The sequence below is a fragment of the Cupressus sempervirens genome, chromosome 4, assembly GCF_028749045.1.
Source record: "Cupressus sempervirens isolate cs-2001-9-10 chromosome 4, ASM2874904v1, whole genome shotgun sequence".
Taxonomy (NCBI): Eukaryota; Viridiplantae; Streptophyta; class Pinopsida; order Cupressales; family Cupressaceae; genus Cupressus; species Cupressus sempervirens.
In genome coordinates, this window is record NC_143121.1 from 437,390,008 (window position 1) to 437,462,096 (window position 72,089).

General features: G+C 35.7%; 1 protein-coding gene across 1 annotated transcript; it reads left to right on the plus strand.

The window, feature by feature from the left end:
* The first annotated feature begins 8,147 nt into the window (after positions 1–8,147).
* LOC149561889 (uncharacterized) lies at positions 8,148–51,272 on the plus strand. Its single transcript, XM_089827922.1, is given in 10 exon segments — positions 8,148–8,227; positions 13,229–13,347; positions 13,985–14,156; positions 14,252–14,289; positions 14,292–14,347; positions 44,896–44,969; positions 50,484–50,557; positions 50,642–50,729; positions 50,922–50,934; positions 51,183–51,272. Coding segments are annotated over 10 exon segments (804 nt in total).
* The last annotated feature ends 20,817 nt before the right edge of the window (positions 51,273–72,089 follow it).

A 72,089-nucleotide genomic window follows, 5' to 3' on the forward strand; every position in this document is an offset into this window, starting at 1 on the left:
ATGGGGGACATCAGGGGCCACTAGAAGGGAGGAAGTAATTGGGGAGACAAGTAGGAAGTCAAGACTAACAGTGGGATCATGCTTCTGAATCCTTGAAGAGAAGGTTCAAATCAAAATAGGAGTCCATAGTATCTTTCTTGGCAATCAAGTCCATGGTACCCATGCTAAAGTAGAAAGTACATGAAATTTTTCTTGAGAGGTTTCTTTAGTGTTAGCATGCGACTTAGCTGAGTCACTAGCATCCTACTCATTGTACTGAATCCACTAGGCATTTTGTTTGTGGTAGGAATGTTCCATTTTTTCCTCACTATCATTGGAATCATAATCCAAGTTGACCTCCTAAGTGTTGTTATTTTTTCAGCCATTTCTTGTTTCTAGGGTTAGTAGCCAAGTGATGAGATCTCCATCTACCCCTTATTAAATTAGTAGTAATATTTCCAAGTTCCACCTCTCGCTCTAGACTAGACTTCAAAAAATTTAGCATATGAGGTCCTTTACCTTTCCTATTGCTAGACCAAGGGGAATCTTGAGACACAAAATGAAAAATAGATATGAATATAAAGATGGCTATAGTGGAAGCATTATTTGTAGGGGATGGATAAGATAAATATTCCTCGAAAACATAGAATTGTGGAAGCTATACTATCTAAAAATCAAGCCCTATTGGAGGATTTTATAATTTTTTTCCCTCAACTATACATTGCCTCACATTGATAACTGAAGCTTCTAAATCCATTATCAAGGTAAAAGGGAAACACATTTTTCATGATAAAGAAAATCATTTAGCAATGGGAAGTGGTAATAGTAACTTATTTTGTGTCTCCCTTCTAGAGTGAGGTATTTCATAATCAGGTATAAGATGATACCCGATGGGACCGACAAACTCTCTCTTCTTCAAAACCATCATGAAGAAAAAATCCATGATAGTATCATCTTTTTGCTAGTAACCTATCTCCACTTCTTTCCTTGTCATGGATATCCTAGTAGCCTAAGCAATAACTTCCTAATTTATCTCAAAAGTAATGCCAATAATAGTGTCATGCCTTTCTTGCCATGTGTTAACCAGTTGCATGGACACTGGCACATCATGTCCTTCTATGGGCTCCATAAAGGGGTGTAGGCCTCCATCTTTAATGTGCATCCACACAAACACCTTATCATTCTAATCCTATTTGGTATGTCTTGGATCGATATTTTTCCAAATCGCCACCCATGCCAACCAAGATCTCTAACTCCTTGAGATCTACCATCTTGAATTTTTTTAGAAATACCTATGTTATTGGTGGTTTTAGTTTCATAGAGTAAGCCAACCTTAGCAAGTAATGTGGTGTAATGTTTATGAAAATAACCCCTCTAAAAAGACCAATTCATAGACATAACCCCTCTAGAAAGACCATTTATTGGAATTATAATTCCATCTATTGTGCTTAGGAGAATAATGGTATGCTAGCACATGAAATTTAAAGATTGTGGAGCCTTTATCATAAATATGACATTTTTAGGAGTCATTAAAATTATCGTAAGGGATTCTTACATGACTATCATTAAATAACCAACCCCTATCTAAGTTAATGGTTCTATCAAAATATTTTTATGATATTTTTTTGGAGGTTTCTGTAAAACCCTGTAGGTGATATGAAGGTTTTCCATCATATTTATTAGCCACATCAATCTTCAACACTTAAAGTGGTTAGAAAGGGTGCCATACTACTAGCTATAATAATTCATTAAAATCATGGTCCATTACCTGTTATGTGTCTTTTACTCTCAATGAGAGTGATTTCATTAGTAGAGATCGATGTTGGTTGCTTCCTATACCTAACACCTATAATTTTCAATCCCAACCATTTTAGCTTATCTACCACACAATTTCCTTGATGATAAGTGTGTTGAGATTTCATGAACCCCATTATTTCAAGGTACATATTAACATTTGAAATAATTCCTACCAAGTGCCAACTCACCTTTGAACACTAATTCAAAGCTTCAATAATAGTTTGGAATCTCCTTCCACTGCTAATTTGTTACTTGCAAAATGGGTAGTGAATTTGACCTCCCACATGAGGGCTAGGGCCTCCACTACATTAGAGGAATTATTACTAAAATTTCCTACATGCACCAAAATCATATTTTCTTATTTATCCCTAACAATACCACCCCCCGCTATCACCTCCATCTTTTCTGACTCATCAAATTTGAGTTTGAATGATTTCAACATGAGTGGTTTCCTTTTGGTATTAGCGTAGACCTTTCTTTTAGAGATATTAAAATATTTGACTCCCTTAGTAACATGTCATTCATTAAGCACATGATAGTATGAAAGGGATAAAGTCTATTCGGCTTCCTCCAAGATGTCATCTCCAAGTTTTCTTCTCTTTTTTAATCACTGGAGTAGTAACACCTTCTACATTTAGGTAACTTTCCCTATAAATTCTATTGTTCTTTTCCTTCCAGATGCTCCAACATGCATATGGAGGAATGCACCTCCAAAGTAGGAGGATGAGGGGATGAGTAGAACAAGGTGGTTCCAATCCATAAATTGATGTATTGGAACACCCCCTAAAACCCACAAGAGGTTGGACTTTTGTATAATAGAGGCCCATATATGAGATGCAAATAGATAAGAGACAAAAAAGTGGTAAATATATTCCTTCACCTTCTTGAAAAGGAAAGAACTACTAGGAAATTGGAAGCCTCTTCTCTTAAGCTTATCAATAGTAAGTATTCATTCATGGAGAATTTCCCACCAGAAGAAGTTTATCTTAGGTGTTAATTATTTAATCCAAACCTTATTCCAATGAAATATTGGGACCTCCAAGTCAATCATTTAAAGGTTGGTAGTCCAAACAAAGAAATCATCTCTATGATTTTTTAGCCTAGATGATTCTATCATTAAAGGGAACTACAAGGATCCTAAATGTGTTGATTAACTTCTACAACTTCTTAATTAGTACCAACTCCTGAGGATTGCCTTCCCAATTGCTAGTGAGATTTTTCCATGGTTGAGAAGAATTAATGTAATCCTTAACATAATGTCCAAGTGTATGCGTTATAACATTTTTAATATGGAAAAACTTGTTGAAGATTATAGGTTTACCTTCTAACCAATTTTGCTCCCAAAACCTAGTTTGGTTCACCTTGGTGATTAACCAACAAAGACCCCCTTAGAGAGATGTACCATTATTGATTATGTTCTTGTAGATGCTCAAGCCTTAAGGATATTTGTATTAAACAAGAAGGAGGTGGAGGGAGAATTATCAACATATTTTAGCTTCATTGTTTTCTACCACCCTCCCTCAACATTGGCCACATCCCATCCAATTTTAGTAATGAGGGATTTTTATGGTTTTTAACCTTTCTAACTCCTAGATCTCCTATGTCCTTAGGTTTAAAAATAATATCCCAGTTAATGAAGCTAATTCTTTATTTTCTTTGAAGCTCACCCAAACAAAATTTCTTTAGATATTTTTTCCAGTAAAAAACCCATTAAGCTTGGAATTTTAAATATGGATAGAAATAACATCAACATCCCTTGAAGGGAAGCAATAACAAGATGGATTTTTCTTTCACTACAAATTGTATTTCCTTTCCATCCTAATAGCTTCCTTTGGATTCTTTCATGTATCATGTTCAAGAACTAATTATTAAATTCTTGAACCATGAGAGGGATGCCCAAATATGTGTTCTATGGGGAGGTTGCCTATCACCCCAAAATAGAGGTGACATGGTTTTGAAAAATAACCACTATATTGAAAAAATAAACTTTTCTTTTCTAGAAATTGATATTTTGACCCAAGGCCTTGTAAATTGGTCAAGAATATTCTTCTATTGTTTGGCTTCAAATATAGAAGATATACCAAACAAGAAAGTATCATCTAGGAATTGTAGGTTGACCTCCATAGGGAGGGAAGTGGCCAATTTAATTCCCTAAAAAGTTCATTCTTTCACTTTGGAATTGAAATTTATGACAATCATCTCCAGAACCATGATGATAAGGTAGGGTGATTGAGGGTCTCCTTTCCTTATACCTCTCCCCAAGGGGAAGGATCCCTAGGGAGTACCATTGACAATCATAGAGAACTATACCATGTTTACTAATTCCCTAACAAGCTCAATTGCCTTCATGTTGAATCCACTTCTTTCCATCACTCTAAGGAGGAAGTCCCAATTGACACAATCATAGGCTTTTGAGATGTATATCTTAAGAGTCATCCCAAGTGTCCTACTCTTATCCAAAGAATGTATTATCTCATGAGTGGAGATAGTAGTGTCCAAAGATTTTCATCTAGGAACAAATCCTTTATCAGTTCCTTATAAATATATTTAGAGAAAGGTGTGAAGTGGTTGATTATAATTTTAGAGAAAACTTTGTAGAGCATGTTACACAAGCTTATTGGTCAAAAATCCATAAGATTCTCACTTTCTTCAATTTTAGGGACCAGAGCAACACAAAAAAAAATTAATTTACTTTTTAGGAATCTACCTATTCTAAAAAAGTCCCTGATATCTTTGGTGAGGTCCCTTTTAATGAGTTCTAGAAAAACTGGGTAAAAGCTAGGACAAAGCCATCAGAGCTAGAAGATTTGTAAGCTTTCATGGATAGCACTTCTAGCTTCATCTTTTCTTTAGAGGCAATGTTGAATAGAATCTCATTAGAGAAACATTATTTAACAGAGTAGGCAGGATATACTTTAGTAGTCTTTTTCCTACCTTCTAATGTAATGTCTTTGGTGATTCCATGAACCAAGAGAGAAGGTTGACTGAAAACATAATATCTGGCCTTGTAGTTATCAAGTATATTAGGCTACCTACCAATTGCTTGTATAAAGTGGAATTCACTATAGGACCTTCATAATTTGTGCTAAATTTTGTATCTAGAACAATAGGCACACTAATTGGCTTGCAATTATTCATTTTGAATTTTGTCAATGCATCTTGTGCATATCTTTTTTGACTGATGAAAATGCCCCATCCAAATTGTTCAATATTTAAACCAAGAACATATTTTATGTGACCAATATTGATCATTTCAAATTCTCTTTTCATGTCAAGCCTGAATTCTTCAAGGTGCAAATTACTAGTATATAGAAAATCATCAACATAGATACATACAATTAAAATTTCACCTTGTAAGTTTGTCTTTATGTATAATGTTGGTTCATTGTTGCTATGCTTGAACCCTTTATTAAGTTGATATGAATCTATTCTAATGTACCAAGCTAAATTGGTGCTTGCTTCAATCTATACAAAGCCTTTTTTAGCTTATAAATCTTTTGTTCTTGTCCTTTGATTTCAAACCTAGGTGGTTGATCAAGATATACTTCTTGATTTAGAATTCCATTTGGAAATTCTTATTTCACATCTAACTGATGAATTAAGCATTAGTTTTTTAGTGCTATTGCTAATATAGTTGTAATTGTGTCTAATCTTTCCACCATTATAAATGTCTCTTCATAGTCTATACTAGGCTATTGTACATAACCTTTGGCTACTAACCTTGCCTTGTGCTTCTCAATTTGGCATTTTGTCACTAAGCTTTGTCTTATAAACCCATTTAACTCCTATTCTTGTTTTGTCTTGTGGTAAGTCCACTAACTCCATAGTTGGAGGAGCAGCCAGTGGGTGTGCGGGAAATGGGTTTTATACTAACAATTCCTTCATCAATGTTGCTCATGCTTTCAATGGCTTTGGCACATCTAGTACTTTTGATGTTAATAAGAGGGAAATCACTGCCTTCTTCGCTAATTCTGCCCATGAGATTGGAGGTAACATGTCCAATACTATTGCTAGATCTATTTTATTTTTATCTTGTTTTATACCTATTTGAAGTTTATGTTGCTAGTAGCATTACTATTTCTAATGAAAAGGAGGTTGTATATATGGAATAGGATTTTGCTATATTGAAGAGCAGAACCTAGGCAGCACATTCTGTGATTCTTGGAAAGAGTTATCATGGCTAAGGCCTCTTAAGTTATCTATTGATTTAATGTCTAATTTTTTAATAGTGCTAGTTGTTGTAATTTGAATGCTATGAATGTTAATCAAGTATACTCATAATCAATGGATTTTTATTTTTTTAATCTAACAAGCAATAAATCATGTGATGTTTGATACAAGTACCAAATTTGAATTTATAGAAAAGAATTATAATTTGATGTACAAATAATCATCTATTATTTTTTTTTCCTTTTTAAAAATTTTAGAAAAGAACATGTTGATGTGACATTGTACTTGATGATCTAGACATGAATTTATAGAAATAATCAAGGACCTTGCTAGTCAAAATATTGCACTACTATTCTTATAGATAAAATGTGTTTCTGAAATTTTCATTATCAACATGTTACTATTCAAATAATTGTCATCATAAAGATCTATTCACTTATTATCAATCAAACAATTGTTAAAAGTTTAGGATTATTTGTATTTCTCAAATCCAATTTTAAAACAATTCTCAACTAATCATATTAATACATTCTTTTATTTTACTTCAAACAATGTATAGTTGTTGGAATTTAATGTGGTGGTTGTCTTGCCCCTAGAGCCAAACGCCCACCTACCACCTAAGGGATTGCAAAACGTTCAAAAAAATTTATTGCCAGTAGGTGAGTTTGAAAAATGAGAGGGAAAAACATTTTAGGTTAGGAGACAAAATGGAATGATTAGTTTCATTTGACCAGACTAAGAGAAGTTGAAGAGAGTAGAAGAATAGAGAAAGAAGAAAGGAAGTGATCAGCAAATCAGTCGTTGCAGAGATAGAAGGAATCATTGTCATGCATTCAGTTGCACATGTTTCTACCTATCATTCTGTAAGTTTGTAGTTTATTTCTTGATTCAACCTATGAAGCAGTGATTGCTCTAGGCATTATTTTATGTAGCCATTTGAGTTACAAGTTCAAAGTTTTTAGTCATTTATGAGTTTGAAGTTCTTAGGGTTATTTTAGGGTTTTTTGGTTGAAACCAAATGCTCCCAAATTTTGTAATGTTTTAATTCAAATTTGAATAGAAAGCAAACAAGCATACGTGAATCCATTACTCTTCCCTTATTAGTTTCATTTGAGAAGATTATTATTGAATATTCAAAGTTTTGGCTCTATGGTTTTAATAGTGAAATTATTCACGTTATAAACCTGGTCACTCGACTTGATCCTTTCTCTATAGTTGAATCTAAGCTCACTTTTCATTCATTCATGTTGAGTTTCCCTTTGAGTGTCGAGCTCACTCGAATCCTTCAAGTGTCGAGCTCACTCAGCACCCTCCTACCACTCGGCTCCTTAAAGTGCAGAGCAAAACTACCACTCGACTCCTTAAGGTGCCGAGAAAAATTGTCACTCGACACCTTCATGTGCTGAGAATTTCTTTTAAATTTGTGATTTTTTTTACATGGTATCATAGCTTTTAGGCCCCATATCCACAATGAGTTAGGGAAATTTTTTCTAGGATATTTAACATGGCATGAGATGCAGGAAAGATATGGCAACAACCACCACCATTCAACGGAAAAAATTATGATACATGGGCAAAGAAGATGAAGACCATAATGGTTGCAAATAATTTATGGGAGTTTTTGATTAATGGGTTCAATGATGTGATAGACCTAACTTAGTATGCTTCTTGTACTAATAATCAAAAGACTCAACTAAAAGAGTCAAGGAGAAAAGATGCTAAGGCATTAAATTTGATTGAGGCAGCGATGACAGAGACAATTTTCCCAAAGATAGCAGCAAAAAATTATGCAAAGGAAGCTTGGGATATCCTTGAGACAAACATCAAGGGGACTAATAAATTCCATACTGTAAAGCTACAAAATATAAGGAGGGAGTTTGAGAACCTTCAGATGAAGGAAAATGAATCAGTTGCATATTTCAGTTCAAGGACCTCCAATGTGATTAACCAACTGAAGTCAAATGGAGAAGACTATCAAGAGTAGAGGATAATGGAAAAGATACTGAGGAGTTTACCTCATAAATATGACAATTTGATCATGACCATAGAAGAGGCAAAAGACCTCACTATTTTGACAATGGATGAGTTGATGGGTATTCTTCAAACCAATGAGCATAGGATCAATAGATCTACATCTTCTTCTTCCCAAGAGAAAGAATTAAAGGATGAATAAAATCCAAGAGCAAGGGGGAGAGGAAAAAATGGCTCAAGCAAAAACTCCAGAGGCTGAGGCTAAGGAAATTGAGGACAAAGTAATGCTGCAACAAAAAGCTCAGGAAGAGCATATGGAGCAAGTAGCTCACAAAATACTTCAAGAGGAGGTAAGAAAAATTACAACTCAAATAGAAATAATGTAGAATGCTACTACTTTCATAAGTATGGGCATTATGCAAGTGAATGCTAGAAGAAGCAAAATGATCAGTTAGGAAAAGCAAATGTAGCTGAGGTGAACATGGAAAGTGGAAACAATGCCATTGCCTTCATCATGCATAATGTTGATGAAGAAGGAATCCCTAAGGTTTGGTACCTCCATAGTGGATTTAGCAACCACATGAGTGGTAATGAAACCTTGTTTTCATTCATTGACAAGAGTTTCAAATCTAAGATTAAAATGGGTAATAATGGAACCCTACCAGTACTGGCCAAAAGATCTATGATGGTCCGCACCAAGCAAGGTGAAAAGAAGGAAATACAAAATGTGTATTTTGACCCTATTATGAAGCACAATTTGATGAGCATTGGTCAACTCATTCAAAATAGATACAAAGTTCTAATGGAGAATGACACGCGTGTCATTCATGAAAAAGGTGGAAGCAAGAACTTACTTGCAACAGTTCAAATGAGAAAGAATAGAATGTTTCCCTTGAGGATAGAGACATGTTTCTCATCTCAAGTTAATGCTGCACCTCACACACAATCAGCTTTATAAAGTGTGATTGAAGACCCTTAATGGTTATGGCATCTCAAGTATGGTCATTTTGGCTATGCTGGTTTAAATTTGTTATCAAATAAAAGAATGGTAGAAGGTTTTCCACAAATAGGAAATTCATGTGACAAGTGTGAGGCTTGTATTTTGGGTAAGCAACATAGGCTTCCCTTTAATTCTAGAAATTATAGGAGGGCTAGATATCCATTAGAGTTAGTGCATACTGACCTAGTCAGTCCTATGCAAGTTACTTCCATTTGGGGGGGTACTTATTTCATGACATTTATTGATGATTTCAGTCATAGGACATGGGTTTATTTTTTGAAATATAAATCTAAAGCATTTGATAAGTTTCTTGAGTTCAAAGCCTAGGATGAAAAAGAATGTGGATACTATATCAAAGTCCTAAGATTAGATAGAGGAGGGGAGATTACCTCCAATTCTTTTGTAATTTTTTGCAGAAAAAATGTCTAAAGAAAGAGCTCACAACTAGCTATACATCATAGTAGAATGGAGTGCCTAAAAGAAAGAACAGGACCATTGTTGAAATGGAAAGGAGCATGATGAAAGAGAAAGGTCTCCTAACTAAAATTTGGGGATAGGCTATGGAATCATTAGTTTACCTAATTCATAGGTGTCCTACAAAGGTAGTCCATGATAGAATTCCAATGGAAGCATGGTCATGAGGAAAATGGAGAGTTAAACAACTAAGGGTGTTTGGATGTGTTGCATATGCACATGTGCCAAAAGAGAAAAGGTAGAAATTGGATGAAAAAGGTGTGAAGTACATCTTCATAGGGTACAGCTTAGAACCAAAGGTATATAGATTGTATGACCCATTGAACAACAAAATGATTCTCTAAAGGGATGTAGTATTTCTTGAAAATTAGTCATGGTATAGACCAACTGATGAATCACCGAGCACCTTAATTAAAGTGCCAATTATGAGTGAAGAGGATTTTGATGAATAGAAATAAGGAGGAGAAGATGGAAGAAAAGGAAAGTAGCCTCAGTCATTGCTAAGATGCTCTAGGCATGAACAAGTGTCAGTGTCGAATAATACTGAAGATGGAGCTGGTCAGAAAAGTAGCAATAGTGAAGATTCTAATATTGCACTCTCCTCCTTGTTACCAAGAAAGACCAAGAGTCTCAAGGAGATATACCAAGATGAAAGGTATGAGGATTATGATGAGAGTGTTAATTTTGCATTATTTTCTCATGGTGATCCAATATATTTTGAAGAAGCTATTAAGGAGAAGAAATGGTGTAAGACCATGGATGAGGAGATAGATGCTATAGAAAGGAATGAGACATGGGAGCTAATTGAATTTCCTTCCAACAAGTAAGTGATTGGAGTGAAATTGGTCTACAAGACCAAATGTAATGCTGAAGGCAAGATTTTTAGGCATAAGGCAGGGCTGGTAGTAAAGGGGTATAAATAGTAGTATGGCAGAGATTATGATGAGACATATACCCCAGTTGCAAGAATGGAAACCATGCGTATTGTCATAGAAATTGCAGCTCAGCACAAATAGAAGGTATTTCAAATGGATGTGAAGTCTGCCTTCCTAAATGATATATTGAAAGAAGAAGTTTATGTGGAGTAGCCACCTAGTTATGAAGTCGCAAGTGAAGAACACAAAGTATATAGATTAAAGAGAGCTCTTTATGGGCTCGAGCAAGCTCCATGGTCATGGTACAGTAGGATTGACTCATATTTGATGAGCAATGATTTTAGAAAAAGCAATGGTAAGCCTACTCTCTACATCAAAGCAACAAATGGAAATGTGTTGGTTGTTGTCTTCTATGTATATGATTTGATTTTTATTGGTAATAACAAGGATCTAATTGGTGAGTTCAAAGAGACCATGAAAAATGAGTTTGAAATGATAGACCTAGGTCTCTTGAAGTACTTTTTAGGCATAGAAGTAAAACAAATGCATAATGCTATCTTCATCTCTCAAGAAAAATATGCAGGGCAGATCTTGGAGTGATTCAAAATGCAGAATAGTAAGGCAACCCCCAAACCAACAACAATAGGTCTGAAGTTGGGCAAGGAAGACTCTAGCACGAGAGTGGATCTGACACTATACAAGAGTATGGTTGGAAGTTTAATGTATTTGACTACAACTAGGCCAGACTTGATGCATGTAGTAAGTCTAATTTTTAGATTTATGTAAAAACCAAAGGATTCCCATTGGCAAGTGGGAAAAAGGATCTTAAGGTATGTGAAAGGTACTAAGGGATTTGGAATTTTGTATACTGCACCAAATGAATTCAAGTTGATAGGTTATACTGATAGTGATTGGGCTAGAAGTATAGATGATAGGAAGAGTTTTTTTCGGATATGTATTTAATATGAGATTGAGTGAAATTTCATGGGCATCCAAGAAGCAACCTATTGTTTCTCAATCTAAAATAGAGGCTAAATACATAGTAGAAAATGCAGCATCATGTCAAGCTATTTGGATAAGGAGGATCTTGATAGATTTGAATGAAAGGCAAGGGGATGGAACCACAATTTATTGTGACAACATCTCATCAATTGCATTGTCCAAGAATCTAGTCTTCCATGGCAGAAGAAAACATATAGAGATCAGATATCACTTCATCAAAGAGTTGGTGGAGAATGGGGATATCAAAATGAAATTTTGTAAGTTTGAGCAATAGCTAGCAGACATTTTCACAAAGCCATTAAGCATTGGAACTTTTGTACACCTAGGAGAGTGTCTTGGTGTAGTTGATGTGAATCAGCAGTGATCCTTGTTTTGTTTGGCTCGAGACAAAGGGGGAGTGTTGGAATTTAATGCAATGGTTATCTTGCCCCTAGAGCCAAATGCCCACCTACCACCTAAAGGATTGCATAACGTTCCAAAAAATTTATTGCCAGTAGGTGAGTTTGAAAAATGAGAGGGAAAAACATTTTAGGTCTAAAGACAAAATGGAATGATCAGTTTCATTTGACTAGATTGAGAGAAGTTGAAGAGAGTAGAAGAGAAGAGAAAGAAGAAAGGAAGTGATCAGTAGATCAGTCATTGCAAAGACAGAAGGAATCATTGTCATGCCTACAATTGCATGTTTTTCTACTTGTCATTTTGTAAGTTCATAGTTTATTGCTTGATTTGACCTATGAAGTAGTGATTGCTCCAGGTGCTATTGTGTTCATCCATTAGAGTTGCAAGTAGAAATTTTTAAGTTGTTTATGAGTTTGAAGTTCTTAGGGTTATTTTAGGGTTTTCTGATTGAAGCCAAATGATCCTAGATTTTGTAATGTTTCAATTCAAAGTTGAATAGAAAGCAAGTAGGCATACATGAATCCATTGCTCTTCCCTTTTTTTTTTTTTCATTTGAGATGATTATTTTTGAATATTTTAAGTTTTGGCTCTTTGGTTTTAATAGTGAAATTATTCACGTTATAAACTTGGTCACTTGGTTTAGTCCTTCTCTACAGTTGAAGCCTAGCTCACTTGGCATCCATTGGTGTTGAGTTTCCCTTTGAGTGCCAAGCTCACTTGGCTCCTTCAAGTTTTGAGCTCACTCGGCACCCTCCTGCCACTCAACTCCTTAAGGTGCTAAGCAAAATTGCCACTCTACTCCTTAAGGTGCCGAGAAAAACTATCACTCGGCACCTTCGCGTGCCGAGAATTTTTTTTTAATTTGTGATTTTTTTTTTACAATAGTAATGTGCTATACTCAAAAAAACTTAATTCTAGGAGTGTATATTACAATTAATGCAAGCTAATGTGGCTTTGCATCTTCGATGTTTTAATTGTGCTTCTCCTTAAGAAAAGAAAAAAAATTAATGGAAAACCTACTTCTACAACAATACCAGTGCATGGACGTGTTTTTATCCTATGAATTTACTTTTAGAAGGTACATAGTACCATATCAATGATTTTTAGTTTGCTAGATCTTTGAAAAGACAAAGAATGCTCTTTATATTGTATAAAGTTCCATTCTCATTATTTTCTTAGGTCTACCCTAATGATGTCCATATCAACATTTTTTCAGTTTATGATACTAATACAAGTTAAAATAAAGTAGTTTTAATATTAATTTTACTAACTAGTGCTTGCCCTTATGGATTAAGAAATTCTTTCCTTCATATTTAAGATAGTTTTCCCATAGTTAAAATGTTGGGACAAGGAAGTTTTTGCAAAAAAAATCAAATAGATTGCAGCCAACTATCGATCTAAGAAATATATCATACAACTTTTCATGAATGAACTTATTACAAGCCTATTTCTAGTTTTGAGAACTGTCAAAAATATTAGCCTTTAGAATATTTTTGTGAAGATGTGTCTTAAGGAGAGAATATCAAGCACTTATGCAGTTGATTTTTCCTTTAATTTGAAGGCATAAATGTGCAACATGCTTCAAACAATTTAACAAAGTGGAGCATCTTGTTGAGCATATGAAAATTTCTTATCATTCTCCACATGGACCAATTTGTACTATTTGCATAAAGCATTGCAGTTCAATGACTCGCTAAGAGAAAATTTGATTGGTATTTTTCTCTTTATCTTTTCCATTATCATGTTATCCTTATTTTCTCATTTTTCCATGGCAAGACTCAAGGATAACCAAATAGGTAAAAACTAGAATTTGGTGTAAACTCTTTTGACATTGTTAAATCTAGGGCTTGTAAACTACCACTACATCATGTCAAATGATTTAGGCCTTCTTAATTTACTATCACAAAAATCCTACATTTTTTAATACAGTGGTTTTGAACTATTCTTGATTAGGTCCATTACTGAAAGCTGAGTGTGTGAAGCAATTTAGTGAAAGGGGATGCAGCTTATGTCTCAAAATTTTCCCAACTATAGTACAACTACATTCTCATCAAGAAGCTTGTCAATCCCTCCCACCATTACCCCCTATATGCTCTTAATGAATTTGAAGCTCTTATTTTTTATTCCAAAGTCATATCAATTACTTTAACACAATTTTTTCATTCCTTGTTCAATGAAAAATGCCCTAATATCCTCTAATAAGTATTTTTAACAATTTAGAATCATTGTTTTAAGAAGTTTACATCCATATAGGTGTCTGTACTACAAATTTCCTTAGAAAATAAGAGATTTCAAAAGCAAAACTAGCAAATTCAAGGTGAAAGTTCAAATAAGGGAAATATTTTTGCCATTGCAATGAGTTGTGAGATGGTGGGTGGTGGTCAGGATGGGTCTGTAGATCTTTGTGCACAAGTCTTCTTGGTGGATGAGGAAGAAAATGTGGTCTTCCATTATTATGTCAAGCCTCCTACTCCAATCACAGACTATAGGTTATAAATTGTATCCAACTTAATATTATTTTATGTGTGTAGTCTACCATTACTCTATAAACTTGTCCTCAAAAATTGTGGATGTTGCATAATAGATATGATGTCACTAGAATCAAACTAGAACATCTTACAGACACATGCCACTAGAGCAAGTGTAAGAAAAAATTCAACAGATTTTATGTAATGGAGAAGTAATTTGACAAATTTGCAAAGGTGAAAAATATTGGAATATTAAATGCAAAAGGTCATTTTCCCCTGGAGCCAAATGCCCACCTACCAGAACAGACAAAAAAACATGAATTTGGTAGGTGAGTTTTCATATTTGGAAAAGGGGGGGAAATTTTTTATAGTAGAAGAAAAAAGGAATGTGTCACATTCATTCTAGTAGTAGAAGTTGAAGTTCAACAGACTAGAGAAGATTAGAAGTTTTAGAGAGAAGAGAAGTGATCAGTAGATCCAGTCATTAGAGTGCAAAGATAGAAGGAAGTTCATTTCATACCTACAAATACATGTATTTCTTATCTAGTCATTCTATAAGTTCATAGTTTATTGTGTGTTTCAACCTGTGAAGTAGTGATTTCTCTAGGTGCTATTGTATGCATCCATTAGAGATGCAAGTTTAAAGTTTATAGGTTGAAGTTTCATTAGTTTGAATATTTAGCGTTATTTAAGGTTTTTTGGTTGAAGTCGAATGCTCCTAGATTTTGTAATGGTTTTAATCAAAGTTGAATAGAAAGCAAGGAGGCATACTAGAATCCATTATTCTTCCTCTATACATTGCATTTGAGAAGATTATTGTTGAATATTTTAAGTCGTAACTCTCTGCTTTTAATAGTGAAAATATTCACATTATAAACCAACTCACTCAGCTTGGTCTTCATTTGTGTTTTTATCTCTGCAATTTTTGCCAAGCTTACTTGGCACCTTCTTCTACCGAGCTCCACCCTATAATGGTGACTGAGCTCATTTGACATCCACACTACCGAGTTCACTCGCCATCCATTGGTGTCAAGTTGCCCTTTCAAGTGTTGAGCTCACTTGGCTCCTTCAAGTGCCAAGCTCACTCGGCACCCTCCTACCACTCAGCTCCTTAAGGTGTTGAGCACAACTATCACTTGGCACCTTCACGTGCTAAGAATTTTTTTAAATTTGTAATTTTTTTTTTTTTTTTCACATTGTATTAGAGCTTTGAGGCCCCATATACAAAGTGAGTTAGGGTAATTTTTTTAGGATATTTATCATGGTAGGAGATGCAGGAAAGATTTGGCAGTAGCCACCACATTTCAATAGACAAAATTATGATACATGGGCAAAGAAAATGAAAACCATAATGGTTGCAAATTATTTATGAGAGTTTTTTGTTGATGGGTTCAATGATGTGACACACCTCTGCTCAGTATCCTGCTCTTACCAATAATCAAAAGACTCATTTGAAAGAGTCAAGGAGAAAGGATGCTAAGGCATTAAGTCTTATTGAAGCAGCAATGATAGAGATAGTATTTCCCAAGATTACAGTAGCAAATTATGCAAAGGAAGCATGAGATATCCTTGAGATGAACTTCAAGGGGATTGATAAAGTCTATACAGTAAAGCTACAGAATATAAGGAGGGAGTTTGAGAAAATTCAAATGAAAGAAAATGAATCAGTTGCATATTTTAGTTCAAGGACCTCCAATGTGATTAATCAACTGAAGTCAAATGGAGAAGACTGTCAAGAGTAGAGGATAGTGGAAAAGATATTGAGGAGATTACCTCATAAATATGAAAATTTGGTCATGACCATAGAAGAGGCAAAAGACCTCACTATTTTGACAATGGATGAGTTGATGGGTACTCTTCAAACCCATGAGCATAGGATCAACAAATTTGCATCTTCTTCTTCTCAAGAGAAAGCATTCAAGGCTCAGTCAAATCCAAGAGGAAGGAGGAGAGGAAGAAATGGATTAGATAGAAACTCCAAAGGCAGAGGCCAAGGTAATGGAGGACAAATAAATGTTGTAGCAAAAAGCTCACAAAGAGCGGATCGAGCAAGTAGCTAACAAAATACTTCAAGAGGAGGTAAGGAAAACTACAACTCAAATAGGAGTAATGTAGAATGCTACTACTTGTACACTCGAAAGTGTCCCACTCTAAACCCTTCTATCCAAACGATTCCATGAGTTTGGAATGTTCGGATGCCGGCTTAGAGCTCCCTATCCACGGAGTGCAAGAGAGTATATTTTAAGAATAAGAAGGCTCTCAGATGAGCCTTAGAGATACTCTTCTTGCTAGTAAACCATGCAATAGGAGGTTCCAAAGATAAGATGCAAGAATGCAAATGTCCCAAGGAGTTCCTCAAGGATGCAATGCAAATGAAGATTAAGCTAGAATGAGAATGTCAAATGCAGCTATTCTAAGAATGGATGAGAGTGTTACAATCCAAATATTAAGCTATGTGAGATAGATTATTGCAAAATAGAAGCTAAACTAACATGCAACATGAATCTAAGCTAAAATGCTATGGTATGAGAGAATGTAGACAAGAAATAGAAGTTCTCCACAAAGCTCCAAAGAAACCTGTTAGAAAACGTGCAGCATAACAATTTTCAAAAGATGGATTGATTGAGGGGGAAAGCTCTCTCCCTTTTAAAGATGTATGGACGATAGAGATCAAGATGAAGATGGTGGATGATCAACAGTGGAATTTGAAAAGAGGAGTGATCCATGTGCACACACAAACCAACCAATAGAATATAAGTTGACTTGTCATATAAGACAAAAGTCACAAAGCCTTTTCTTTTAATTGCAAAATAGAAAAAGGACTTTATGTGTGCACTTTAAGTGGGTTAGAAGAATGGGGTATTTTATTTAATTAAAAGTGGACATATTCTTTTAATCAAATAATGAACTTAGGATAGCATAGTCAAACTATAGGTTATAATCAAATAAATTGATTATTAGCAATTTGGTCTAGATAAATGATTAAATTAATTTAGCCAAAATGCTGAGAAGGGGGCTAATAGTCTAGATGACCATTTTTAGGTGATTACATTTGCCCCTCTTTGACTAATGTGTGATCGATCTGGGAACACATTATGTCAAAGAAAATAGAAAGCCTAGTAGGCAGTGATAGATATAGATATATGATTTCAAAGAATGAAATGCAGAAATAGATAGCAAGTCCTAAATGCACAGCCTGATAGCAGTAGTACTGAACACTAGGAAGAGATGATGTCAGAATTCAAGAAGAATACTAACACTTAGAAAAGCAGATAGAGTGAGAGCAAGTGAGAAGATCAAACAAATGCTCCTAAGCAGTGATAGAGTATTTCTGCCCCCTCGAGATCGAAATTGAAATGAGGTAAGGGGATGCAAAAATTGGCTAGAAATGAGAAAATTAGAATATAGCAATGTCCAAGATGACAGATAGATGATTAGAACTCAAGAATGACTATTAGAAACTGACAAAATGCCCCAGTTTGACTAGAGTTGACCTTGAAGGATATAGCATAAAATTAGGTCAAATCTAGTAGAAAGATGATTTAGATGTGAAACAGTGAATTGAAGTAGATATGAAGTATGGAAATGATGAAGTCATGAATAAATGAAGATGCCCCAGTGATGATTCAGAGATTAGACCTCAAAAGGTCAGCTAATTGCTTAGAAGAAAGTAGAATTTTAAAAGACAATTTTGACCATCAAGATGAACTCGAATTTGGATTTCGATCCCGAAAATGAATCTAGGATGTCAAAATTATTTAAGAGGTCAAAACTTTATATAATGTGATGATAAGATAGAAAAGAGATGAAGTGAAAGATTAAGAAGGTGAAAAGACATGAACAAGAAGAAAATAAAGAAATATATGAAAGGAGTTAGTTGATATGTCCACAAAAAGATGAAGAGAGAGCTCTCCCCATATGCAAGAATGCAAGACTAAGCTAGAAAATGAACCTAAAATGCAAGCTAATATGCAAAGTGGTTTACCAACAAGAAGTGTATAACATTTAGACTCTTAATTTCATCATTGAGCATTTATTAGGGACATCATGAGATCATACAACCATCACTAGTATAACTATGAGGATATGAATATGATCGATATTAGATAGGTATGTGGAAATCCAATCTAAGCATCAGAGACATGTAAGTCAAGATAACTACACGATTAGATTCCCTAAGTTTAATTTAGCAAGATTACACCTGTATCAAGGCATAAGCGCCAGGATAAACCCTGAGTGCGGTCTTGCAAAACAATCAAGGATGAAACATTTATAAGTCAAAGTGTTGAATAGGACAAGCATGAATGCTTACAACACTATAGACAAACAAAAGTATACCCACAAGTAGAAATCAAGAAAATATGTCCCATGCCCCCAGTCTTCTAGTCAATGACATCCTTGAAAGACTATTAGGGAGGGAATACATGGCAAAGAAATCATCATAGACAGCACACAAAGTAGATAAATGTCAGCATAGCTCAGTCATTTAAGTGTTAAAGTGCATGTGTGTAAGTCACTTGGCCATTTCTTCCAGACTTGATTCTGATAGTGAGATATCGCGACATCGGAGATCGTAGGTAAACTATCTGTAAAGTGTTAAAAAACACTTGATGTCAAAGTGGGGGAAGTGTTGAGAAACACTATTTTGTGAGTTGTCAAAGAAACCCTAATCCACAAGAATACCTCAATAGGCTAAGTAGCTATGCCCCCAAGATGAGGACAAGAAACAATTCCAAGCTAGGAGATGTGTAGCAAAGTGGATGATTGAGATTGATAGACATAGGTGCAAGGGTTTCAAGTAGCGCCTGTTTCTAGGTTTTCACCACTTTGACAGATTTTTTTTTTTTTTTTTTTTTGGTGATACATCAAAGTGAGGTTTTCACTAAGATGATCATTTTTTCAGGACATTTTCTGATTTTTAAGATTTTTTCAGACTCATAGATATATACAAGATAGCTGAGCAGCAAGCCTCTAAGTATAGAACTTCTTCAAGTGTAGGATGTTGATAGGTTCTGCAAGTTCTTCACCCTCTGAAGTAGACAATTGGTAAGCACCAGACCCAAATGATGTTGTGATAATGTAAGGACCTAACCAGTTAGGTTCAAATTTCCCTTTCTGTTCTCGATTTTGCTGATTTTTGGGATTCTCTCTAAGCACGAGTTCACCAACTTGGAACTCACGGGGGTGAACCTTTTTGTTATATTGTGTAGACATGCGCTTCTGATAAGCTCTCATGTGATCAAAAGAAGCCTTGCGTCGTTCATCCAGAGTCTCTAATTCCTGTACTCTCATAGCTCTATGGTCTTCATCAGTTATTAACCCATGTAAGGAGATGCGCAAAGAAGGTATTTCGACTTCTAATGGGAGAACAGCCTCAGAGCCATAGACTAGAGAAAAGGGTGTAGCCCCTGTAGGAGTACGAATAGAGGTTCTATAGGCCCAAAGTGCCAGATTTATTTGCAAGTGCCAATCTTTCCCAGACTTGTGAACTGTGCGGTGTAGGATTTTTAGCAGCGTTTTATTAGAGGCCTCAGCTTGGCCATTCCCTTGGGGATAGTAAATGGAAGACCAGTGTTGCTTAATTCCAAACTTTTTGCACAGCTGTTTTAAGTCTTTATTTTTGAATTGTCCTCCATTATCTGTAACAATAGAGGATGGGATACCATATCGACAAATGATGTGATTCAATATAAACAGGGCAACATGTTTGCCTATAGCAGCAGATAATGGTACAGCTTCAACCCATTTAGTGAAATACTCCATTGCTGTGATGATAAATTTATGACCGCTAGATGAGCTTGGATGGATCTTTCCTACCAAGTCAAAGGCCCATTGCTGAAATGGCCAATATGTCACAGAAGGGATTAACTCTCACCCAGGAGCATGTATCAAGTTACCATGGAGCTGACATTTCTGATAGGACTTTGCATAGCGCACAGCATCAGCTTGCATGGTGGGCCAGTAATAACCCGTCCAAAGCAGTTTTTGGGCAAGTGCAAGGCCATTAGAATGCGCCCCACAAATGCCATCGTGGACTTCGGCAAGTGCCTTCTCGGACTCTTCTAGTTCTAAACACCTAAGCAACGTTCCATCTAGACCCCTCCTATACAAGTCACCAAAGACCAAAGTGTAGTGTGAGGCATTACGAAGGAGTTGGCATTTTTGGTTGCGCGTGAGGGTTTCGGGAATAACCTGATCATGTAGGTAGGAGAAAATAGCTGCATAGCGGGAGGAATCATGACCTACAACAGTGTAGATCACATGGTTATCTGAAGAATCATAGGTTGGATGACACAATTCTTCCACCAGGAACTCAAATCGTGATTCATGTTCTTGTAATTGGAGGATAGATGCTAAGGTGGCCATAGCATCAGCAGCCTTGTTTTCTGCTCTAGGAATTTGTTGGAATGTTACAAAGGTAAAATAGTTCCTTAGAGCATCTATCAACTTTTTATAAGGGATCAATTTATCATCCTTTGTTTGATATTCATTATTCACTTGGTTCACAACCAGTTGAGAATCCCCATAAATGTGTAGCTCAGTTATTCGCCATTCAAGGGCCATTTTGATCCCATTTGTTAATGCTTCATACTCTGCAATATTGTTTGTACATGGGAACAATAATTTGTAGGATTTTGGGATCGTATAACCATGAGGGGAAACAAACAACACCCCTGCTCCTGCTCCATTCTGTGTATGGGATCCATCAAAAAACATTTTCCATGTTCTGTCAGTAATGTTCATGATTGAGGCATCTGGAAACTCAATTTGTAGAGGTGCTACATCTTCAAGTGGGAAGTCAGCCAACTGGTCAGCTATGGCCTGTCCTTTGATTGCCTTACGTTCAACATACTGAATGTCAAATTCGGAAAGAATCATCATCCATTTAGCAAGGCGACCAGTAAGTGCAGCTTTACTTAATAAATATTTCAAAGGGTCTATCTTGGCAATCAAGTGAACTGTGTGGGCCAACATATAATGCTGAAGTTTTTGGGAGGCAAAAACTATAGCAAGGCATGCCTTCTCTATACTTGTATAATTTAGTTCATAAGCCACCAAAGTTCGACTAATATAGTATATGGCTCTTTCTTTACCCGTCTTATCACTTTGGGCTAAGAGTGCTCCTAGAGAAGAATCCGTAGCTGAAATGTACAAAATCAAAGGTTTTCCCAGAATGGGTGGCATCAAAACTGGCGGTTTTGCCAAGTAGCCTTTGATTTGGTCTAAGCTTTGTTGACAGTCACTGTTCCAAATATGGGTAGATCCTTTATGCAGATTTTTATTGAAAGGTTGAGCCTTATCAGCTAATTGAGAGATAAATCTTCTTATGGATTGTAGCTGTCCTTGTAGACCTCTAAGCTGACTGATAGTCTTTGGTGGAGGCATATCCATGATAGCTTGGACCTTTTCAGGGTCAACCTTAATGCCTTTTGCTGAGATGATATAACCTAGCAATTTTCCAAAAGTGACACCAAAGGCACATTTTTTTGGATTCAACCTAAGTTGGAATTGTTCCATACGGTCCAATATCAAACTAAGGTCTTTGAGATGTGTGTCTCGTTTCTTTGATTTCACCAGTGTGTCATCAACATAGTCTTCCATGTTTTTATGCATCATATCATGAAAGATGGTTTTCATTGCTCTTTGATATGTAGCGCTAGCATTTTTGAGCCCAAAAGGCATGACATTCCAACAAAAGGTACCCCATGCACATGTAAAGGCTGTCTTTTCTTGGTTTGCTGGAGCTATCTTTATTTGGTTGTACCCAGAAAATCCATCCATGAGCGAGTACATCTCATAACCTGCAGTCATGTCCACTATCATATCGATGTTTGGTAGTGGAAAGTCATCCTTGGGGCACGCTTTATTGAGGTCTCTAAAATCAGCACAGACTCGTATGGATTTGTCATGCTTGGAGACAGGTACAATGTTGGAAATCCACTCAGCATAATCAATGGCCCTAATGAAGTTTGCATTCAATAGTTTTTCTAACTCTGTCTTAACCAGTAGAGCCACATGTGGATGCATTTTTCTTAACTTCTATTTGACAGGCTTGACATCTGGTGAGATTGATAAGTGATGCATGATGAGATCTGTATCAAGCCCTGGCATGTCAGAGTATGTCCATGCGAAGTTGACCTTCTTGTCTTGAAAGAACTGAGCAAATTGTGTCTTTTCTTTGTTTGACAAAGATTGAGCTACATGGATAATCTGAGGACATTCTTCTATTCCCAAGTTGATAGGCTGTGTAGGTTCGACTAGAATCAAAGATCTATCCTGGAAATAGCTTGGCAGACTACCAAGTACCTCATCCGCAGGTGCCTCAGAGAGGTTTTCACCATTAGATACGTCTTTATTTTTACTTTTTTGAGGGTCAGACACCGCCACAATGTGGTTTTTGCCGTCTGATCGCTTATTTTTTCTTTTAATTTTTTGACTGAGGTACTTGATATCTGATTCTGTCATGTTAACCGCGGGTTTGCTAGTGGAAGAAATGACAGGTTCAATTGCGTTGAGATAACAAGTGATCTCATAGTCATTTTGGAAAGACCGTATTTCAGGTTTTTGATTTTGGATAGACCAATCTATGAGTTCTGGGTAAATTAGTGAGAGTGAGGGAGAAGTTTTAATGTGATTGATATGGAAGGAGTCATCTCTGGTGACCTGTGAAGTTGAGCCTATAGAAAATGTCGCAAAAGAGTTCAGGTCAGGAATAGTCCTAGAGGAACTAGCGTGATCCATTAAGACATGTTGTGAGTCAAACTCATTTGACCTCATACTAGACCATTCGACTACATTGGGTTGGGTTGCATAGGCATGAATGACATCCACCCCTAGCTCACAAGATGCATCAGAGAGGCTTTCCCATTCATACTCATGAGAATCTGTACTTTGACCCCTATTTATGAGATGAGCAATATTCTGCCTAATTCGTCCTCTATTTATGTCCTCAGAAGTAGACCCTTCTTGTTCCTGTTGTTGGGAGGTAGAAGCTTCTTCATTATTAGCAATAACTATGTCTTCTCCCCAAAGGAGGGAAGTGAGAGGAACAAAGTCTTCGTCTTGTGTAGTAGTAGCAATTATGGGAGAGTCATCATCCTCCGATTCACTAGACATGAGTAATATTTGACTACAGTTTGGTGTATTATTGTCTAGCCCAAAGCCTAGACCAGCGGTGTCTTGAGCATCATGACCTTGAGTGTGACTTAAAGGTTCAACTAGAGCATTCTTACAACCAGTTAAGGACCCGTGGCCCTGGTAGCCCATTTTTGTCAAAAATTTATAGCCTTTTCCATATTTTTTGGGAGAAATAGGGGTAGTCATTGTAACCTCCTCGTCTTCCTCTTCTCTGTAGATCCAGTCCCTAATGGCTTGTTCTTCCTTCTCTGCTTCAAGTGGTATGGAAGATTGCACAAAAGTGCCAAAAAGTGTCATAGCAGAAGTAGAAGACTTCTTTGCAATAGTTGGTTTCCCATAAGACCGAGGGGAAATTGGTAAGGCAGCAATAGAGTCCAAAGTGTACTCGCCCATACCAAGGCTCATCATTTTCAGTTTTTGTTCACATTTTGTGAAAGATGGTGCTAGCTCATGAGAAGAGCGATTGTGCGGGACTAGCGTTTTGGCAGTAGATAATGTGTTGATAGACATGGAGTTGTCGCCGGGGACAACCACTTCAGTACCATTAAAAGGGAACTTAATGCACTGATGGTATGTAGAGGGTACTGCTTGCATATCATGAATCCATGGTCGTCCCAACAACAAGTTGTATGCAAGTGGTATGTCTAAGACTTGGAAAATGACATTCTTCTCAACTGGACCAACTCTGATTGGAAGTACAATTAGACCTTTAGAAGGCCTTTCAACCTCATCATAGGCCTTTATAGTGATCTTGCGCTTAGGATCGATGGCAAATTCAGACATGCCCAATTGTTGGATTACATTGAACGAAATGATATTTAACCCTGCACCATTGTCTATCAAGACTTGACGAACACGGGTATGAAAGATTTGAACTTCGACATGAAGAGCAAGGTTATGGGGATGACTAAGAGCTCGGTCATCTTCTTCAGAAAAGGTGAGATAGTGGGGCGAGGAGATGTGGTTCACCATAGCTTGGAATTGTTCCGCATCAATATCTGTGGGAACATTGGCAGAACGTAAAGCTTTCTCAAGGATATCCCTGTGCAAAGGAGATAACTCTAGTAACTCAAAAATGGAGATTTGTGCTTGTGTGCATTGCAGTTGGCTAACAAGATCATAGTTGGAGATCTTGGAAGTAATTGGTTTCTTAGATGATGAAGCATTTTTAGGATCATTAGCAACTTTTAGGACAACCTTAGATTGCCCCCTAGTGACAGCGTTAAGTGGTTCACCCTGAGAAGATGAAGACTTAGCCACTTGGAGTACCACCTTGGGTCTAGTATCAGTATGATCTTGAGGAGTGGATCGTGTCCTTAAGACCACTCTTGGTCATTCATCTTTAGCGTCATAATTTGGCCAGTTGTCATTGTTGGAGCTTGCCATACATATGTATTCAACAGGCTCAAGCATGCTTATAACATTATCAGTGTTAGTGTAAGCATAACTAATTTTGGCGTCATGATTCTTTTTGGCAGCTACCCTTGAGGTCTCACCCTTTTCGTATTCAGGTAATGGTTTTTGGAAAGCCTTATGATCAGTATTCTTAACAAGGCCATCTGTAACAACTTTTCTAGCTTCGATGAGGTCTTGAATTACATCTTTGAGTTTGAAGCAATTCTCTATGTTATGTCCTTTACTTTGGTGATAGCTACAAGTATGATCTTCTCTCCACCATGGAGGTCTAATAGGTGGATCGTAAGGACGTGAGTTGTTTGGTAAGGTAACTAATTTGTTTGCAATTAAGGTTTTTAAAACCACTTCATAAGGTTCAACCATAGGTGTGTAAACATGTCGCTTCTTCGCAAATTTAGAGCCTTTGTCAAAGGGTTGTGGTTTTGAACCTTCTTGTTGCTTTGTTGCATAGATGGCATTGGAAAGGTTAAACGTAGGCTCCTTAGTCTTAGGAGTGTCCACTACTCCGTCATTGACAACATACTTGTTTTTGTTCCAAGGTTTGCCTTTGTCTTTATTGTTCCCATTGTTAATTCTATCCTTGTTTATGGTAATATCACCTTTTTTGATAGCAACATCCTCAATGCGATATGCACTTTCTACCATGGCGTTGAAGGATGTGAATAACTATTTTCTTAGATCAAAGTATAATTCGGGTACAAGCATGTTGACAAAGATGTCAATTTTTTCAGCCTCGGGCACTTGCCGAGGATACCGAGAGTATAAAGATCTCCATCATTGAAGGTATATTGCAAAAGACTCTCCTGGTCTTTGTTTGATGTTGCATAAGTCTAGCACTGTCACAGGATGTTGAATGTTGTACGAATATTGCTGGATAAAACGTTGTGCAAGTTCGTCAAATGTTTTAAGAGGAGGACTCAATTTTGTGAACCACTCCATAGCTTGTCCTCTTAGACTTCTAGGGAACAAATGCATAAGAAAGGTGTCTTCATGCATAAAGTCCATGCTAATAGCATAGAAATGTCTCACATGGTCGTGAGGGTCACCATTTCCATCATATTTGTCATACTTAGGAACCTCTATATCCTTAGGAAATGGTAGCATGTATAGACCCCTATCAAATGGAAGAGCGCAAATTGATTCAACAAATGATGTCTTAGGTGGCTCTTTTGAAGTTTGCAGTTGTGTAAATTGTTTTCTTAGTTCTTGTATTTCTTCCCTTAAGATTTCAGCCTCAGTGGGCTCTCGTTTTGGGATAATATGTTCAACATTAAAACCTTTAGGGAGTTTCCATCCCCTAGCTGCCATGTATTGGAAGTATTGGTCTCCATTTTCCTCTAAAGCTTTGAGCATTAGTTTTTGGGCGAAGCCATCTTGTTGAAATTTGATCACATCTTCGCTAGTTACTTCTTCATCACTATCATGATGAGATGGTTTAGGTGAAGGACATGCACTAGTGGCAGCTGTAGGAGTCCTTGGAGGTGTGTGATTACCATCATTATTTTCAAAGGGATTTCGAGGACAAGTTCCTTTATATCCTTTGTAGCGTGCCTGATTGTCAGTTTTAGCTTATTGATTTTCTCTCTCCGTAGCGTATATAGCCTCCAAAGTCTTTTGGGTTTCACGTGCTTGTTCTTCTAAGCGACATTTAATTTCATCAGGATGCACCATAGTGACTATACCACTCGTACCCTCGGGTGTCTCAAAGGGTGTGCCAAATGGATTTTCAAAACTATAAAGTGGGTTGTGCCGAACGTTAGCTATTTGTGTTTGATCAAATTCGAGGTTCTTATCACAAGGTTGTTTGCGAGGACATTTGGGTGGTGTTTCCAATTGTTTGAAAATGAAAGGCGTGTGGCTACCGTTACCACCTTGATATCTAGTTGTGACCGGCATGTAAAGAGTTGGCTTTGTTTAGTAGGACAAGAAGAGCGAGCCAAATTTGAAGCTTTTACGATCAGGACTAGTCACTTGTCAAAATGTGATTAGATGGCTTGTCAAATAGTGCTCAAGATCTTACAGCACGGGTGACTCGAGCCGAGCGGACGAGCGAGAAGCTCAATAGTGGATAGCTAGAAAAATAATAGCTGAATTTTGACAAGTGATTTATCAAGACGTTTCAAGACTTACATTCGACGGACTAAACCCATCTTTTCAACTTAAGATGAATTCTTCACACACTGATACGTGGCTAGGATCAAGGGTGACTAGCGTGATGCTCCTTAGACCAAACAAATCCGATGGCAAACTCTGTTTTTGACCCAAAATGACCCTGATACTCTCTCAAAAGGAGGGTGACATAAGTTCAGCAAATAATGTCGTGCAACAGAATTTTAGGAACAGTGCGATACTTTTTGTTCAGGAGACATATATTTATACCAAGTGCGACGAAATATAAGACACAGTGCGACATAATTTACTACTGACGTGCGACATAATTTTTGAAAAAAATGTCGCGCGATATTTCTTATGAAAGCATGTGACAGAGTGCTAGTTTTGTGTAAAAAAAAAAAATCAATTTTTTGGCTTGGAGTTCGTTTCAATTTTTCAATCAGATAGTTGTTTCAATCAGACAACATTTCGTCTCAACTTGTATCAGTAAACAGCAAGGTTTGCAAATAGTAAGTGTTGTAACATGTCTTCAAAACAATTGATCAAGGGTAAAAACAACCTTGTCAATACGCACTTGGGATATCAGAACAGCCTTCCTAACAAATCTTTATCGGAATGTTTATGTTGCAAGAACGTTAACACTAGTCAAAACATCGAAAACAATAGCCAAGCAATCTACCTTAGAGTCATGGTTCATTACTCAACAACTTAGCCCACGCTTGATGCTCCTTCGCCTCACACCAAGTGGTTGCCCACAAGAGATATTGGCTTTGTCATGGAAATGCCATAAGCATAACCAAGGGAACACATATGGTGAGTGTAAATCTTGGGGTGATCCGGGTAGTCCACTAGGATCAATCCTTGCACCAAGAAGTTGAGCGGCTAAAAAAAAGGTAGTTACTAACTTAGAGTTTTTAGATCGGGCTTCCGTTCATAGTGTTCCTCTTGCTCCCAATTACGGGACACCTCACCTTGCGATGAGTAACCGATCTCGCGATCACAAGAGTACTTTAAGCATTCTTGCCTACTGATCTCCCTATGGTCGAAATCCCATAAGCGATCACACTAGATGAAGATAAACACTACGTCTACCAAGGTTTTGTGTCCTTGATAGCCTTGAGTTTATAGTGGGTTGGAAGAGCCAGGTAATCGGCTTGTTCCCACTTGGGTCGTTCCTCTCAGGTTGTCCGAGAGCAGGCCCTCTAAAGGATTCTAACTACACAAAGTGGATCAAATTTTGGAAGTCAAGATTTCTGGTTCACCACAAGGGTGAAGAGCATACTCTCCTATTCCAATCATTTTCTCCCAAACACGCCAAGAAGATTCAGTTACCCCTTGCTTTTGAAACCAAATGGCAAGTCAAGATTTCTGATTCACCACAAGGGTGAAGAGCATACTCTCCTATTACCAAAAGACTCCAATCACAAGTTTTATGTGCCTATGAAAAATGAACAATTATTCAATGCCACACATGAAAAAAAAAAAGCAAGAAATTTGGGTTTTTATGCTTTGGGCAGCCCTGCAAACAATCGTTAGTAGCCCTTGTGCATTTGAAGCTTTGACATGCGTTCTTTTTATGCAATGTTTCAATTTTTTTCACAAGGATGGCAACCTAAAATCACAACTTGTTAGCAACAAAAGTTAGTGTGAAATAACATAAAAATCTGCAATAAAAAGTGGTGAGTTGCTTCAAAAATCTAATTTATCCTCCAACCAAGTACATGCAAAGAAAGTGCAAGTTAATCACAAATGCTTTCATTTTTACTCTTCGGTTTTGACCTAGTCAACAAGATTGGACTTTTTTGCTATGATTTTGTATCCAAAAATGAAAATGAAAAAAAGAGATCCCTGTTAAAAATCAGAGGGCTTTCCAAAAATGCAAGAAATTTTAAAAAATCTTTTCATTTACTCCCTAGAGATTTATTTTGTCAAAACAGGCCAAATTTATCAAATCGAATTTTTTATCCTTAATACGATCTCAAAATTCAAAACACAAAGAAAGAACCCCCATTAGAATTGAAAAACCTTTCTAAAAATGTATGTTTTTTAAAAAAAATCGCTGATTTGCGATCAGAAATGACTTTTTATGAAAAACAAAGAAAAACTCCCAACTCTTGAAAATCACATCAAAATCCTCTGCAAATCGGAGTGAGATATTTTGAGCATATTTCCAACCTGCAAAAAAAATTTCAGAATCAAACTCCAAGCGGTTTAAAAGATATGATCAAATCTTTAAACCAACTAAGTTTTTGGCCTTCAAACCAATTTACTTATGGCTTGGCCTTAAAATCAAAGTGATAATTCTACAAAAGCATTTGATTAGACCCAATATGCTGCTGTAAAAAAAATCAAAGATAAGAAATGAAAGCAAATGGAGCTGAAAATTTGATTCAAGCCCCACGGTGGGCGCCAAAAATGTACACTCGAAAGTGTCCCACTCTAAACCCTTCTATCCAAACGATTCCATGAGTTTGGAATGTTCAGATGCCGGCTTAGAGCTCCCTATCCATGGAGTGCAAGAGAGTATATTTTAAAAATAAGAAGGCTCTCAGATGAGCCTTAGAGATACTCTTCTTGCTAGTAAACCATGCAATGGGAGGTTCCAAAGATAAGATGCAAGAATGCAAATGTCCCAAGGAGTTCCTCAAGGATGCAATGCAAATGAAGATTAAGCTAGAATGAGAATGTCAAATGCAGCTATTCTAAGAATGGATGAGAGTGTTACAATCCAAATATTAAGCTATGTGAGATAGATTATTGCAAAATAGAAAAAATACTTTATGTGTGCACTTTAAGTGGGTTAGAAGAATGGGGTCTTTTATTTAATTAAAAGGGGACATGTTCTTTTAATCAAATAATGAACTTAGGATAGCATAGTCAAACTATAGGTTATAATCAAATAAATTGATTATTAGCAATTTGGCTTAGGTAAGTGATTAAATTAATTTAGCCAAAATGTTGAAAAGGGGGCTAATAGTCTAGATGACCATTTTTAGGTGATTACACTACTATCATAAATATGGGCATTATGTAAGTGAATTCTAGAAGAAGCAAAATGATCAGTCAGGACAAGCAAATGTGGCTGATGTGAACATGGAAAGTGGAAACAATGCCACTACCTTCATCATATGTAATGTTGGTGAAGAAGGAAGCCTTGAGATTTGGTACCTTGATAGTGGATGTAGCAACCACATGAATGGTAATGAAACCTTTTTTTCATTCATTGACAAGAGTTTTAAATCTAAGATTAAAATGGGTAACAATGGAACTCTACTAGTTGTGGGCAAAGGATCTATTATAGTCCACACCGAGCAAAGTGAGAAGAAGGAAATACAAAATGTGTATTTTGCCCCTAGTATGAAGCACAATTTGATGAGCATTGGTCAGCTCATTCAAAATGGATACAAAGTGCCAATGGAGAATGACACATGTGTCATTCATGAAAATGATGTGAGCAAGAACTTACTTGCAGCAGTTCAAATGACAAAGAATATAATGTTTCCCTTGAGGATAGAGACATGTTTCTCATCTCAAGTTGGTGCTACACCTCCCACACAATCATCTCTAAGGAGTGTGATTGAAGACCCCTCACGACTATGGCACCTCATGTATGGTGATCTAGGCTATGCCGATTTAAATTTTTTGTCAAATAAAAGAATGGTAGAACATTTGGCACATATAGGAAATTCATTCAACAAGTGTGAGGCTTATATTTTGGGTAAGCAACATAGGCTTCCCTTTAATTCTGGAAATTCTAGGAGGCCTAGATATCCATTAGAGTTAGTGCATACTGACCTAGTCGGTCCTATGCAAGTTACTTCCATTGGGGGGAGTACTTATTTCATGACATTTATTGACAATTTCAGTTGTAGGACATGGGTTTATTTTTTGAAATCTAAATTTGAAGCATTCGATAAGTTTCTTGAGTTTAAAGCCCAAGATGAAAGAGAATGTGGACACTATATCAAAGTCCTTAGATTAGATAAAGGAGGGGAGTATACCTCCAAGTCTTTTGTAAATTTTTGAAGGAAACATGGTATAAAGAAAGATCTCACAGCCAACTATACACCATAGCAGAATGGAGTGGCTGAAAGACAGAATAGGACCATTGTTGAAATGGCAAGAAGCATGATGAAAGAGAAAGGTCCCTGTTACCATTTTTCCCCCCCATCAAAAAAATTGAATTTGAGAACTTGGCCCATCCAATGGTCACTTCCATGTTTAATATTATTTAATTGCCTGAGAAATACAACATTAAACGATTAAAACTTTAGTGTATTTCTTTGTTTGTTTCAGTCAGCCCACAACTTTCTATGCTATTAGAACTTGCCTAGATCTACAGTGGGCACTTTCCACATTATCAAAACAAGTGATCTTTAAACATTGTGGGCAACCCCCTTGGTGACACATGGATTGTGGGTCCATGTTCTTCTTGTGGGCCGTAGGATACAAGGTGGCTGGCTGAGCTAGCAATTTAGTTGGTGCTCGCTTGATCGCATTCTGAGCTTTGTCAAACTTTTTGATAGTTTGAGGAAGTGCTTTGGTGATGCATGTCTAGATGACATCATGGTGAGTATTTGTAGAGGTTTAGAATTCACATGTTACGAGCACCATCAAATTTCTTGAGATCAACTGTTGGCGCATGCTCGCAAGATAAAGATGCAAGAATATTAAGGAATGTGAGCATGCACCCTAGTGACACCTATCCCACAACCTCTCATGTCCCCAGTTTCACCTCCCATCATCCAATATGATCTAATCAGTGACTGGCGCATGCCCGCAAGATGAAGTTGCGAGGATTTTAAATAATGCGGGCATGCCCCTTGTGACATGTGGTTGGTGTGATGTCATGGGCCCACCTTCTCAAGGAGGTAATGATGGCCCATCTTTCATGGAAGTTGTCAGGAAAGTCATAGTATGATGAGGGCATTTTATTAGCCCATCCAGTTGACTAGGTAGGTAGTCCTACAAAGTTTTCATCGTTGTAGATTTAAAGAAGATCAAGGGCTGGTGCTTCCTGGCATTATAAAGTTGCAAGGAGATTAAGGAATGCGGGCACGCACCTTTCTGTTGTGTGTCCTTGTGGGGCCAAGCTTGTTTCATAAGCTTCAAGGTGGTGCTAGTTGTATGCCAGGGTGATGCCAGTTGGGGCTAGGTCAAGCTGAGTCAGTTGTCGAAGTATTTCATGGGCCCAAGTTTTCATGGACAAGAGTAGTATATGAAGGATCTTTTGCGATCATTGACCTTGTGGAGATTGATGATCGATGCTTCCTCGCAATATGTAGATGCAAGGATTTTAAATAATGTAGGCAAGCACCCTAGTGATGCGTGTCCTTTTGAGGTTTGGTTGTTATGAAGCTACAAGGTGGTGCTAGGTCATGTTGAGGTGTATGCCAAAGGGTTTGTGGGCCCAATATGTTTAGTGAATGGTATAGTATATGGGGAATCTTCTGACTGTCAGATCAAGAAAATCAATAGTCATCACCATCTCACTACGGTGAGTTTCTTAAGGGTTACGAATAGCGATATGGAAATATAGGACCCACCACTCTTTAGAGTAATTTGTGCAGTCCTTCACCCTTGGATTTGTACACTCAAAAGTGTCCCACTCTAAACCCTTCTATCCAAACGATTCCATGAGTTGGAATGCTTAGATGCCGGCTTAGAGCTCCCTATCCATGGAGTGCAAGAGAGTATATTTCAAGAATAAAAAGGCTCTCAGATGAGCCTTAGAGATACTCTTCTTGCTAGTAAACCATGCAATGGGAGGTTCCAAAGACAAGATGCAAGAATGCAAATGTCCCAAGGAGTTCCTCAAGGATGCAATGCAAATGAAGATTAAGCTAGAATGAGAATGTCAAATGCAGCTATGCTAGAATATGAATGAGAGTGTTACAATCCAAATACTAAGCTATGTGAGAGATTATTGCAAAATAGAAGCTAAACTAACATGCAACATGAATCTAAGCTAAAATTCCATGGATGAGAGAATGTAGACAAGGAAGAGAAGTTCTCCACAAAGCTCCAAATAAAACCTGTTAGAAAACCTGCAGCATAACAATGTTCAAAAGATGGATTGGATCTAGGGGGAAAGCTCTCTCCCTTTTAAAGATGTATGGACGGTAGAGATCAAGATGAAGATGGTGGATGATCAACGGTAGAATTTGAAAAGAGGAGTGATCCATGTGCACACACAAATCAACCAATAGAATATAAGTTGACTTGTCATATAAGACAAAAGTCACAAAGCCTTTTCTTTTAATTGCAAAATAGAAAAAGGACTTTATGTGTGCACTTTAAGTGGGTTAGAAGAATGGGGTATTTTATTTAATTAAAAGGGGACATGTTCTTTTAATCAAATAATGAACTTAGGATAGCATAGTCAAACTATAGGTTATAATCAAATAAATTGATTATTAGCAATTTGGTCTAGATAAATGATTAAATTAATTTAGCCAAAATGCTGAGAAGGGGGCTAATAGTCTAGATGACCATTTTTAGGTGATTACATTTGCCCCTCTTTGACTAATGTGTGATCGATCTGGGAACACATTATGTCAAAGAAAATTGAAGCCAAGTAGGCGATGATAGATATAGATGTCTAATTCGAAAGAGTGAAATGCAAAAATAGATAGCAAGTCCTGAATGCACAGCCTGATAGCAGTAGTACTGAACACTAGGAAGAGATAATGTTAGAATTCAAGAAGAATACTAACACTTAGAAAAGCGGATAGAGTGAGAGCAAGTGAGAAGATCAAACAAATGCTCCTAAGCAGTGATAGAGTATTTCTGCCCCCTCGGGATAGAAATTGAAATGAGGTAAGGGGATGCAAAAACTGACTAGAAATGAGAAAATTAGAATATAGCAATGTCCAAGATGATAGATAGATGATTAGAAACCAAGAATGACTATATAAAAAAATTGATAAAATGCCCCAGTTTGACTAGAGTTGACCTTGAAGGATATAGCATAAAAATAAGGTCGAAATGAGTAGAAAGGTGATTTTAGACATGAAATAGTGAATTTAAGTAGATATGAAGTATGGAAATGATGAAGAAAAGAATAAATGAAGATGCCCCAGTGATGATTCAAAGATTAGACCTCAAAAGGTCAGCTAACTGCTTAGAAGAAAGTAAAATTTTAAAATACAATTTTGACCATCAAGATGAACTCGAATTTGGATTTCGATCCCGAAAATGAATCTAGGACATCAAAATTATTTAAGAGGTCAAAACTTTATATAATGTGATGACAAGATAGAAAAGAAATGAAGCAAAAGATTAAGAAGGTGAAAAGACATGAACAAGAAGAAAGTAAAGAAATATATGAAAGGAGTTAGCCAATATGTCCACAAAAAGATGAAGAGAGAGCTCTCCCCATATGCAAGAATGCAAGACTAAGCTAGAAAATGAACCTAAAATGCAAGCTAATATGCAAAGTGTTTTACCAGCAAGAAGCACATAACATTTAGACTCTTAATTTCATCATTGAGCATTTATTTGGGACATCATGAGATCATACAACCATCACTAGTATAACTATGAGGATATGAATATGATCGATATTAGATAGGTATGTGGAAATCCAATCTAAGCATCAAAGACATGTAAGTCAAGATAACTACACGATTAGATTCCCTAAGTTTAATTTAGCAAGATTACACCTGTATCAAGGCATAAGCGCCATGATAAACCCTGAGTGCAGTCTTGCAAAACAATCAAGGATGATACATTTATAAGTCAAAGTGTTGAATAGGACAAGCATGAATGCTTACAACACTATAGACAGACAAAGTATACCCACAAGTAGAAATCAAGAAGACATGCCCCATGCCCCCAGTCTTCTAGTCAATGACATCTTCGAAAGACTATTAGGGAGGGAACACATGGCAAAGAAATCATCATAGACAACACACCAAGTAGATAAATATCAGCATAGCTTAGTCGTTTAGGTGTTAAAGTGTGTGTGTGCAAGTCACTTGGCCATTTCTTCCAGACTTGATTCTGATAGTGAGAAATATCGCGACATCGAAGACCGTAGGTAAACTATCTGTAAAGTGTTGAAAAACACTTGATGTCAAAGTGGGGGAAGTGTTGAGAAACACTATTTTGTGAGTTGTCAAAGAAACCCTAATCCACAAGAATATCTCAATAGGCTAAGTAGCTATGCCCCCAAGATGAGGACAAGAAACAATTCCAAGCTAGGAAATGTGTAGCAAAGTGGATGATTGAGATTGATAGACATAGGTGCAAGGGTTTCAAGTAGGGCCTGTTTCCAAGTTTTCACCACTTTGACAGATTTTTTTTTTTTTTTTTGGTGATACATCAAAGTGAGGTTTTCACTAAGATGATCATTTTTTAGAACATTTTCTAATTTTTAGAATTTTTTTCAGCATCATATATGATTTTTTGGATTTTTTAGAAGGTTTTAGAAATTACTAGTTCTCAAGCAAGATCACATTATTTTCTCCCAATGTGTAGCAAGGTGTAGGACATGATGGAGCATAAAGTTGGTGGATAGACAAAGATAGATAAGAAAGGAGTATGAAGCAAGTGAAAGTGATCCTCAAGGGCTGGCTCCTCAAGAGTACCCAAGCTAGGGAAAGAGGTGAAATAGTCATATGAACCATGTTTTGGATAAGCAATGGAAGAAATGAGCAAGATAGCATGTAGGATAAGCAGTGAAGCCAACAAGTGAGATAGCATGAAGCATGTAGTCCAAAAGAGTAGACATGTCAAGAGACCTATGAGAACCATGTTTCATTTATTATGATCAGGGTCAAGGGGTCAACTAGATAGTATAGCAATGGGATAGAGCATAAGAATAAAGCTCAAGATAGAGGCTATGAGTGAATGGGAGAGCACAATAGAAAATCTGGTGGATAAGATAGCCAATATGCAAAGATAGCTCAACATTGTCAAGATCAAAGAGAGAAGAGGGGATAGATGGATGATGGAAGAATTACACATGATGCCTGTTTGCCAGGTTTTCATCATGGTACTTATCCAAGGTACCACAAGATGTAGGTTTCACCATAGGATGCATTTATTTCTCTTTAATTTTGCTACCAAGGTGCCACAAGAAGTGGTTTTCACCAAGGCACATTTTCTTTTTTTTCCTTTTTTTTTTTTTTGAATTTTTAGAAAGAGCTCAAGCTTTTTGAATTTAGATAATGCTCCTATAGGAAAGATAAGCCATGATAAGCCAAGACCATAGAAAGGTATGCTCAAAGATGTTGATAGGGTGATGAAAGAGAAATGGTAGTAGGAAGAATATATGGAGGATAAGAGTTCATGTATAGAAAGGAGGTGTAAGCTTTAGAGGATTTCATGTGGGTAGCTAAAATATTGGACAAGATCAACATTGACACACACCTTGAAGGGTATTGGAACAATGGAGGAATCATGGATGAAGTAGCTTGAGGTTTAGATGTATGAGGTGGTAGAAGAGATTTGGAAAAAAGTCGAGTGGAAGGCTTTTGAATATTTTTAGGAATATTTTTGGAAGAAGATGGAATAGAAGCCTTTGGAAGCTTGAATGTCAACTTTGAAGTATTTTCAATATTCAAGTCTTCTAAAAGAGACTTGGGAATCCATATGGCTTTAGATTTTCCTTTGGATACTTCAAAACACATTTCTTCAATAATGGGTTTAGGAACCCATATTTTCTTTGGTTTAGCTCGTTGAGTAGTGGACCTTTGCGGTCTCTTTTGTGCATTCTCCTTCTTAGCATTCAGATGTCGATTAGATGGGACATAGTGATCTTTCTTTTTCAATGAATTCTTATATTTATTCTCACTTCCAAAGGAATTGGGATTTGTGGATGAATAAGGATGATATGACTGGTTTAGATGTATAGATGGGTGAAAAGTCATCAAGGTTGAGTGTCTTTGTTGATCTTGAGGTATTATAGGAGAGCTAGGGAATGAGCTAGGAGTGAATGTAGGAGATGGAGGAACATAAGGTCCCAATATAGATGGAAGGTTTGAAGACTTTAGCTTTGATGGATGAGGACCAAGGATAGATTTAGAAGATGCAAAGGGATAGTGGGAAGGGATATCAACATCTTTAGAGTGAGCAACATGGTCAAAGCCATCAATAGACTCATGAATACCACTGATAGGAACAACATTTTTAATAGAAGCACTTGAAGCTTGAGCACAATTTTGAAGTGGATATGGAGAAGTAGAACATGAGGGGATGCTTTGATCTTGACAAGTAGCTTTGGATAGCATATGAAGAGAACTTTTTTCATAATTTTCAGTAAGCTCAAGGGAGATAATGGAAGTGGTATCTTCATCATACTTAGGAGGTGGAAAAGATATAGGATATGGAGGGGAAAAATTTTGAAAGAGATGAACGGGTGCTTGATCTTGATCTTTCTTGACATTTATAGCTTTTTCTTTTTGAGAGTCCTCTTGACATGGAGCCACTTCTAATGACAAGGGAGAATGAAGAGTGAATAGAGTAGTGCTTGGATTAGGCATAGTAGTGCATGAAGGTTGAGGATGTTTAGGATTAGTAGCATGGAAAATGTTTGCAGCCAAGTGAAGGCTAGCTTGAGTTTCTTTTAGAGGTAGCCCTTGAGGATACATGTAGTCAATGTGGAAAGCATTAGGTTCTTTATTTGATGGAGGCATGTTGGAAAGCTTTGAAGTGTTGGTAGATGCATGAGTGTTGGAAGAAGTGGAAGATGTAGTAGAGCTGCTACTAGACATAGGTTCATTAATGTAATCTTGCTCATGAAAAGTATCCTCATCGCATGAATCATTAGAGGTATCAATAATTCCATTATCAATAAGATCTTGGATTTTATGTTTCAGCTCAATGCAATTTGAAGTACTATGCTCATTATGTTGATGATAAGAACAATAGATATCCAAGAATGGGTTTCCATATGAGCTAGACTTTGGTAACATGATGATCTTATTGCTAAGAAGTTTTTGCAAAGTGTCATCATAAGAATCTTCCAAGGGAGCAAAAGTTCTATTAGAAGTATGTCTAGGATCTTCTTGTTGTTTCTCAAGTGAATAGAATGCATTCATGTCTTCATCATTATCTTGGTCCAAGATAGGTCCATTTTGAAATTTTAGCATAGGCTCAAAGGAGGTATCACTTGCTTGTTCTCTAAAGAGAACTTTAGATCTAGAAGATGAAGACATTTGATGTCTTGAAGTAGAGCATGTAGACCTAGAAGAAGAGGATGACCTCAAAGAAGGTGACTCACATGCATGTAAAGACCTTAAGGAAGATTCATGTAATGATGCAATCTTCTCCTCTAACCTTTTCTCAAGTTTAGACTTCATTTCTGTCATGCGCTTAGAGAGATGAAGGTAAGAAAGATTATTTGTCTCTTCTAGTTCTTTGTATTGTGCATATAGATCTTGAAACTCTTTAGTGACATGGAGGATATCATGATCATCTAGATTTGGTTGAAGTTTGGTAGCACAAGGCTTAGATCCCATAGTTTTAGATGCAAAGCCAAGCATAAAAGAGCCTAGAGGATAACTTGATGTTGAAACTATAAGAGGTAGAGTGTTCACTTGCCAAGATAGTAGAGAGAGATTAAAGTGACTTGTCAAACAATATGTCCAAGAAACTTACGACATGAATGACTCAAGTCAATAGCTAGGCAAGATGCCAAAATAGCCAAATAGATAGAGCAAGTAGGGTGACAAGTGAACAACTCTCCAACCCAAGAGTGTTGTCAAGAAATCAAGGTAACCATTTCAGCAAAAAGATAACTAGCAAGCAAACATAGACCATGAAGATAGGAAGACCATGAGCGCTAAGACCAAAGAGCCACTTTAAGCATGTTCAAAAACTAGAGACATAGCAAATCAAAGTCAAATGATGAAACCCCCCTTAGCAAGCAACACAAGAAAATGTTTGCATTTGATGTTTTGACTTGGTTGAAAAAGTTTCACAATAGTTGATAACATAGCAAGTTTGATGTTCAAAAATAATTTCTTTCCAAGCAAGATAGTGACACATGGAGTATTCTTCAAACAATCAAGCAAGAGACAAAGCAACCTTGCATGATACAAGCATATTTGAGGTCTCAAAAGAAAGCCGTATAACTATCATCATGTGTATGTTCAAAACATTTTCACTGGTATAGCACATTCAAGAACACATCAAGCAATATCTACCTAGAAGTCATGGTTCATTACTCAACAACTTGGCCCACGCTTGATGCTCCTTTGCCTCACACCAAGTGGTTGCCCACAAGAGATATTGGCTTTGTCATGGAAATGCCATAAGCATAACCAAGGGAACACATATGGTGAGTGTAAATCTTGGGGTGATCCGGGTAGTCCACTAGGATCAATCCTTGCACCAAGAAGTTGAGTGGCTAAAAAGGGTAGTTAATAACTTAGGGTGTTTAGATAGGGCTTCTGTTCATAGTGTTCCTCTTGCTCCCAATTACGGGACACCTCACCTTGCGATGAGTAACCGATCTCGCGATCACAAGAGTACCTTAAGCATTCTTGCCTAGTGATCTCCCTATGGTCAAAATCCCATAAGCGATCACACTAGACGAAGATAAACACTATGTCTACCAAGGTTTTGTGTCCTTGATAGCCTTGAGTTTATAGTGGGTTGGAAGAGCCAGGTAATCGGCTTGTTCCCACTTGGGTCATTCCTCTCAGGTTGTTCGAGAGCAGGCCCTCTAAAGGATTCTAACTACACAAAGTGGATCAAATTTTGGAAGTCAAGATTTTTGGTTCACCACAAGGGTGAAGAGCATACTCTCCTATTCCAATCATTTTCTCCCAAACACGCCAAGAAGATTCAGTTACCCCTTGCTTTTGAAACCAAATGGCAAGTCAAGATTTTTGATTCACCACAAGGGTGAAGAGCATACTCTCCTATTACCAAAAGACTCTAATCACAAGTTTTATGTGCCTATGAAAAATGAAAAATTATTCAATGCCACACATGAAAAAAAAAAGCAAGAAATTTTGGGTTTTTATGCTTTGGGCAGCCCTGCAAACAATGTTAGTAGCCCTTGCGCATTTGAAGCTTTGACATGCGTTCTTTTTATGCAATGTTTCAATTTTTTTTTTTTCATAAGGATGGCAACCTGTAATCACAACTTGTTAGCACCAAAAGTTAGTATGAAATAACATAAAAATCTGCAATAAAAAGTGGTGAGTTGCCTCAAAAATCCAATTTATCTTCCAACCAAGTGCATGCAAAGAAAGTGCAAGTTAATCACAAATGCTCTCATTTTTACTCTTTGGTTTTGACCTAGTCAACAAGATTGGACTTTTTTTGCTATGATTTCATATCCAAAAATGAAAATGAAAAGAAGAGACCCCTATTAAAAATCAGAGAGCTTTCTAAAAATGCAAGAAATTTTAAAAAATCTCTTCATTTGCTCCCTAGAGATTGATTTTGTCAAAATAGACTAAATTTATCAAATTGAGTTTTTGATCCTTAATACTATCTCAAAATTCCAAAAACAAAGAAAGAACCCCCATTAGAATTCAAAAAGCTTTCTGAAAATGTAAGTCTTTCCAAAAAATGCACTGATTTGCAATCAAAAATGGCTTTTTATGAAAAATAAAGAAAAACTCATAACTTCCGAAAATCACGTCAAAATACTCTAAAAATTGGTCTGAGACATTTTGAGCATATACCCAATTTGTAAAAAAAATTTCAAAACCAAATTCTAAGCGGTTTAAAAGATATGATCAAATATTTAAACCAACTAAGTTTTTGGCCTTCAAACCAATTTACTTATGGGTTGGCCTTAAAACCAAAGTGATAATTCTACAAAAGCATTTGATTAGATCCAATATGCTGCTGTAAAAAACTAGAGATAAAAAATGAAAGCAAATGGAGCTAGAACTTGATTCAAGCCCCACGGTGGGCGCCAAAAATGTACACTCAAAAGTGTCCCACTCTAAACCCTTCTATCGAAACGATTCCATGAGTTGGAATGCTTAGATGCCGGCTTAGAGCTCCCTATCCATGGAGTGCAAGAGAGTATATTTCAAGAATAAAAAGGCTCTCAGATGAGCCTTAGAGATACTCTTCTTGCTAGTAAACCATGCAATGGGAGGTTCCAAAGACAAGATGCAAGAATGCAAATGTCCCAAGGAGTTCCTCAAGGATGTAATGCAAATGAAGATTAAGCTAGAATGAGAATGTCAAATGCAGCTATGCTAGAATATGAATGAGAGTGTTACAATCCAAATATTAAGCTATGTGAGAGATTATTGCAAAATAGAAGCTAAACTAACATGCAACATGAATCTAAGCTAAAATGCCATGGATGAGAGAATGTAGACAAGGAAGAGAAGTTCTCCACAAAGCTTCAAATAAAACCTGTTAGAAAACCTGCAGCATAACAATGTTCAAAAGATGGATTGGATCTAGGGGGAAAGCTCTCTCCCTTTTAAAGATGTATGGATGGTAGAGATCAAGATGAAGATGGTGGATGATCAACGGTGGAATTTGAAAAGAGGAGTGATCCATGTGCACACACAAATCAACCAATAGAATATAAGTTGACTTGTCATATAAGAAAAAAGTCACAAAGCCTTTTCTTTTAATTGCAAAATAGAAAAAGGACTTTATGTGTGCACTTTAAGTGGGTTATAAGAATGGGGTATTTTATTTAATTAAAAGGGGACATGTTCTTTTAATCAAATAATGAACTTAGGATAGCATAGTCAAACTATAGGTTATAATCAAATAAATTGATTATTAGCAATTTGGTCTAGATAAATGATTAAATTAATTTAGCCAAAATGCTGAGAAGGGGGCTAATAGTCTAGATGACCATTTTTAGGTGATTACAGGATTGATCTCAAATCAATGGCCATCACTATCTCACTATGGAAAGGTGCTCACTAGATATGTATGCCGAGATAGCAAATGGGGGACATGTGTCCCAATGGTCTGGTTAAGGTATTGACAGTTAGGTGCTCATAGTTAATGTGAGCATTGCAGTCAGGGTTTTGAGGAGGTGGTGCGGTTAGTCAGTTAGATTTGGTCAACTGCAGGAAGACCTTGCGAGGTAGTAGAAAGATAAAAGGCCATTGGCCCATGTGGCTCATTCTACTTGCAGGATTCAGTTTACCTATTGACTTTGCTGATCCACAAGCTAGAAGCAGGGGAATTTGAGTTTTTTTGTAGGATCTAATCCTTGTGATCAATGCCAACCACCCTCAAATGGGCACTAGAGTCAATGAATGTAGGAAAACACTCCACCATCTCTGATTCAATCCATCTACCTAGTTAGAACTATTTAATGACACCATTTCTATCTTCTTAGGGCACTGTTCCAACTGGAATTAGATATTATTGCATTTGGAGTTGTGCTTAGATCAGATTTTCTTCATATCTCCATGATCATTCTTTGTAGGGCTTAATGGTAATAGTTGTAGAGTAATGTCAATTGGAAAATATCCTAGTTATGCCTGAACTATAAAGGCATTTTTTGTAAATTTTGTTAAGATCGACCCTTCTCTAACTTCTCTAATATTGCTCTGCAATTTCATGTGTAAATTTCCTTTGCCTCTGAATTGTACAACATTTTGCCTTATCTCCTTTAGCCATTGATGTAAAGTGCAAGAACTATTTGCCTCTCATTGGTGTTTTGTAGAGATCTACAATCTGCATGACTGTATCTCTTCTGGCCTGTGAATGATATATAAGTGAATCTTCTCTTTCCTTGCGTCATTTATTTGGGTTTCCTGATTTGCATGTGATTGTTAGATTAAAGCAAGTCTAAATGTGTATATCTTGTGGTGTCATGATGGTTCAATAGTGCATCTATGAGCAGAGATTGGTTTAAACATTCTATTTTGGTGCATCACCATCTTAGGTTAGAATAGGTAGATTTACTTTCATGCATTCCTTCTCCCTTTTCCTCTCCAAGAGTAGTTAGGTGCACCCTGATAGTAAAGGAAACTAGCCTTCTCTAGAGATTCAGCCTCACAATTCAAGTCCCATAGCTTGGAGGTTGTTTCCATGTATCACAAAGTTGTCCTTAGGTAAAAACTTTGGACATGGGTGCAAACTTTTGTGACAACAGTTTTTGGCACGCTCGGTGGGACAAAGAAGTCTCAACTATATAAGTCCATTAGTTAGCCAGTTGATCCTAATACACTAAGAATTTGGGTGTTATTTTTAGTTCCATTAGCCTTTGGAGGCATCCAATCAAACACCATGTCAACTCTAGTGCAAATCTACTAGTTTCAAGCAGAAACAGTGCAGGTATGTAAGGATCATCTTTGATCTTTTTGTGATTTTCAAGTTTTCTATGAGATTGCAATGTTTTATGAAGCTTTGTCCATGGATACAATTCATATAAATAGTTATCATTCCCCCCCATATCATGAGAAGTTTATTCCTCAGCCTTCATATTGCCAATTTCAATCTCAACCCCAAGTTTCTTATAGTCAAGATGCTCAAAACTATTACTCTCTTCCTGTATCTACTCCGCTAGTCCAACCATCCTCATATGAGAAGCTTAAAGATATGATGTTGGAATTACAAAGGCAGACTGACTGCAAACTCTAGGAGAGGATTATGAGAATAGACTAGAGGCTATGTGAACAAGATGAGTTGTTGCTAAACCTTGATAGGTGACTTAATGAGGTTGCAAGGTAACAAGAACTTGAGAGACAATAGGAGGAGATGGCCTACCAGGCCTATCCCCAACAACAACAACAAGAGAGGGAGAGATGGAGACATTTTGAGGAGAACCTTGCAAGGCAAGTTGCTCCAGCAAGAGAAGAGGAAATGAGGCTCCAACTAGCTCATTTTCAAGTCAAGGAGGTAGATAAACCCACCACCCCCCCCCCCCCCCCCCCCCCTCCAAAATATGTCATCCCAAACTTTAAGAAGCCCCCTCCCTCACAAGAGCCTATTATTGTAGCCCTCCACCCCCTGTAAGAGAGAGTTGGACTAGTCATGAACTCCCTAGACCTATTACTATTTCCCTATTTCTAGGTGGGTCGGTTGTATGGACTCCTGATGGTCCAAATATGGAGTTTCAGGAGAGTGAGTCCAAACTAAAAAAGATTCCATGTGAGGAGTTGTAGTCTATTGAGGAGAACAAAGAGGAGACTGCTGAGCCAAAGGAAGAGGACCCAACCCTCTTATCTAAAGAGCTTCCCTCTTTTGTTGAGGAAGAAGGAGAAGACAATAAGGTTGTTCCTCCCCTTGAGGAACAAGTTATTGCTTTTGAGCCTTGCTAGTGAATGAGGATCTTCTAGAGAAGGAAGAGGATCATTTGCTATAGCAAACAACCCTCTATGATGTGGAGGATGGACAAGAAGGCCTCAAGGATAGCTTTTTCCTTGAGGAGGAATATGCTAACCTGCATGAGGTTGCCCCCCAGCCTATGCATATCTTTGAAACTACAATGGAGGAGATCAATGATGAGGATGATCTTCTGGATGAGTTGGATGCTCTCTTCTCTTCCATAGATATTGAATCAGTGTCTCCTATATATGAGGAGCATGTTCCACAACAACAACAATTGGAAGGTCACACCATACCATTAGATCCAAAGGAAGTGGTTCATGGGCAGCATGAACAAGATGTGGAAAAAAAATGAAAGGGGGAGCCACTTCTAAACTAGTTGAAGACTACCATTGCAGAGCATAGTCAAGTGGTCAAGGATGATTCCTATGGCCCTATACCATCAAGAGGATGCCCCATAAGGAATCTAGCTCTACAACAAATATACAAGTTGCCCCCAGTCATGCTTACTCCAAAGCATGAGGGAGATTATCACAAAGAGGAGCAGGTATGTTTTGCTCCACAAGGTAACACCCTGGTGTTAGAAAGCTTCACTATTTTCAACATTGGGAAGGAGGTGTTCCATGCAATAGTGTGCTTGTCATACCTGCCAATTTACCTGACTACCATTATGCATGGAACAAGGAACTAGTTGATAAGGAAGGGAAGCTATTTCAGAAAACCAGTCAATGGGTTTGTTTGACCCCTCTCTTGTAAATATTTGTATATATTAGAGTAGTTTTCTTTCTATTCATTTCTTGCTTTCCAACAAGTGCATGAGCACAGGCTGTCTCTCTATGAGGTAGCTAGTTTCTTTGAATTTTTGAAGGTTGCAGAGGTTTTTGGTCTCTGGTTCCAGTTACAGAGGCATGGTGTTCAGTGTTTTGCTACTGCAGAGGTAGGGTTAGGGTTTCATCATGCACAAGATCCATAGTTTTTATGACTTTGTAGCCCAATGGATGCATAAGGCCACTAGTCATATGCATAGTTGGCTTGTGTTCCCTCTAAGTTGCCAAAAATGTTACCATTTTTTGCCCCCCACCAAAAAAATTTGAATTTGAAAACTCGGCCCATCCAATGATCACTTCCATGTTTAATATTATTTAATTTTTGGGAAATACAAAATTAAACGATTAAAACTTTAGTGCATTTCTTTGTTTATTTTGACCAGCCTATAACTTTCTATGCCATAAGATCTTGCCTAGATCTATGGTGGGTGCTTTCCCACATTATCAAAACAAGCGATCTTTAAACATTGCAGGGAAGCCCCTTGGCGACACATGGATTGTGGGTCTATGTTCTTCTTGTGGGCCATAGGATACAAGGTGGCTGGCTAAGCTGGCAATTCAATTGGTGCCCGCTTTCCCACATTTTCAGCTTCATCAGACCTTCTGATAGTGTGGGGAAGCACTTTGGTGACGCGTGTCTAGATGACATCATGGTGGGTATTCATAGAGGTTCAGAATGCATGTGTTATGAGCATCATCAAATTTTTCGAGATCAACGGTTGACACATGCCTGCAAGATAAAGATACAAGAAGATTAAGGAATGCGGGCATGCACCCTAGTGACACCTGCGGGCATGCCCCTTTGTGACACATGGCTGGTGTGATGTCATGGGCCCACCCTTCTCAAGGAGGTAATGATGGTCTGACTTCCATGGTAGTTGTCAGGCAAGTCATAGTACGATGAGGGCATTTCATTGGCCCATCCAGCTGACTAGGTATGCAGTCCTGCAAATTTTTGATCACCATAGATTTAGAGAAGATCAAGGGCTGGCACTTCCCCACATTATAAAGTTGAAAGGAGATTAAGGAACGTGGGCAAGCACCTTGCTTTTGCATGTCCTTATGGGGCCAGGCTTGTTTCATAGGCCGCAGGGTGGTGCCAGTCATATGCTAGGGTGACACCAATTGGGGCCAAGTCAGGCTGAGTCTATTGTCAATGTATTTAGTGGGCCTAGGTTTTTGTGGATAGGCGTAGTATATGGATGATCTTTCACAATTTTTGACCTTGTGGAGATCAATGATCGGTGCTTCCCCGTAATATGGAGATGCAAGGATTTTAAATAATGCGGGAAAGCACCCTAGTGACATGTGTCCTTGTGAGCTCAGGTTGTTATGAAGCTACAGGGTGGTGCCAGGTCATGCTAAGGTGTATGCCAAAGGGTTCATGGGCCCAATATTTTTAGTGAATGATGCAATATATGGGGAATATTTTAACCGTCAGATCAAGTAGATCAACGATCGTCGCCATCTTGCTATGGTGAGTTGCATGGGGGTTACAAATAGTGATGTGGTGATATAGGACCCACCACTCTTCAAAGTACTTTGTGCGGTCCTTTACCCTTGGATAGATCTCAGATCAACAACCATTGCTATCTTGCTAAGGCAAGGTGCTCACTAGATATGTATGGTGAGATAACAAATGGGGAGCAATTTGGTTAAGGTATTGACATTAGGTGCTAGTAGTTAATGTGACCATCGTAGTCAACATTTTGAGTAGGTGGCACAGTTAGTCAGTTAGATGTGGTCAACTGTAGGAAGACCTTACGAGGTGGCAGAAGGATAAAAGACCATTGGATTTGGATTTGTGCTCAGATCAGATTTTCTTCAGATCTCCATGATTATTCTCTCTAGGGCTTAATGCTAGTAGTTGTAGAGTAATGTCAGTTGGAAAATATCCTAGTTCTGCCTGAACTATAAAGGCATTTTTTGTAAATTTTGTTAAGGTTGACCCTTCTCTGACTTCTTTGATATTGCTCTGCAATTTCATGTGTAAATTCCCTTTGCCTCTAAATTGTATTACATTCTGCCTTATCTCCTTCAGCCATTGATGTAAAGTGCAAGAACTATTTGCCTCTCATTGGTGTTTTGTAGAGATTTGCAATCTGCATGACTGTATCTCTTCTGGCTTGTCAATGATATATAAGTGAATCTTCTCTTTCCTTGTGTCATTCGTTTGGGTTTTCTGATCTGCATGTGATTGTTAGATTAAATAAATTCTAAATGTGTATATCTTTTGGTGTCATGATGGTTCAATAGTACATGTATGGGCAAAGATTGGTATGAATATTCTATTTTGGTGCATCACCCCATTAGGTTAGAATAGGTAGATTTTTTTTCATGCATTCCTTCTCCCTTTTCCTCTCCAAGAGTAGTTAGGTGCACCTTGATAGTAAAGGAAATCAGCCTTCTCCAGAGATTCGGCCTCACAGTTCAAGTCCCATAGGTTGGAGGTTGTTTCCATGTTTCACAAAGTTGTCCTTAGGTAAAAATTTTGGACGTGGGTGCAAACATTTGTGACAATAGTCTCCCAACTAAATTTTGGGGAGAGGTTGTGGCAACAATAGTTTACCTAATTAATAGGTGTCCTACAAAGGCAATCCATGATAGAATTCCAATAGAAGCATGGTCATGAGCAAGATGGACAGTTGAACACCTAAGGGTGTTTTGATTTGTTGCATATGCATATGTGCCTAAAGAGAAAAGGGAGAAATTGGATGACAAAGGTGTGAAGTACATCTTCACAGGGTACAACTCAGAATCAAAGGCATATAGATTGTATGACCCATTGAACAACAAGATGATTCTCTCAAGCGATGTAAAATTTCTTGAAAATTAGTCATGGTATGGACTGACTTATAAATCACCGAGCACCTTAGGTAAAGTGCCAATTATGAGTGAAGAGGATGTTGATGAACAACAAGAAGATGGAGCAGATAGAAGAAAAGGAAAGTAGCCTCAGTCATTGCCAAGCTCCTCTAGGCATGACCGAGTGTTAGTGTTGAGTAATAGTGAAGATCGAGCTAGTTGGAAAACCAGCAGCAGTGAAGATTCTGATCCCACACTCTCCTCCTTGTTACCAAAAAAGACCAAGAGTCTTAGGGAGATATACCAAGATGAAAGGTATGAAGATTATGATTAGAGTGTTAATTTTGCATTATTTTCTCATAGTGATCCAATATATTTTGAAAAAAGCTATTAAGGAGAAGAAATGGTGTAAATCCATGGATGAGGAGATGGATGCTATAGAAAGGAATGAGACATGGGAGCTAACCAAATTGCCTCCAAAAAAGCAAGTGATTGGAGTGAAATGGGTCTACAAGACCAAATGCAATGTTGAAGGCAAGATTGATAGGCATAAGGCAAGGGTAGTAGTCAAGGGCCACAAACAACAGTATGGAAGGGATTATGATGAGACATATGCCCCTATTGCAAGAATGGAAATAGTGTGTTCTGTCATAGAAATTACAGCTCAACACAAATGGAATCTATTTCAAATGGATATGAAGTCAGCCTTCCTAAATGGTATATTGAAAGAAGAAGTCTATGTGGAGAAGCCACCTATTTATGAAGTTTTAGGTGAAGAACACAAAGTATATAGATTTAAGAGAGCTCTTTATCGACTAAAGTAAGCTCCACGAGCATGGTATAGTAGGATTGACTCATATTTGATGAGAAATGGCTTTAGCAAAAGTAATGGTTAGCCTACTCTTTACATCAAGGTAGCAAATGGAAATGTGTTCATTGTTGTCTTGTATGTAGATGATTTGATTTTTACTAGTAATAAAAAGGCTCTAATTGGTGAGTTCAAAGAGGCCATGAAAAATGAGTTTGAAATGATAGACCTAGGTCTCTTGAAGTACTTTCTAGGCATAGAAGTAAAACAAATGCATAATGGCATCTTCATCTCTCAAGAAAAATATGCAAGGAAGATCTTGGAGAGATTCAAAATGACAAATAGTAAGGCAACCCCCACACTAATAGTAGTAGATCTAAAGTTGAGCAAGGAAAACTCTAGCAAGAGAGTGAATCCTACACTATACAAGAGTATGGTTGGAAGTTTAATGTATTTGACTTGAAGTATGTTTAATGTAAGTTTGATTTCTAGATTTATGGAAACACCAAAAGATTCCTATTAGCAAGTGGGAAAAAGGATCCTAAGTTATGTGAAAGGTACAAAGGGATTATGGATTTTGTATATTGTAACAAATGAATTTTAGTTGATAGGTTATACTGATAGTGATTGGGCTCGAAGTATAGATGATAGGAAGAGCACTTTCAGATATGTATTTCATATGGGATTGGGTGCAATTTCATGGGCATCCAAGAAGAAACCTATTGTTGCTCAATCTACAGCAAAGGCTGAATATATAGTAGCAAATGTAGCAGAATGTCAAGCTATTTGGTTAAGGAGGATCTTGAAAGACTTGAAAGAAAGACAAGAGGGTGGAACCACAATTTATTGTGACAAATTCTCTTCAATTACATTGTCCAAGAATCTAGTCTTCCATGGTAGAAGTAAGCATATTGAAATCAGATATCACTTTATTAGAGAGTTGGTGGAGAATGGGGATATCAAGATGGAATTTTGTAAGTCTAAGCAACAACTAGCAAATATTTTTACCAAGCCATTATGGATTGTAAATTTTGTACACCTAAGAGAGTGTCTTGGTGTAGTTGATGTGGATCAACAGTGATCCTTGTTTGTTTGGCTTGGGACAAGGGAGGAGTGTTGTAATATTAAATACAAATGGCCATTTTCCCCTGGAGCCAAATGCCCACCTACCACCCCTGATGGATTGTAGAACAGATAAAAAAAAATGAATGTGGTAGGTGAGTTTTCAAATTTTGAAAAGAGGGGGAAATTTTTATGGTAGAAGACAAAAGGAATATCTCACATTCATTCTAGTAGTAGAAGTTGAAGTTCAATAAAGCAAAGAAGATTAGAAGTTGCAAAGAGAAGATAAGTGATTAGTAGATCTAGTCGTCAAAGTGCAAAGATAGAAAGACATTCATTTCATGCCTGTAGATGCATGTATTTCTTCTCTGGTCTTTCTGTAAGTTCGTAGTTTATTGTGTGTTTCGACCTGTAAAGTAGTGATTGCTCTAAGTGATATTGTATGCAACCATTAGAGTTGTAAGTTTAAAGTTTAAAGGTTGAAGTTTCATCAGTTTGAATATTTAGGGTTATTTTAGGGTTTTCTTGTTGAAGCTGAATGCTCCTAGATTTTGTAATGGTTTTAATCAAAGTTGAATAGAAAGCAAAGAGGCATACTAGAATCCATTATTATTCCTCTATACATTGCATTCGAGAAGATTATTGTTGAATATTTTAAGTCGTGGCTCTCTACTTTTAATAGTGAAAACATTCACATTATAAACCAGCTTAGTTGACTTGGTCTTTATTTGAGTTTTTATCTTTGCAATTCTTGTCGAGCCCTATAGTGGTGACCAAGCTCATTCGGCATCCACATTTCTGAGTTCACTTAGCATCCATTGGTGCCGAGTTGCCCTTTTAGCTCGGCACCCTCTTGACACTCAGCTCCTTAAGGTGCTGAGCATAACTATCACTTGACACCTTCACATGCCGAGTATTTTTTTTAAATTTGTGATTTATTTTATTTTTTCACAGAAAAGCCAAGATTCTTGTTGGGCATGGCTTAGATCATGACTTGCAATGCTTGGGAATGGAATATCCTACCCATCTTATCAGTTAATATGAATTTTTTATTCCATTGATTTGATGAGGCTCAAATTAAGAGCATATTGTGATCATTTACAATTTTTGGTTTCTTAGGGACATTGCTAAGTACATTCCACTATCAAAGAGTAATAGAACCAACAATTCACTTAAGTATCTCGCTCAATCATTTTTAGGGTGATTGATTTTGCATCTCATTCATTTACATTGGCTTTTATATGAATAAGAAATCTAGCAAGATAAATTGGTCTTTGAAGGTATTATGTCAAAAATAAAAAAAAAGTCTCAATATCACTTAATGGTGTATTCTAACTTTTCAATCTATATGAGATTGATTACTAGGATTCTAGGATTTCTTATTTTTATCAGATTACCAAATTGTGTATTAAGTTTGATTTAGAAATTGAGTTTAAAATATAACAACAATGTAGATTGATATCAATGAAAAGATGTGTGTTTGTATGTTTTGCCAAGTATAGGATTCAGAATGGTATTGCTAACACATATAAAGATTGTGTGGCAACAATGCGTATTTACAAGAAAATGAGAAAGGAGGACCATTCTCAATCTGCTTCTCTCAGTGCAATTGAATATGTTCCCAAGAATATGGCATATTAAAGAATGAAATAGAAAGACCTAGAAAAATTGAGCCCAGAAACTCTGCTTCATATTTCACAATCTGATTTCTATTGTTGGTGCATGGATTCACAAGCAACTTGATTGGATATTTCATAGGAGAGATTGAAAATACAACAATCTAAAATGTATCTTATTATTCATGAGAAAGTTATTGTACAACTGAATCCTAGAATGGATAATCCTTGTCCTTAGGCTCTTTCCTTCTACATATTAAATTGCCAATATTTTGTCCTGTTAAAGCAAAAATAAATTTAATATTTGATTCTGCTCAAGAATGAAGTGTGTTTGATTCTGCTAAAAAAGAAGTGTGTTTTGGTTGTAGATTAATGAAAACATTATTAAATAGGTTTTCTATTTAGATGTAGTCAAATTGGTGAACCACAGTAAATTGTTGTTTATGTATGTTTATATATATATATATATATATATATATATATATATATATATATATATATATATATATATATATATATATATATAGAAAGAGATTTTTTTGTAATATTACTCTATTATATTCTATTTATCTTATCAATGTTATCTATGATTCAATATTAATAAAGAAGGGACTATTCATCAAAAAAATCAATATATGAATTTGTTTTACTTTCTCTTTTTTAGATCATCCTTTTTCATTTTTCTATATTGTGATTTTTTTTAACTTAATTTTTTTAATAAAAAATTTCCTGTCTTAGAACTTTGTGCAATACTTTCCTATTTCAAATGTTCATTCTTAGGATGGATCTCAAGTGTTGATGTAAATAAACATATCAATCTAAAAACATAGTATATTAATAGACTAGAAGTCTAATAGTTGTGAATGATTCTTCTTATGATCTATATGTCATAAAGTCTTTGATTGTTACTACTTTCGTTTGTAATAAAATTTAAACATGATTTTAATTAACAAAATAATTTATATTCAATTTTTAAATGTGTTTATCTCATAACTTTACCACATATGACAATGATAATAATGTTATGCAACAATAATGTTGTTTGTCCATGTTTCAAATAACTATGATTTTATTTTATGAAAGAACCACAATCTATTTTATGTTTAAAAAATTATCCTCATGATATGATAAATATTAATGGGCATAATATTCCTTTTACTTGATTTATTTACCTATATTTTATTTAAGAATAATTAATGAATACACATAATATATTATTCTATCTATAGATTGATAGAAAAAATTAAGGATGAATAAAATAAAAATAAGACAAAAACATATATTATATAAATGATAAGGATACACATATTTGAAAAGAAGGTAAAAGTTAAACTAGATTCTATTGTTTGTCTATGATAAGTTGATTATCTTAAGATTTGATTGATAATTATTGTCTCAATGTACCCTAAGCATGGATGCATTTAAGGAAGTAATATTTGTGAAACATGTATCCTAAGGAGAATGTAGGACAATATTGTTTGATCATGATAAAGTATCTACAATAGAGCTAAATATGTTGTTTAAGATCTTTATTCGTGATTATTGGTAAAATTTAGATGTTCTTAGTGATTTAAAATTTTCTTGGACTATTTGTCAATTTTTATGTGAATGGCCAATATGAATTTAGATGTTAAAATTTTCTATTTTTTGGATTTTTTAGTTTATATGAATATAATATAAAATCAAATTTATATATAAATATTTTTACTAGGCCTCAAACCATTTTCTAGTTCATTAAGCCTAAAAGATTATAAAAAGTAAACAAAGATACTAAAAACATGGATAAGGTAATTCCTTTCTAAAGTGTACCAAATATACAATAAATGAACTATTATTCCAATAAAATATTTTCATTATGTTGTTCACTTCTAGATTACCATCTTTTATTCTTTTATCATAACATACAAAACTATCTATGAAATCATTTGACATTAATTTTATTCAATAATAAGATAAAAATGTAACCAATTAGGCTCAAACTTTGTTGGTAAACAGATTTGTCACTTGAAAATGACCCAATAGAGTGTATGTGGCAAATTGTTCACAATAGTTGGATAGTCCCTTGATATGCGGCCTTCCTCTGCGTTTGGAGGGGTAGCTTCCTTGTATGATATAATTTGGAGATTTTTTGTATAAAGATGAAATAAAAATTTAAAAGATAAATAGAAATTCATTGATGATGAATGCACCACACGACTTCAAAGCTCTCCTGGACTAACTTAAAAATGCTAATAACAACAATCAAGATCTACACTTGAGAACTATTACTAAAAGATTCAAAAACATCTGCACAATACTATGAGAATGCTCATTGCAAATAGAATCAATATTTCTAACAATTTAGATTTGGAAGAAGAGAACTCAAATTACACATTCTTTTATTTTCTTGTAACAAGAACCTAAGAGGAATTTCTGATTACAAAGACAAAATTTGTACACACTTTCCAAATATCATCTTCTAATCAAAATTTTAGCATAGTGCTCCCTTATTCTAAAATCCAAAAAGTCCCCTTTACAAAGTCAAATAAATCTTTATATAGACGCTGAGGTTAACAACTACCCCTCTATGGTTAATAACCACCTCCCAATCACTTGTTTTGGGAGGGGTTAATTAACCTTGACAAAATTAACCAATGTGACTCCAAACTCAGCATTTTGAAAAGAATGTGAATGATTGATCTTTGATGGTAGCCATTAGATCTTCTCCTTATTTTCTCGATACTAATTTTCCCCTCACATTGTTTTGGATTATATTCATAAACATCCCTTCTTTCATCAAGAATCCCCTTTCCTCAAACTATTGGAGAATAGTCAAATTGAGCATGTGCTTTTGTTTGCAATTTTAACATTCCCCATTACATGGCCATATCTATATCATTCCAAATACTTAGTTAAATTTTATGCAAATGCATTTTGTCACTTTATTAGATATATCAAAGAGAAGAACTCCAAGACAAACAATTCATATGCCTTCATTATCCTTACTATGATCAATGGATTTATTTGAAAGTCTTGAATGTGTTTGGATGCTCTATTGGTGCTATAGATGAGAAACGAGACATTTGACTTGCAACTATGCTATCTTTGTACACTATATTGATACCACCCATTTTGACACTCTTATTGAACCATTTACATCTATTTCAATTTCTCAAGCCCATAAATATATGCATCTCATGGCAGCCTAGTATTTTGTCTCATCTAATTAATTGGAAGTAATCAACATTTGATTTTTCATTTTATCAAGCATTTCATCTATCTTCTCACCATGTTATACAAATTTTTCATCTTAGCATGGGCCCTTGACTATGGTTTTCTTCCTCATGTACCTTTACAATCCAAGGAGTCCTACAATATACTTGGTTCTTGCATGTTCGCTAAATGGAGAAATCAAGGCGACAACTTGCTGGGACATCTCATGCCAATTCTTATTTGTTCCACTTTGCTCTTCCACAATCTAGAGTCCAAATCTATTGAATAATTAATCAATTGTAGTGTCATCCCAAAATAATTTGTTGTGCTAAGAAATGTCATATCTGGGCCATTCCATCAAATAATTTGCAAGCTTTGAATTTTTTTAATCAAATGACAAGTTCAAACAGAATTCTCCTAAAGTCCAATGATTGACAGTATTGAATTATTCCTTGGCCATGAGCATCACATTCATTGATCATGTGTCATCTCTATAGGACATTTTTGTGCCACATCTCTCTCAAAAATTTTATCAAGCATATTGTGTGCTTTGGTTTCCATTCTTGACACTTTTAAACTATACTTCTTGCACTGTATTTTCCAATACTTGAGCCTTCAACTACACAAAGAGTCTATAGAACATTTCCAAATAGACCCATGGATTGCACACATTATGAACTTTATCAATTCATTTAGGCTTTGATGTGTGTTGAAGAACTTATTTATGCAAGCTAGTTTCTTGTCAAATAGATGATGCATGATATCTCCTTCATATTATTGAAGCATTTTGTCAAACAATCCGGATGCATGGGATTGTCTTTCACATCAAATTCCAAAGAAGAGCTTGCATCTTGATTTCAGAAAGTCTTCCTTTTGTTGCTTCTCACCAGTCTTGTAATCTTTCCCCTACATACCTCAAAACAATGTCTCTTCTGAACACAAGTGGATTGCTAGACTTCACAATGACAAATGTTGGCATTTCTCATCATTTTTATACTTAAATGTAAATTTCAAACCAATAAAATGTAGCCTTTTCTTATCTAGGTTGAGATCTCACATAGTAGCTAACTGATGTTAAAGGTACTCAAATCAACCGGGTTTTGTTCTAGAGTTTCTAGGCAGTTTGAAAACAATGCTAAATCAATGTTCTTGAACATATTCAATTTTTTTGTTTAGGCATGTGCTTTTGTCAGATTGGCCAATAAAACATTCTATCAACTTGTCATAGTGTGGTTTCTCTTCAACATAGGTAGAGGCCTACAAATTTCATTGTTTCATGCTTCTATACTTTGGTATGCATGAGAAATGAGATGCTCAATTCTGTATAAATATCTCCTTTCTCACATATACATGAGTTTTCATTATCACTGATCATGAGCCATTCACATACATAATCCTTCATCAAGTTAATAACTATCTTAGAAATACATATTTTGGATTCGAACATTAACCTCTTTTTAAAAAGTTAATGGTTAATGATTTGGTTCAAAATACATTTTTTAACCCCCAAACTGTAACCTTTAAAAAGATTAATTTTGTAAATTTATCTTAAATTTTTGATGGAGAGGTAAATGGTAAAGCTTTCAAAGTGAAATGCATGTTTTGAAAATTAATCTTAACCAATTTAGAGGTTAATGGTTAATGATCAAGTTGAAAATACATATTTTGGTTCCTTTCATTAACCTGTGAGAACTTTTGACTCAGGGACCGAATTTCAAAAATTTGAAGTGGTGGATGGAGTTGGTGATTGGCTAGAGGATTTGAAATCATGAGACTACCAAGAATTGGATTTCTTCAAATACTTTAAAAATTGAATTTTTATGTCCTCCTATACATTTTGATTGCAATTTTTGAAATTTGGGTATGATAGATACATGTGCAACAGTTCGCTCTAACTAGGGACAAGGATTGACAAGGATGAAGCTCAAATCCAAAGAAACTAGAATAGGGCCTCATTCATTGGGCTATAGAGTCATGCAAGGAACCGCTTTGCAAAAGAGGGAACAAACACCATAAATAAGAAAACTAAAAGGAAGACCATGCACAAGAAAACAACACAAGAAAAATGCCTAACTAGACTATGTACAAGGTAGGTCCCCCTACCTCTAGTGAATCAAGGTATAATCATGGAAATCCATTCACTGGTTGGGGAAAATAAATACCATGGCTTACTAACATGTGACAACTTTTAGATTCTTGTAGATTCAAATATAAGCTAGCTTCTGGAATACCAATTTTAAGACTCATAGCATGTTTTACCTCTCTAGATAAAGGTACACACCCAAATAACTAGGCTTCATAAAAAATCTCAAACTTCAAAATCAGCTCCACTTCCTCTTGCATGTCATTGATAACTTCATTTTGAAAGAGTTGAAGTATAAGGCTCTCAAGTTTCTCAATGAATTTTTGATCTTCTTGAGTTTCTAGTAGTTGGTCATCATGGAGTCACAAATTCATTTCTAACACCAGACACTCTTGTCTTTCCATTATCATGATCATGGTTGAATCTTTTGTCAAATTATTCCAACTGAGATGCACATCCATGTTACGTTGTATCTTCCCATGATCCATTTCTTCTTCCTCATATTCTAAAAGATTCTCTTGAATCTTTAGGCACTTTTGAGTTACATTGATACCATCTTCAAAATTGTAGGCTAAAACTAAAGGTTTCATCCCATTAATATCAAAATTCTCTATCTAGAGAGTCTTTAGATGATTAAGACAAGAATGTCTCAAAGCTCATGTTGAATTTCCTTCATACAATATGTGGAGTGAAGTAACCTGTGGAGTTATAGCTATTGAAACTTGTCTTTGAATACCAACTTGAGAATCATCAATAGAAATGGGCTTCCTCTAAGAATAAAGGACTAAAGTAAACATTTTCTTCATAGAGGAAATTACTATCCAAGTATTTTGAGCACAAGGTTGGAGTAGCTACATCATAAGAGTTTTCTTCACTGGATTCCTCAATGAGATCTCGTGCTAACTCATTACTTTCTTCATCATGGTTATTCTTCTCATAGAATTTATTTGGCATAGGATTTCTTATTTGATTAAAAGACGTAAAAAGAGGTCTTCCTTGAACTTTGAATGATCCATAGGGTTTTAATTGCACTTTCGTTGGATTAGAGGAACTTGTTTTCATATCCATACAGCTTTCATTTTCAATACGTTCAATGATATCTATCCCCTTTTGAATCATCAATTCTTCTCCAAGACATCTTTCATGAAATGTGAAAGTTGGCATGCATGATAGAGAATGAAGGCTAGATGGTTCATCTTCTTCTCTTTGAAGCTGATTTTTATCTTTTTCATCAACCAATCTTTTAATCACAAGTTCATCAATGTCATCAAAAGTAAAGGCCTCCATTCCTACAAGGAAAGTAGATATTTGTAGAAGTTCATTCATGGTTTTATCTTTGTCAATGGTAGTGGTTTCAGATTGTGCCATAACATCTAAAGTATTAATGTCATCAATAGATTCATCACCTTGAATGACCATGAAAGGATGAATGGGTAGATCTTCTCCACATAGGAAGTCATCATCTGAAGCATCGAGGCACTAAGTAGGAAAAAAAGTATTATGAAATTCACCTTGATCCACATTTCCCTCATCTTAAAATCTTATGTTGTGTAGTTTCTTGAGAAACATTTGATATTTCCTTTTCTTTCTCATTAGGATTGAGATGATTGAATACATTCTCCGTATTGAAATCTTCATAGTGATGCCCTAATAAATTAGCAGAACCTTCTTCTTTTATAGACCTTATTTTCTAACTATCTTCTTGATTAGACATCAAATCCCTATCTTATTTCATGTATTCAAATCTAGATGACTCCTTTCTAACATTTGGATTGGGAGATGTTCTTCACCAAGAAAATACTTCTTCTACGGGTCTTCTTTCTCAAGTTCATGTTGTGTTCGAAGTAAAGAAGGATGGACTTTTTCAAGATCCATGTGTGAATTCAACCTGATTAGGATCATGATTTTGATGAGAAATAGGTGTAGGAATTGGGGCACCTTTTTTACCACCATTATCCATCTTCGATTCACATGAATCACTTTTTTGATCAAGTTCTTCCTTATGATCACATGTGGAACTTCTTTCTAAAAATGGTTTTGGCTTGTGAGAGAAAAACTAATTATCTTTACCATCTTCCTCATCTATCTTTTGCAAAGTTCAGAGCAATGATGGATGGATATTTTCTAGGTGTTGTTTCCACCCACCATAGAAACTCTTCAAGAAGCTAGCCTACTTAGGATCAATAAAAATCTGATTTTTTTCAGTCAAAGCTGCATGAGAGATACTTTTATTATTCTTCATCATTGATTTAGATGAAAGACATTTTTCAAAAAGACCTTTATCATTATATGTTGAACCTTTTCTCAAATAAAGCCTCATGATAATGAGAAAGAAACCTATAATCCTTTCCATCATCATCTTTGATCCTTTGGAAAATTTGCAGCAAGAAATAATGAACCATTTTAGGATAGATAGCCTCTTATCATGATAGAAATTCTTAAAGAATTCAACTTGTAGAGGCTCATCAAGAATCTATTTCTTAGGATATGAAAAGTATTCATCATCACTCTCACTATCATTCTCACTTTTAATTTTCCCTTTGTACCAAACCATGTTTTGAATTTGAACCTTAGATAGAGTCACTAATAATTCAATCTTCTAAATAGAGTTGGCAACCTTCATTCAAGGTAAGGTACCTTTTATCAGCCATGTCAATAGTTACAGTTCACTTGATCTTATATGTGACCAAGATTTTGCTTGTTTCTTCTTGGAATAGAAACTATTTTTTTGATCCCCACAAAATTTTGACCAATAGAGCTTTTCACAAGATTTCCATGAATTCTTCTTCTAGAACTTGGTTCACCTGATGGTATTGTTGAGTAGTTCATCTACACCTCTAGGCTAGAGTGTTCAAATCTGAAATAATATCTTCCTGTGTGTCCTGGAAGCCAAGATTCTGTTGTAGAACTAGAAGCACATTCTCATTAAGCAATTCCATGTTGTTTCATCACAAGAAACTAATTAATCTTTCTTGTTTTGGTCCCTAGTAGAGCCACCAAAAATTTGTTGGTAAATAGATTTGTCACTTGAAAATGGCCCAATGGAGTATATGTGGAAAATTGTTCACAATAGTTAGATAGACCCTTGATATGTGGCCTTCTTCTAAGCTTAGAAGGGCAACTCCCTCATGTGATATATTTTTGATATTTTCCCTCAAAATGACTAGGAAGTGCATCAAATATCAACACTGATGATCTTTCCTAAAAATGACTAGGAAGTGCATCAAATTTCTCATCTACAGATGCCTCAGAGAGATTTTCACCCTTTGATACATCTTTTATTTTTACTTTTTAAGGTTCCAACACTGCCACAATGTGGTTTTTACCATTAGACCTTTTATTTCTTTTCTTTTTTATTGTATGACTAAGATATTTGATGTTAGCTTCAGTTGTGTTGATGCTTTATTCACTGGTGTAAGATGTTACTAGTTTGACAACATTTAAGTGGTAGGCAAGAACATAGTCATTCTTAAATGTGAGGACTTTAGTAGATGCATTGGAATTCTAGTCTATGAACTCAAGATAAGTGAGTGAAAGAGATGTGATGGGTTCAAGTGCATTCACAATATAAATGTTAAATACTTGGATGAGCAATTTGAGACCTAGAGCGGCTTCATTCACAAGTGTGTTCAAATGCCTTTGAACACTAACATCGTTAATCAAAGACTCAAGGAAATTAGTGGGATAGGACTCATTTGACCTAACCCTAGATGACTCACCTACTTTCAGGAGGTTTTTATAGACATGAAGTTGATCTATGTCTTTTTCTATAGTTGCTTCTATGAGAGTCAAATTCATACTCTTGAGAATCTGTACTACATGGAGACAAACTATAGAATTCCCCAACAATGATAAGAAAAAACTCTCCTTTATCATCTATATTTTTGCAAAGGTGCTCAATGTGTAAAGCATGACTGGACTCTCCTTTTTTTGGTTGAGTATGATGTGAACTAGTAGTATCCTTAGAAGAATCATTATCACCATCCATTATGCTGACACATGGTACAAAGTCATCTAGTTCTGCAATGAATTTAGCTAGATCATCAAGAATTGGATAAGGATAAGGATCCTTATCATCAACATTATTGTCATGGTCCTCAGACTTAGGTTGTGACTCATGTTTAGATGAACTCTCAGGTTCTAGTATGAATTTGTTACTCACTAGATGAAAGGGAATCTTCTTGAAGCCTAGACCAAATGTGTCTCAATTCCTTCGAGCTATTGCTTTGACAAGATCAATCAGACCATTTTTTTTTGCATCCAATAGGAACAATTCCATTGTAGACAAAGTGTTTCATGAGTCTAAGACCTAGACCATACTTCTTAGGAGTGATCTCACAAGCCTATTCGATGAGATCAACTGGAGTCTCCTCTTTGTAGATCCATGCATCAATAGCTCTATTTTTAGCTTCCTCTTTGAGAGGAATAGTAGCTTGGAAAAAAGTACCATCAAACTTAATTTGAGGTGTCAACATGAAAGGTTTCTTTTTTACAGATGGTATCCCATAATGACAAGGAAACTTAGGAATAAATATCAAAGAGATAACTAGTTCCATATGATATTCACCCATTCCAATTTCCTTCAGCTTGAGTGACTACTCTATTTTCCTTAGCTTGTAGTCATGATAGTTCATAGATTCCCTATTAGTAGGCACAAAGTTTTCAATAGATTTCAACATGTTATAGGTTTAACTAGTGCTTGTAGGTATGGTGACTTCTAAGAAATGAAATTTGAATTTTATGCATTGATGGTATGTGGATGGCATAGCATGCATCTCATGTATCCATGGTCTTTCGAGTAGAATATTGTAAGCCAGGGGAATATCAAGGACATGAAAAGTGACATCCCTTTCTACAGAACCACTATAGAGAGGCAAAACCACTTGACCTAAAGACCTTTGTTCAACTTCATAATATGCTTTGATGGTGATCTTTTGGTGGGGATCCATGGACTCTTTAGAATAGTCTAGTTGACATTATGAGATTTCCACAATCCATTTACACATAACTTTTCTTCTGGATTTGATTGTGTTTTCTTTTTTACCATCAATGTTTTGGATCATACTACATGATCCATCATCAAGATGAGAAAGTGCAAGAGTAGAGATATTACTACTCCAATATCTCTACTCCTACACTTTCTCATCTCGATGATGGTAAAAAAGCACACACAATCAAATCCAAAAGACAACTTATATAGTCTAGTTGTCTAAGTAAATAAGTAGAGACAATGTTTAAACCAACTTCATTATTGATGAGCACATGACAAACCCATTTCTTGTGTATCATAACCTCAATGTGTAGAGGTTAATTATGCAGGTGACCCGATGAATTATCATCCTCCTAAGAGAAGGAAACATAGTAAGGTGAGGTCAGATGACCTACCATAGATTAGAACTTCTCAAGATCAAGATCTTAAGGTATGTTTTCCTTAGCAAGGGCTTTATCCATAATTTTCCTATGAGCAGGTGAGATTTTGAGTAGCTCAAATATTGTGATTTGAGCATTAGTTCATTGTAACTAATTAAGTATACTATAACTAGTATCCATAGAAGTTGTTGCAAGTTTTTCACCTTTTCTAGATGAACTGGTAAGGGTTTTTCTTTGTTTTGTCTAAGATCAAGAGCAGAAGGCACAGGGCCTTTGAGTATCAACTTGGCACAAGAACATGTGACATCGTTGGCATAGGATTGCAATGATTCATTGTCAAATATGTTGGAAGTAGGGCCCATTAAGACACATTTTTTCTTAGGTTTATTTTAATCTTTCTTTCCCTTGATGGTGATAACATTGCAATATTCAACACCAACTAGTTCTACAATATGGACTATCTCATCATCATTATTAGAGTATGTATAGTTGACCTTATTGTTAGGTTTTGGGTTTGAGCTCTCTCCTTTTTCATAAGATGGGAATGGCTCCTTGAAAGCCTTGTGATCCAATTTCTTATTATGTCCATCCACAACAATGTCACCATCGTCAATCAAGTCTTGGACTTTGTGATACAGTTTTATGCTATTGCTAGTTTTGTGACCTTTTTTTTGGTGATGTTCACAAAATGTGGTTTCATTCCACCATGGTGGTCGTAAGGTCAAGAGTTATCCAATGGAGAAATGAGCTTATTTTATAGCAAGGTCTTGTAGAACACATCCAAAGGTTCACCAAGAGGTGTATACTCTCATTTTGGGCATGATACCCAAGAGTTCCTCAGTTTGTTTCTAGGTACCTTATTGTCAGAAGGAGGTTTCTCAACATTCTTGGATGCTTTAAGATTATTTGTGAGATTAAAGGCTTCCTTAGTAGGTTTAAGCATGATTTTATCAACAACCCCATCATGTACAACCTCTTAGTTTTTGTTCATGTACTTGGATTTGTCCTTGTTAGAGGTGGATCCTTGTTTTGTGTCCATTTGAAGGGTAAGTTCACCCTTTCTTACCCTGAATTCCTCCATACGGATAGCTTGTATGACCATGTCTTTGAAGGTGTGTGGACCTTGAAGTTGAAAACTATACCCAAAATTAGGTAGGAGGTTATTCATGAAACTATCAAGCTTTTCCATTTCGAGAATCTTTCATGAATATTTGGTGTAAAGTTGTCTCCATCTCTAAAGGAATGTGAGGAAAGGTTCCCCAACTCTATATTTAAGATTACACAAGTCTTAGATGTTAACCGAATGTTGTATGTTGTGAGAGTACTATTGAAAAATAGGTTTGTAATCTCATCAAACATTTTGATACCAAGAGGAAAGTGTGAAAACCACTCCATAGCCTGAACACCTAGACTTATTGGGAATAGATGCATGAGATATGTCTGATCATGCATAAATTCCATAGACAAGGCCCCAAATTCCTACAAGTGATCTTGGGGATCACTAGTTCCAAAGTATTTGTCGTAATTCTAGGTAACTCATCTCCTCTTCAAAAAGGAGGCATGTCTATATTCTTGTGAAATGGGAATGGAGAAAGAGCTTCTAAGGTGTATGTTTTTGTAGGTTTTTCTTTATCAACATCATTTGGGCTAGTTGGTCTTGCATGATCTTCACTATTTTTGCAATTTGGAAGTTTTAGTTTCCTCCTCAGGTGTAATGATAGTTTCCACAATAAAGTGATGAGGTGGCTTAGCTTCCTCTTGGGTAGGTTTGAAAAGGTATTTCTCTTTCTCTTTGTTGAGTAGAACTTCCATGACCTTGTGGAAGTATTTTTCTTTACGACACTTTTCAATGTGTTTAGGAAGTATTTGTCCTCTTCATCACTTTTGTAAGTGAAGGGGTCTTTCTATTTCTCATTCATAGATTTTTCTCGGTCTCTATTATGTTCACCATGTTTAGGGTTTTTGATCAACCATTGTAGGAATGTGAATAGTTTTAGTATGTAGTCTCAAAGAAATAAGATAAGAGCATTGTATACTAGGGTATGAGTACTTTGAGTAAAGGCTAGAACAAAAAAAGATTATGACTATCATGACACAAAGAATAAAAAGCACTAAAGGACAAGAACAAGATGACTGAGAGACAAGAATAGCTAAAGTGTAGGTCACAAGTCATTAGCTAAGAAAGATGCCACTATTTGAGTCCATTTGTCGATAGAAAAAGAGGTAACAAATTATAGGTACAAACCAAACTTAGAGTGCAGACAACTTTGATAGACAATTTTGATAAATCCAAGGCAAGATCCCATGTAAAGATTCCTAGGGAGCCATACGAGAAAGCACAAAGAACCAAACAAAGACTTGAAACAATAAATTTGGACCTAGTTTTTCACATGAGGGCTTGTTTAAAGTTGTGTAAAGATGTGTTGAATTGATAAGAATAGAAGATTCTGACAAGGTTGCAAGATCTCACACAAAGATTTGCATTGGTCTGTACAAAAACTTGGATAGGCCCGTGTGAAGTGCTAAGAAAAAAGGACTTCACACAAAATGTTGGAAAACTAAGCACAAAAATTGGGAACAAACTCACAATAGAAATTGAATTTTGAAGACATTTTAAAGGTGTTAAACTATTCTAGACAGATTGTTGGTTGTTTGGACAGGCTTTAGATAGACAACAAGGTTGGTTTTCAAATTGTTAGACAACATTTGGTCTTACACAAGACAAGTTGTTTTTAGAAAGACATGAGAATCAAGCAGTAGTCAAATACAATCCAACCGAGAAAAAAGAAACTTAGAGGGACAAGGGAGTCTTGAATTTCAGTTTGTTTAGACATGTTTAAACAAGTTTAAGACTCAATAACAAACACACTTTTATCCCTAAACCAAAAAATTGGTAAAGAAGGAAAAACCTTTGTCCTCCAACTTATGTGCATGTGCGCACCTCACACAGCCATGTCACCCCCTAGAGGGCACCCATATTTTTGGTGTATTCAAAGGGCTCAATAACATACACACTGAATGAACACTCTTGTGGTAGGTGTCAAGTGCATATACCACCTTCCAATGCCCAGTTGCATGCTTATGGTGAGTTCTGCAACAGAGATTCTTCCCCCTCCTTGCACAAATATTATGCCCCCTTTTAGAGGTGAACCAGGTAGTAGCTAACTAAAAGGTTTTTATTTGGCTTCTATTCATATTAATCCCTGGTGGCTCCACAAGTAGATTTGAGACTAGTAGCCCACGCCAACATCTAAAAGTGCATAGACTTGACTAGCAAGTTTAAGGTAGGCACTGACCAATGTAATAGACAAAGCCTCCTCTTGATATGCATATCAAGAATCAAGAGGAAGAAATTAATATGGATTTGGAGTTATTCACTCTAAAAAGATTCTTTATTATAGTGAGTTGGAATCTCTAGTGAAAGGAGTGAGCTCACTTGGGTCATTCTTGGAGGTTGGATTGCTCCACTAGGCCCTCTAAGGGTTGACTCAGACTGGTGGTTCAGATCTAAGGGTCCAAGTTTCTAATTTCACTTAAGGGGAAAGAGCATACTCCTCTACCTCATCACCTCACCCAAACATGCAAGACATCTTAATCAATGAGTTAGCTTAATCAATCTAGACTTATCCTTTCTCAAGATTCTCATTCCCTAAAAGGAAATAATCATCCCTTCATAGAATAGAACTCACACTAGAGAACCACTAACTTGCTTGCCTCCCTTGGATACCATCTTTTAGAGGCATCTAGGTTTCTTATTTAACCTTGGTCATGACCTCCAAGTGGTAAAGAGCATACTCCTCTATTCCCCTATCTTGCATTCTAAAAAATTCATAAGCCCTAATTATACTATGTGTGGAAAGCAAGAAAAAGACATGATGTTTAGAGTGGGTTTAAAATTTGGTCTTAAACATGTGTTTCTTTCACAACGTCCTACAATCACATAGTTAGTTCATGTTTCAAGTGTTTGGATGAAAGGTGTCTTCATTAAAACATCCTGTAAACCATGGTTATGCTATAGAAAACCAAAAACCATAAAGAAAATGCTTCAGAGAAAATGCATTAGTCAAATGAAATGATAAACTGAATTCTAGAAAATTGTAAAATGCATGTACTTTTGTAAAACTTTGCATGAAATCATTCATAGGTCCACACAAGAAAACTTTGTGCATCGTGCAAGAAATTGCGTGATTATGTGGTTTTTCATGCGAGGAAGTGCAAAGAAAGAGGCAAAATCTTTAGATCCTCATGCAAAAATTAGATTTCTCACGTAAAAATCTAGAAATCTATATGGATGTGTGTGACAAAAACATTAAAATAATAGAAAATAAAGTAGATGAGACCAGAAAAATTGACTTTCTTAGCCCCATGGTGGGCACCAAAAATATATGTGTGGATTGTGGGCCTTTGATTCTCACACACACTTCAACATGGTCTTTATGTGAGAGATCATCCTGAAATGAACATTGAATTGTTCATCTGAGTAATCTAATTAGTGTGACCTATTGCCTTCTAACTAGAAGGATTTCGCCTTGCTCTTAGACCTAGAAGTGGGCAACCAGACCTATAGAATGAAGGATTTATGTAGCTAAATGATAATTTAATTAATCTAGATGAGAGATGCAATTAATCTAATAATAGATAAAGAAAATTAAACTATATGATTTCATTTTATTCTATATGATATTTAATTTACTAAGCAATAATAGCTATGAGAATATTAAGCAGATGAGTATGAAATTCGATAGTAATTTGATGCAATTCAAATTTTCAATGTCTTCCCTAAAATGAGGAATTGAGAGATTCTTAAATAGAATCTAAGAGTTGATCAATGGTAAGGATCAATTTGGATGGATAGTCAAGAATAGAACTAAGATTCAGTTAGAATGGAAGGTTTCCTTATGAAAAGAAAGTTAATTGATCTCTTTTGAGTCAAATAAGGAATTAAATGACTTAATTCCTTTTTTGATTTTGATCAACTGAGAGTTTCCATTTTTGAACTAAAGAGAGAATATTGGAGAAGATATTTGATTTAAGGAAATTAAATATGACCTCATAATTGAGTATTCTAAATTGAATAATTAAATTCAACAATTAGAATGAGAATATTTAATTAAATCAATTATATTTAATTCCTTTATACATTAGCTAAAAAGTAATTTAATTTATTTAAAGTATAAACACTTATAATTAAATTAAATTTAATCAATAGGTTTAATGTATGTAATTTGAGTCAATACTTACGAATTAAATAAAGAGTGTGATTAATGGAGATTAGGATTTTCTGCATTTGACACTTAAGTCAAGTAGTGAGTATCAGTATTAGAATTGCCTAGTAAAATAGGACTTAGAAATGATTGAATAGATCAAAATTGGTTTAGCATGGCAATGTGCCAATTTTGGGGTATTACAACTATAGATATGGTCACCATGCAAATATATATCACAATGTCATAATTGATACCACAAAGAATCATTTTAAAGAATATGGATAAAATGTTGAGAATTTGGTAAGTTATACAAGCTCTAATGAAGAGAAAGTGGCGACGGAGAAAAAGAAAGAGGACAAGGAAGAAGAAAGAAAAAAGAAAGAAGAAGAAAAGAGAAGGAAAAAAAGAGAAGAAGAAAGGAAGAAAGGAAGGAAGATGAACAGAAAGAGGAGGTAGATGAAAAGAAGGATGAGGCAATGAATATCAAGGAAGAGGCAAAATCAGGAAGGCACTTGTTATAGAAATCAGTGATAGAACTATCAAAGGAAAATTGAGCCATGTTCTTCAAGATCACCACTTAAATCAGCCTTGGAAACTCTATTAGGAGAGAGTGATATCCAAATTGAGTTGATATCATCACTAAGAAAGATAATTGAGAAGAATAAAAAGGTAAAGAATCTACAAATTTGATGGATGGAAGTCACTTATAAATTCCATAGTGTTATATGAGTCAAAGTTCTTGAATCTGACCCACATATAAGATCAATAGAAGTTATCAAGGCTTTTGATACTAAGTTTACACAGTTATCACAAGCGGCAATCATAAAGGCACAAACTCTACATGATACATAGATGCTTATAAAAATTCTTGAAAACATTAGAGGAGGCCTGAGAATTCTAGATGAGAGAATCAAGGAACTAAGAATTTGTTTAGCAAAAGGAAAATAAATGTATGGTAAATGTGCCCTATCACACACATTTATCAAGGATATCACAAATGATATGAATATTAAATTGGAAGAGTTAAAGACTCTTGTGAATGAACTACAAATTCCTAAAGTTTAGATTGTAAAGTTGGAGAGAAAAATTAGTAGGATACATGGTGAAATTGGGATTTTAGAGCTAACAAAGAAAAGAATGTCAAAAATATTTTCACTATTAAGAGAAAACCTTACTCTAAAAGTTATTCTTGTGTAGATATAGTTGGATGAATGCCTATCAACCAAGGTATCTTATGAAACTTTTTCATATAGTAACCTAAAGGCAATAAAAGTAGCCTCATAAGCACTATGTACATTACTCAACATATCAAATGCAGTAAAGGACAAAAAGGATATGGAGTTTTTCATTGTGAAGATAAAAAAAATTAATTGCATCTGGTGGATATCTAGTCAGTAATCATGAAGAAGCATCAGTTAATTATGATTTATATATAAGTTTTGACACCACCTTTATTATTGATGTTAAAGGGAGAAGGAATGAGGAAAATTATATGTGGAAAATGTAATATGTAAGGGGGAGTATAGTAAAGAAAACTACATAAGGGGGTTATTAGTAAGAATATAGTCAAAAGGGGGAGCAACATTATGCAAAGATGGTATAAATAAATATAATTTATAGTTTTTGAACAAAGTTTTTAAATTTTGTAATTTTGAAGTATTTGGGATAGCCAATTATCCCACTTGTTGTCATCAATGCCAAAGGGGGATATTCTTATAAATTTGGCTAGGTTAGATAGAATCATGTTGTCGTTAATAGAAACATATATTTAGCATAAGTGAGCAAGATTTGAAGGTATAGTTTTGACTATTGGACTTGGAAAATTGTCTAAGTATCACTCAACTCATCTGGCAGTAGACACAAAGATTTGATTGGTGAGCTGCACTGAGAAATATATAGCACATGAAAACTTAAGGAAAGATAGAGTCTAGTCTTTTGATAATTTTTGGAAGTGCACAAGGCTGTACAAACTATACTGAAGAAGTTACAATAGTTTTCCTAGTTAGAGTAATGAGCCAACTGAACATGATAAAGAAAAGGACTTGAGTATTTGGGTTAAGTAATTGTTATGTTTATCAAATAAATTACTTAACTAAGTCTGGATGACATCCTAGATGTCAAATCTAAGTGGGAAAATGATAATGTTATGTTTTGGGTCAGAGGTGAAAGGTATGAAGGCTGACAATATAGGTTGTTTTGCAAAAACTTGGTACAAAGGACAAACATGAAATGTGAAGATTTTAGATGTACATGACATTGATAAGATATTACTTTGAGATGTGAAACTATGATGTTTGATCATAGCAATGTGAATATTTGATCAGTTTTGTGAAGAGAAGCAAAGTTTAACTAGATATTGAGGATATTAGCTTCACTATGAGGTTTTTGTATTCATTTCTAGTTGTATTGAAGAGTATTATTGTATATTCCATGTTTTGGTAGTGGATTTATATTTCAAATGTTGTGTAACTTTAATAACAACACCTAATAGGTTTAAGGCTTCTAACAACACCCAATCCTCTAACAAGTACTATAAAATTATACATAAGCAATAGACTCCTAATGGGATTAATATCCTTAGATTAGTGGATCATTTTGTGGGTAGCATCCCTAGCGTAGTTTCCCTAGTTAACAAAAATATGGTTTTATGGGTTGCATAATTTTATGGTTTTTTTTACTATTCAACATGATCAATTTACTTTCATATGCAATTTATAAGCTTGTAAATGATATCCATAATTTGGGTAAAAGATTAATGAATAATGATTTAGCAAGTTTGTACCTTCTACTTGAAGATGTTTCCAAATGATTTTGAACTCCATGGTATAATGTCTCATTTAACGTTCTCGAACTTCTTAGTTAATGAAAAAATATTTGTTCCGTTGACTTTGATGTTCTAGCACTCAGACACCATTTCCTAAAATTTTGGGTAAGAGCCCTATATTATTTCACATCAAAAATGACTTGGGCCCTTTCAAGTGTTCTCTTTCCAAACTAGAAGGATAGGGGAGTGGCCTAAGGTAGTACAAATGAGGGCATGAAGAGTAGAGGTTGAGGTGAGATGTTATCCAATGGAGCACAAAACTCTATCTGGATAGACTTGAATAAGATCTTGACTATTCCTATTATTTGAGCATAAGGTTTTCCATGAGCTCGAGATTTGTAAGTTTTTTCCTATTGATAAAGCCATCATACTATCACTAAAGTCCAAAGACCCACCCGAATTCTCTAAGGAGAAGATGGGAGTGTTGAAATCTCTCATTTAGAAAGAATTCTAATATTATTAAAAGAAGCCTTAGCATGAGTTATTTTCTCCCATGTCTAGAGTCTTCTCAACTAAGAGTTGGGCACATATATTGAATAGCAACTACAAAAAATCATGATTATCAAACATGATAGCAAGAAAAATTTGCAAATGTGAAATAATCTTACTCGAGAATAGGCTTGGGTTCCACAATGTTGCAATACCTTTGGAGGCGCCATTAGTTTCCACATAATGAAAATCTACTCTAGGTCAAATGTTATTATAAAATGAGAAAAATTATCAAACATCATCTTAACCTCTTATATAAATAATGTGTCCATTTGATTGCTAAGAAAAAAATATTTTTTACAATGAATAGCTTTATATTTATAGTTTGTTCTTGGAAGATTATATTATTATAGATAATTATAAAACTAGAATGCTTTTATTTTATAGCTTCTAAATGGCCCTTCTTTTTACTTGTTTATATTTTTGGCAAGTTGTAACCCTTTACAAAATTCTAAACTTTTATAAACAACATTATTCCTTTACATAATATGTGGTCTACTAATTCTATCACAAAAAAATTAATTTTTTAATATTAAAATGTTATATTAAGATGCCCCTATAGCCTTAATCATAAAGGCCAATAGTAAGGAGGGAACAATCATTTTCATGTTAGATAAAATGTTTTTGTTGATTGTGTAGTTCATGAAAAGAGATATACTTTCTATGTTATAAATTACAATGAATGCAATTTTTTTGTTACACATACATTCAATTTTAATCTTATATTTGTAAATATTAATCATCATCTTAAAAATTAAAGTAATTATGTTTTTCAAGCTTAATATCATCTTAAAAATAACATTCCATTTTGCATGTTGAATTTGTCAATTGTTAGTCCTAGTTTTCACAAGGACATATGGCCATCATGAAAATGTATATATGATGTAATAGAAGCCCATAGAAATAAATAGTTGCGTTTTACATTTTTTCATTACACTTCAAAGGCATAAAGTCTCTATCAACTTACACTAGTTCATCAAGAGTCATTTTCCTTTTCTAAAATCTCCTATATTTTTTTGGTCCAACTTTTTCCATGAGTATGTTCCTACTTTTCCAAATGAATAGTATTATCTCAAATTATCTCTTATTACTCAAATTTTCCCATGGTGATAGGTATCATGGGTGGAAACATAGATCAATTTTTCAGAGTTCATATACCTTGTTGCTTCTAGTAACTTAGTGTATTTGAAATACAATAATGATAAGTTAATAAAATGTTTTTCTATCCCACATGTACAAGTAGACCATTCTATAGGAATAATTATTTGGAAAGGGTAATTATTTTTTTATTGTATTGGAATTTTTTTGGAGATGAAATATCTGACTTCTAATGCATACTACTCAAACTTCTCTTGAATATTTGAGACTGTAGTCACTACATGATGAAGTTTATACCCCATATTTTTGAGATGGTCTATTTACTGTTTAATATTTTTGTTACCTTCAACATTTTTTAAAGATTTGTAGGAAAGCTTAGTTATCTAGATTAATAGTTAGCACTAATAATTTGAGATATTATTTTGAAAGGGAATTTTTTTTATGGTAGCAAATAAGGACATAACGTAATAGTAAATTTGTAGACATGTGAGAAATAAAAGGCATGCTTAGATGGCCTAAGTGAAATGGATGAATGAGGGATGAGTATGTGAATTAAAGATGGGCACCAACAAATAATTCCACATCATGGAGATTGGTAGTGTAAATTTTTGGTTATGTATTAGCTTTAAATTGTTAGATACATTGATGAGTTTTATTTTATGTGGATTTAAAGAATTTTTG